This window comes from Triticum aestivum, chromosome 1D (genome assembly GCF_018294505.1).
Source record: "Triticum aestivum cultivar Chinese Spring chromosome 1D, IWGSC CS RefSeq v2.1, whole genome shotgun sequence".
Classification (NCBI taxonomy): Eukaryota; Viridiplantae; Streptophyta; class Magnoliopsida; order Poales; family Poaceae; genus Triticum; species Triticum aestivum.
Window position 1 is genome coordinate 117,191,185 of NC_057796.1, and position 68,526 is coordinate 117,259,710.

Genomic DNA, 68,526 nt, shown 5'->3' on the forward strand with positions numbered 1-68,526 from the left:
ATGCCGACTTGACTGAAAATAGTCCATTGTTGGTGAAGTTCCACGCCATGTAGTCCCTCATGTTCGGTCCGCCAATCACAACATGCTTTGTATCCTCAGCATCCCCGGGAGTAAACATCCTCTCCACTTTGTTCATGGCCCACGCAACACCTGATTCATCCAGGAGGTGGCGCACATGAGTGATACCTGCAATGTGCTGCTGCCCAAGTGGCTTAAGGCTGCCCTGGCGCGGGAGCCAGTTGTCATGGTGGATTTTTATGGATGTGCCATCCCCAATCCTCCACACTAATCCTTCACGCAGTAGCTCACGCCCATGTATAATGCTTCTGAAAGTGAACGAGCCACACGTAGGGCAAGTGGCATTCAAAATCGATCCCTGGGGGGAATACCTTGGCTTGAGCACCCTAGCACACAATGAACCTGGGCACTGCAGCACTCGCCAAGCTTGTTTGGCAAGCAGAGCTTGGTTAAACGCCTCTGGATCCCGAAAGCCCATTCCTCCTTCTCGCTTCGCCCTACACATCTTTTTCCATGCAAGCCAGTGCACCCTCCTCTTCCCATTAGCTTCTCCCCACCAAAAGTTAGACGAAATAAAAGTCAGGTTCTGGCACATTTTCTTGGTGAGTTGGAAGCAGCTCATGGTGAGAGTTGGCGTAGCTTGGAGTCCTGACTTGACGAGGACCTCTCGTGCCGTCTTTGACAGCCCTTGACCCTTCCACCCTGTAAATTTTCCAGCTGAACTCTCTTTGACATATTTAGAAGTCCCCTCTTTGGACCTACCGACCAGTGTCGGCAATCCTAAGTACCTTTCACCCAAAGCTTCGGAGTTGATCCCAATCACTCCAAGTAATTCAGCCTTACTGGCATCTCTACACCCTTTCCCAAAGAAAACCGATGACTTTTGCAAATTGATCTTCTGTCGTGAGGCTTCCTCATAAACCTGAAGTATGTCCCTTAGTGCCTCAAAACTGCCAGGGTTCCCCTCCAGGAAGACAATGTTGTCGTCTGCAAAGAGAAGGTGAGTGACGTGGGGGCAAGTGCTCCCAAACGACACCCCTTTGAGTTTATTATCATGTTGTGCAGCTCTTAGTAACGCAGAAAATCCTTCGACACAAAACAAGAACAGGTATGGAGAGAGCGGATCTCCCTGGCGTAGTCCCCTGGAGGGAAGGAAAGATCTCGAGAAACCACCATTAAGTTTGACAGAGAAGCGTGCTGAGGTGACACATCGCATAACCATCTGGATCCACCTGTGGTCAAAACCAAATCAAGCTAGCATCTGTTCTAAGAAAATCCATTCAACGCGATCATACGCCTTCATCATATCTAGCTTCACTGCACACAACGGTGTCTTCCTCTTCCTCGTTCTAATGGCATGAGTACATTCATAGGCCACTAAAACATTATCTGTCATGAGCCTCCCTGGTACGAACGCGCTCTGCTCCTCAGATATCAACACAGGTAAGATCACCTTGAGCCTGTTGGCCAAAACTTTAGTAGCAATCTTATAGAGCACATTACACAAACTTATTGGACTAAACTGACACATCAGCTCCGGTGAGCTAACTTTAGGTATCATCACAATTACAGTGTCATTAAACGAATCCGGAGTAGCCTCCCCCGACAGAAAGCCCCTAACCGCCGCACACACATCCTCCTTTAACAGTGACCAGTGTCTCTAATAAAACAAGGCGGGCAGGCCATCCGGGCCGGGTGCTTTCGTAGGCCCCATCTGAAACAGAGCACGCTCAATCTCCCCATCCGATATAGGAGTCGTCAACCTGGCATTCATATCCTCAGAAATGACAGGATCAAAAAGATCTAGGAGTCTCTGAAAGGATCGATATAGTTGACTAGAGGGGGGGGTGAATAGGCAACTAACAATTTTTAGCTTTTCTTTACCAATTTAAACTTTGCATCAAAGTAGGTTGTCTAGATATGCAACTAGGTGAGCAACCTATATGATGCAACAATAATAAGCATACACGCAAGCAAGAGATAAGGCACAAATAAACTTGCACAAGTAAAGGCACGAGATAACCAAGAGTGGAGCCGGTGAAGACGAGGATGTGTTACCGACGTTCCTTCCCTTTGAGAGGAAGTACGTCTCCGTTGGAGCGGTGTGGAGGCACAATGCTCCCCAAGAAGCCACTAGGGTCACCGTATTCTCCTCACGCCCTCACACAATGCTAGATACCCTGATTCCACTATTGGTGCCCTTGAAGGCGGCGACCGAACCTTTACAAACAAGGTTGGGGCAATCTCCACAACTTAATTGGAGGCTCCCAATGACACCACGAAGCTTCACCACAATGGACTATGGCTCCACGGTGACCTCAACCGTCTAGGGTGCTCAACATCCAAGAGTAACAAGATCCACAAGGGATTAGTGGGGGGGGATTCAAATATCTCTAGGTGGAAGTGTAGATCGGGGCCTCCTCAACCAATCCCTAGAGAATCAACAAGTTTGATTGGCTAGGGAAGGAGATCGGGCGAAAATGGAGCTTAGAGCAACAATGGAGCTTAGAGGTGGAAGAGGTAGTCAACTAGAGGAGGAAGACACCCCTTATATAGTGGAAGAACAAATCCAACCGTTATCCACCAACTCAGCCTGCGCAGCGCGGTACTACCGCACCTGAGACGCGGTACTACCGCAGGGGCACGCGGTACTACCGCACCAGAGGCGCGGTACTACCGCCCACGCGGCAGAGACCAGAACAGCCACACTTGCACTAAGACAGAGGGCGGTAGTACTGCTGGCGCGGTACCACCGTGCCCCCTTGCGGTACTACCGCAAGGCAGGGGCTGTCCAGGGATGGGAAGGAACGGATATAAAAAATTACATCCGTGGCTACTTCCGCAGAGTTGGAGTCGATGCAAAAATCCGATGTGGTAGTACCGTAAGCCAGCCGCGGTACTACCGCGTGAGGTGCGGATGTAAAAAATTACATCCGCCCTTACAGCCGCGTAGTTGCGGAACTAAGCAGGGACCACGGTACTACCACTTACCAGAAGCGGTACTACCATGGGGCCTTGCGGTACTACCACACCAGCAGGCGGTACTACCGCAAGGTCCTGCGGTACTACCGCTCTGACGAGCGGTACTACCGCACTTCCTAGTTCGGCAGACAAGAGCTATAATTGCATAGACAAGGAAAACTTAGGATGCTCCAAAGGCAAGAGGAAAGGAGGTGCAAGGGACGATGTGTACGTGATGAATCCACCCAACCTTTCCAAAGCGGACCCCCTCTTAATAGTACGGCTTCCCTACGACTCAATACCACTGAAAAGAACCGAAGAGAAACACCGTCTTCTAAAGCCTTTGAGGGGAACCCAATCATCTTGTGCCTAGTCAATATATCTGAAATATTTGATGCACATGATTAGTCCGCAAAAGCATTGTCATCAATCACCAAAACCAACTAACAATCTCCCCCTTTTTGGTGGATTGATGACAACACGGGATTTGCACGAGGTATTAACGCAAAGAGCAAGGGCAAACCCCAAGTCTCTAAAATATAGACGGGCTCCCCCTAGATGTGTGCTATCTCGATGAGTGCTTTGGACTGCACGGCACACATACTAGGATCAACACTCCCCCTATATTTTATAGACAAGGCAAATCTTGCAATTAGGCTAAAGCTAAGCAAGATAGACAGGAGCAAAATGTAATAAGCACAAGATATAATAAGCTCACTACGGTACGATAGAGTGCATATGTCTTACACCATATGATAGAAGGTCTCACGAGCACAAACCAAAGCAAACGAAATAAACGAAGTTCAACGGACCCAAACACGACATAACTCGCAGCAAATCCTACACTCTCTCCCCCTTTGGCATCGAGACACCAAAAAGGCAGAGAGGACACCTACAGCAATAGTGGTGCCTCAAGCGGAGTAGTCACTGGCACGCTCCTCGTCGGACTCTGCAGCTGGGACGGACTCCTCCTCAGACTCGGTCCACCGATAGCCCTGCTTGTGCAGCCATTCTGCCTCTGGGGTGATGTTCACCTCTGACCCGCTAGATATGTTCTCGCCAAAAGTCCTGAAAATCCGCTTGTCGCGGCGGCGAGTCTCCTTCGAAGCCACATGGGTCTGGTACTGCCCCTTGGCTTGCATACAGAACAACATCTTCATCTTGTTCTTCAGTCGCTTAGCCCAAGAAGGCTCAGAGGTGGGAGGGATGTAACCCTCAGAGATGTCCTCGTCTGCTGCCTCCTCCTCCTCCTCATCTGCATCCATGTCCATGGCAGCCGCAGTATCAGCACGAGAGGTACTGTTGGCCCACTGAGACTTGATACGGAGGTTGATGGGCTCATGCCGGATCCAACCAGGGGCCTCAAACTCATCCCGAGGGTAGACCCGCTCCCAAGTAGCCGAGATCAACTGAAACAAATAAGGTCCATAGATGGGGACCTTGCGGTTGTAGACCGCAAACCGAAGTTCAATCCACATGATATGTGAGACATCAAGTGGCTGTGTCTGAGAGTTGCGAGCATCTTCACACAAGAGCATCATATCCACCAGATAGGCATGCACCTTGTCCTTGTCCCCAATGCGTGGGAAGAGAGTGTTGCGGAAGATCCGATGCATGATGTCAAGAAAGGAGTTGAGTACCCAAGTTGACTTGCCATTGGAGAGCTTCTTCTCCACAAGGTAGGGCATGAGCTTGTTCTTGTTGGCAGACTCGGGATTGGCATGAGGGCGAACACCTTGGGGTGTGGTGAGCCCCTCATCCGGAACCCCAAGCAGGGTCATGAATTCCTTCCAGGTAGCAGTCAGCTATCAGCCATTGGTCATCCAAGTCATGGTCCTTTCCTCATTGGGATGAAAATGCATGGAGGCAAAGAACTGGGCAAGAATCTCAGGATCATAGTCTTTTTGGAATGAGATGATATGCTCAATGCCAAATTGCTCCACGAGGTCCAAAGCCTCACCAAAGTATTCCCGGTGCGCCTCTTTGCGCATGTGATGCATGTTGATCCACTTCACCTCCACATGGGTATTTTGCTTGGCCTTGATGACATCCAGATAAATGAGATTCTGCTGCTTGGTCCAGAATATATCATTTCCTCGAAAGATAGCACGAGGGTTTCCATATGGATTGACCTTCCTCCGAGCGATGAACTCAGCAAGCGGTATCTCATCCATGCCCTTGGCGGGTTCCTTCTCTTTGCTGGCAGTGGTCTTGGTTCTGCATTGGGGGGCATTGGAGCCCTCTGCTTCCTCTGTGTTGCACATACGCTTGGACCCCGTTTCACGGCTTGGATTGGAGCGGCGAGCTGGAGCACCTGAGCCACCACCTAAAACACACACCACAAAACAAACACGCACGAAACACGAGAAGGATCAATGCAAAGACCACAGCAAAGCAGGTGAAACAAGTAGACATGGCACGTAAGAAGTGCCACAAGAGGGATTTGAGACAACGGTAGTAACGCGTGTTGTGCCACGTGCGGTAGTACCGCTCCAAGGAGCGGTAGTACCGGACGTGCGGTAGTACCGCGCCAGTAGGGCGGTAGTACCGCACCTGAGGAGCGGTAGTACCGCACGGTTGCAGATCCGAAATAGCCATGGAGATCTGAGCACAACCGTGTCAACACGCGGTACTACGGTCGATCAAATCCATCACGGGACAACTATAGCAAGTACCAACACTACACAAAACTACTCTCCTACATCCTACTCTTGCATAGATTTGACTTAAAATCTCAAGAACAACTTGCATCTCCCCAAAACCTAAAAGCAACAAGACGAACAATAAAACGAGAGGGATTGGGGAGAAACCTTGTTCCATGGCAAGAGGGAGTGGGGGGGAACGATCCCACCGGTCGGAATCCGAGGAGAGCGGCCGGAGACGGAGATCCGGCGAGGGCCTCCGGCGCCATTCTTGAGCGAGAGAGAGAGAGAGACGAAGTGGGAGAGAGACGAATGGGTATGGGGGAGTTAGAACTCCCCCTGCCCGTGTTTAACCCCCACGCGCCCGTGACCGCACGGTAGTACCGCACGTCATCGCGGTACTACCGCCCGGGCGGAAGTACCGCACCGGGGCCGTAGTACCGCTACCCCAGGCGGCAGTAAAAAAGTACTGCCGCGCTGGGTGCGGAAGTACCGCGCGCCCCCCTTGCGGTAGTACCGTGCCAGGCCGCGGTAGTACCGTGGGCTCAAAAAAAGTTTCAACCAAAGAAAACTCCTAAGCACGGAACCTTCAAGCGAGAGACCACAAAAAGGAACTAACACACTGGACACCACAAGCACGAGCACGCCACGAAGAAGGAGAGGCAAGAACCAACACAAACCAAAAACGAGACACAACCTATCCAAGGAGAGGGCGGTGGCCGGAGCCACCTATGTTTGAGTCAATTGGTATGGCACCGCGAAGAATTATCCTTGGGCCCATGACCAAAACTCATCTTTGAAGCACAAGTACCATAAAAAATGGCTAATGTGAAAGAGTTGATCACTTTATGCATAATGGGGGAGGGAGAGTTCATTGAGAGAACAACACTCCCCCTATGTCCATGCCTACACCTAGAATAGACAACAAGTTGAGTGTGGTGGGGTGTGCAAGGGGTCAAGCAACATTGCTCGAATCAATGATATTTAGCTCATGCCTTAACTCGCGAAATCTTGCTTCATCCAAAGGCTTCGTGAAAATATCTGCAAGGTTATCATGGGTGTTGACGTAGTTGAGCTCGATCTCCCCTCGCCTAATGTGATCTCGGATGAAGTGATACCGAATCTCAATATGCTTCGTCTTGAAGTGTTGCACGGGGTTGAGAGAAATCTTGATGGCACTTTCATTATCACACCAAAGAGGCACTTTGTCACAAATGACACTGTAATCCTTTAAAGTTTGCCTCATCCATAAGAATTGTGCACAACAACTCCCGGCCGCCACATACTCCGCTTCGGTGGACGAGAGAGACACACAACTTTGCTTTTTAGAAGACCAACTTACCAAAGAGCAACCAAGGAATTGGCACCCTCCGGAAGTGGACTTCCTATCCACTTTGTCTCCCGCCCAATCGGAGTCCGAATATCCTACAAGCTTGAAGTTTGCTCCTCTTGGGTACCATAAGCCAAAGTTTGGGGTATGAGCCAAATATCGGAAGATTCGCTTGACCGCCACAAAGTGGCTTTCCTTAGGTGCGGCTTGAAACCGTGCACAAATTCCCACACTCAACATGATATCTGGTCTAGATGCACAAAGATAAAGCAAGGAACCAATCATGGAGCGATATACCTTTTGATCCACCGCTTTACCATTGGGATCGATGTCAAGTTGGCACTTGGTGGGCATTGGAGTGGACGCCGGCTTGAAATCACTTAGTTTGAATCTCTTGAGCATGTCTTGAGTGTATTTGGCTTGGTTGATGAAGGTTCCTTCTCTTCTTTGCTTTACTTCGAAACCGAGAAAGAACTTCAACTCTCCCATGGAAGACATCTTGAACTTTGAGGTCATGAGTGCGGCAAATTCCTCATTGAAAGCTTTGTTAGGGGAACCAAAGATAATGTCATCAACATATAGTTGGCATACAAACAACTCCCGTTTGACCTTCTTAGTAAAAAGAGTGGGGTTGATTAGCCCAACTTCAAACCCACGATCTTGTAACAACTCGGTAAGGTGGTCATACCACGCACGTGGGGCTTGTTTAAGGCCATAGAGTGCCTTATCGAGTTGATACACATGATCAGGAAAGTAGGGATCCTCGAACCCGGGGGGTTGCTTGACATAAACCAACTCATTAATGGGACCATTAAGAAAAGCACTCTTCACATCCATTTGTTGCAACTTAAAGTTGTGATGAGAAGCATAATCAATCAACAAACGAATAGATTCAAGGCGAGCAACGGGAGCAAAGGTTTCACCGTAGTCGATACCCTCGACTTGGGAGTAGCCTTGTGCCACCAATCGTGCCTTGTTGCGAATGATGGTCCCATGAGCATCTTGCTTGTTCTTAAATATCCACTTGGTTCCAATGACATTGTGGTTCCCCATTGGCCTCGGCACTAATCTCCACACCTTGTTGTACTCGAAGTTGTTGAGTTATTCATGCATGGCATTAAGCCAATCCGGATCTTCGAGTGCTTCATATACCTTATGGGGTTCAACACAAGAGACAAACGCGTGATGTTCACAATAGTTTGTCAATTGTCTACGAGTGCTTACCCCCTTTTGAATGCTTCCAAGCACATTCTTCATGAGATGACCCTTGGTGGAGAGCTTGGATGCAATCTTGGCGGCACGACGCTCCAATTCCTCCTCGGTGGTGAGTCGAGGAGCGGTCACTTGATCATCTTGAGCGCCGTATTGAGCTTGTTCTTGATCTTGAACTTGCTCGGAGGAGAGAACTTGACCTTGGGCATCACTTGGTGTGTCACCACCGTCTTGAGCATGATCTTGACCTTGGTCTTGTTCATGAGGTTGAGGGTCTTCATTTTGTTCTTCGGAAGCGTGTGGGCCTTGGGATGGTGATGGCTCCACTTGGGTGGAGCATTGTCCTTCTCCTTCAGCCACAAGGGGTTCCTCAATGGGTAGTATAAAACCAACACCCATTCTTCTTATGGCTTGAGGAGGAATTTCATCACCTACATCACAAGTGCCACTTTGCTCCACTTGGGAGCCGTTATTCTCATCAAACTCCACGTTACACGTCTCCTCAATAAGTCCCGTATATTTATTGAGGATACGGTAAGCATGAGAGTTTGTAGCATAACCAACAAATATGTCCTCATAAGCTCTAGCCTCAAATTTAGACAACCGAACACCTTTCTTGAGAATGAAACACTTACACCCGAACACCCGAAAGTACTTGAGGTTGGGCTTGTTACCGGTGAGTATCTCATATGGAGTCTTGTTCAAGCCCTTGCGGAGGTAGAGCCGGTTGGATGCATGACACGCGGTGTTGATGGCTTCAGCCCAAAAGTTGTATGGAGACTTGAACTCCGCCATCATAGTCCTTGTCGCATCCATCAACGTCCGGTTCTTCCTCTCCGCAACACCGTTTTGTTGAGGGGGTGTAAGGTGCGGAATATTGATGCTTGATCCCCTCATCACTAAGAAACTCATCCAAGGTGTAGTTCTTGAACTCGGTGCCGTTGTCACTTCTTATTGTCAAGATCTTTGTATTGTGTTGACGTTGGGCTTCATTCGCAAAGTCAATGACGGTTTGTTGGGTCTCGCTCTTCCTCTTGAAGAAACACACCCAAGTGTATCTTGAATAGTCATCCACAATCACCAAGCAATACTTCCTACCCCCAAGACTATCAAAGGATGGAGGCCCAAAGAGATCCAAATGAAGGAGCTCCAAAGGCCTCTTCGAGTAAATGATAGTTGTGGGAGGGTGAGCCGTCTCAAGTAGCTTTCCTTCGATACAAGCACTGCAAGCACGATCTTTAGCAAAACTAACATTCGTTAGTCCACGGACATGGTCCCCCTTGAGAAGACTTTACAAAGATCTCATATTGACATGGGCTAACCGGCGATGCCAAAGCCATCCCACGTCAACTTTAGCCATTAAGCATGTCGCGGTCTTAGTGGGTCGCTCTGAAAAGTTAATCACATAGAGACCGTTTTCGACATGCCCAACAAAGGCTACTTTAAGAGTCTTGCTCCACAAGAGGGCCACGGTATCAATATCAAAGAAAGTGGCAAAGCCCATGATTGCAAGTTGACGAACGGAAAGTAAATTGTATGCAAGGGACTCAACTAGCATGACCTTCTCGATCGTGAGATCATGAGAAATGACAACTTTGCCGAGTCCCAATACCTTAGAAGATGAGGCATCACCCCACTCAACATTGGTGGGCATAGATGGAATCTTGTGCACGTCCACCACCAAGTCCTTGCTTCTAGTCATATGATTTGTAGCTCCACTATCGAGCAACCATGATCCCCCACCGGAAGCAAACACCTACAAGAGATCAATGCTTGGTTTTAGGTACCCATTTTGTAATGGGTCCTTTGATGTTGGTAACAAGGGTCTTAGGAACCCAAATAGACCATTCAATATACTCATGAGGAGAACCAACAAATTTGGCATAAACATGCCCATCACTAGCACGGCATAGCACATAAGAAGGATTAAAGTCGCCGGCTTTGTTGGAAGGGGTGGCATTGCCCTTCTTGACACCGCCACCCTTCGCATTGTTCTTCTTCTCCTTGGAAGCACCCTCTCCCTCCTTCACAAAAGTTTGCTTGAGAGGAGGAGGTCGTTTGGTCTTGTCATTCTTCTTCTTGTTCTTGGGCTTGGGTGCGAACCCAATCCCCTCCTTGGCCATAACTTCCTTTTGATTGCTCAAAAGGTCGTTGAGGTTCTTCTCACCTTGTATGCATGACACAAGGCCTTTCTCAAGTTGCTCCTTCAACTTAGCATTCTCCTCAACAAGATGCACATGCTCACAACAAGGATTAGTAGCATTTGCATTATCAATTAACACCATATGAGGAAAGGTGGCTTTCTCCTTAGTTAGCTTCACTTGGAGTTGATCATGAGACTCCTTGAGGCTAGCATGAACACCCTTCAAGACTTTGTGAGCCTTGTTAAGAATATCAAACTCCTATTTGAGTCTAGCAAGATCAACCCCAAGCTTTGCCTTCTCGGAGTTTAGCACACGAGACACAACAAGAGCATGATCAAGATCTTTATTTAACTTAGCATGATCATCGTTGTATGACTCCTCAAGAGCCAAACGAAGACCATGCTCTTCGTCAAGAGCATTGGAGATATCCGAAATCTCATCGGCATAGTCACGACTATGCCCCTCCATCTTAGAGATGGTGTCTTCGTGAGCCTCGATCATGTCATTGGCTTCACCAAGTTGTTCCAAGAGAGCAACGAAGTGCTTCTTGGATTTGCCCTTGAGTTTACCCATAAAGGTCTCAAACTCATTTTCCTCCACATGTGTCCCCTCATGTTCATCAATGCTATCCGTCGAAGAAGGATGATTAATGATGGTAGTTTTGATGTTGGGGGTTACCTTGTTGGTGGCTTTAGCCATGAGGCACTTGGCGGCGATGTTCTCATTGGGTGAGTCGAAGAGAGACATCCGTGGAGTCATCTCAATGGCCACAGAGGCCATGGCAACCGACTCACCATCTTCATCATCGTCATCATCCTCGTTGTACTCTTCTTGTACGACTAATGCCTTGGGAGGAGTCTTCTTGGTGAAGTTGCTCTTGTTGGGGAACGACTTGGTCTTGTCCTTTCGGATGAGCTTGCCACCATTGTCTTCCCTCTTCTCGTAAGGGCACTACGCAACAAAGTGGCTCACATTGCCACAATTGAAGCAAGTCCTCACCCGTTGCTTGCCCTTTGCGCCACTTGAATTGTTCTTGTTGAAGTTTGGCCTTGAGTTCTTCTTGCTCCAAAATTGCCTTGAAGCAAGAGCCATGTGTTCATGATAGGCATACTTCGTATCTTCAAGGTTGCCCTCCTCTTCTTCCTCTTCATCCTCTTCCTCCATACTAACCTTGGACTTTAGAGCAAGGTTGGGCTTCTTTACTCTTTGAGAGCGAAGAACTGCATTGTCGGCGGTCTTGTCCAAGATGCTCATAGCAACGAACTCATCCAACACTTCACTTGAGGACAAGGTGTGGAAGTCCGGCCTTTGACGAATGACGGAGGACATGGCTTTGTGGTAGGGCATCATTGCCTTGAGGAATTTGCGCTTGATCCAATTGTCATCCATGTCTTTACTTCCATGATCTCGGAGAGAGACCGCGAGTTTGGTTACTCTCCGAAAAAGCTCACGAGGTTCTTCATCTTCTTTCATTGCAAACTCATCGGCTTCATCTTGCACCACTTCATAGTTGGAGCGTTGAATGCTTGCGCTTCCCCGATAGAGGGAAACAACTTGGAGCCAAGCATCTTTGGCCACGGTGTAGGGCCGGAGATGAGGAAGATCTTCGGGTGGGATTGCTTCTTGGATGATGAAGAGAGCATTCTCATTGAATTGATGATCCACAACTTCTCTAGGAGTGAAGTTACTTCGGTCATGCGGATAAAAACCTTCTTCAATGATTCTCCAAAGGTTAGTGTTCACATGATTTAAATGACGCTTAAAACGATAGACCCAAGAATCAAAATCTACATTCTTCTCAATCTTTGGAGCCGGGCCGGCATGATTCAAATGCATGGAAGGGAGCGGTCCAGCATAGACAGGTGGAGGTTCCACATGGGCAAAGATGCCGGTGCCATTTTTACCACTAGAAGAAGGAGCTTTCTCACTAGTAGCTTCCCCTTTGTCGGAGGTAGCATCCGTCACCTTGTTGGCGGGATCACCCACTTTCAACGGTGCGGTGGAAAGTTTAAGCCCTTTTAAGTATTTATTAAACATGCTTTCGACCTCGGTAGTCATGGAGGTTTTCAATGTGTCCAACGCCACATTTAATTCCTCACGAGAGACCGCGGTTCCCCCATCTCCCGTAGACGAGACCGGATTCACACCGGAGTGCTCCTCCACACCGTCTACGACGTCAACCATACTCTTCGGACGGCAAAGTCCTTAATAAAGAGACGAGGCTCTGATACCAATTGAAAGGATCGATATAGTTGACTAGAGGGGGGGTGAATAGGCAACTAACAATTTTTAGCTTTTCTTTACCAATTTAAACTTTGCATCAAAGTAGGTTGTCTAGATATGCAACTAGGTGAGCAACCTATATGATGCAACAACAATAAGCATACACGCAAGCAAGAGATAAGGCACAAATAAACTTGCACAAGTAAAGGCACGAGATAACCAAGAGTGGAGCCGGTGAAGACGAGGATGTGTTACCGACGTTCCTTCCCTTTGAGAGGAAGTACGTCTCCGTTGGAGTGGTGTGGAGGCACAATGCTCCCCAAGAAGCCACTAGGGCCACCGTATTCTCCTCACGCCCTCACACAATGCGAGATGCCGTGATTCCACTATTGGTGCCCTTGAAGGCGGCGACTGAACCTTTACAAACAAGGTTGGGGCAATCTCCACAACTTAATTGGAGGCTCCCAACGACACCACGAAGCTTCACCACAATGGACTATGGCTCCACGGTGACCTCAACCGTCTAGGGTGCTCAACACCCAAGAGTAACAAGATCCACAAGGGATTAGTGGGGGGGGGATTCAAATATCTCTTGGTGGAAGTGTAGATCGGGGCCTCCTCAACCAATCCCTAGAGAATCAACAAGTTTGATTGGCTAGGGAAGGAGATCGGGCGAAAATGGAGCTTAGAGCAACAATGGAGCTTAGAGGTGGAAAAGGTAGTCAACTAGAGGAGGAAGACACCCCTTATATAGTGGAAGAACAAATCCAACCGTTATCCACCAACTCAGCCTGCGCAGCGCGGTACTACCGCACCTGAGACGCGGTACTACCGCAGGGGCACGCGGTACTACCGCACCAGAGGCGCGGTACTACCGCGGAGCCCCGCGGTACTACCGCCCACACGGCAGAGACCAGAACAGCCACACTTGCACTAAGACAGAGGGCGGTAGTACTGCTGGCGCGGTACTACCGCGCCCCCTTGCGGTACTACCGCAAGGCAGGGGCTGTCCAGGGATGGGAAGGCACGGATATAAAAAATTACATCCGTGGCTACTTCCGCAGAGTTGGAGTCGATGCAAAAACCCGACGCGGTAGTACCGTAAGCCAGTCGCGGTACTACCGCGTGAGGTGCGGATGTAAAAAATTACATCCGCCCCTTACAGCCGCGTAGTTGCGGAACTAAGCAGGGACCACGGTACTACCGCTTACCAGAAGCGGTACTACCGTGGGGCCTTGCGGTACTACCGCACCAGCGGGCGGTACTACCGCAAGGTCCTGCGGTACTACCGCACTTCCTAGTTCGGCAGACAAGAGCTATAATTGCATAGACAAGGAAAACTTAGGATGCTCCAAAGGCAAGAGGAAAGGAGGTGTAAGGGACGATGTGTACGTGATGAATCGACCCAACCTTTCCAAAGCGGACCCCCTCTTAATAGTACGGCTTCCCTACGACTCAATACCACCGAAAAGAACCAAAGAGAAACACCGTCTTCTAAAGCCTTTGAGGGGAACCCAATCATCTTGTGCCTAGTCAATATATCTGAAATATTTGATGCACATGATTAGTCCGCAAAAGCATTGTCATCAATCACCAAAACCAACTAAGGGATAAAAATGCCCTTACAGTCTCTGTGCCTGGACAGATCCCTGCGACGCAAAAAGCTTCTCATAGAACGTAGCCGCCAACTCCCGCATGCCATCATCATCCGTACATCTCGTACCATTCTCCCGCCTCAACGCCTTCACCGTGTTCTTCCTCTTTCGATGGGAGGCCCGGTTCTGAAAATATTACGTGTTCCGGTCCCCCGCCTTGAGCCAGTCTACACGAGAACGTTGTTTTGCATAATTTCCTCTCTCTCATAAACTTCATTTAGTTGACTCTCTATATCACGCACTTCCGCCGTTAATCCAGTGACTAACGCGCGCTCTTTGGCATCCAACAAATCTTTTTTCAGCCATTGAATCTGTCGCCGAACCGACCCAAAGACCGTGCGTACCCATCCTCGCAGCGACTTCGTTATTTCATGTAACCTGACGCATAATGCTCCGGGGGACTTGTTCTGCCCCTGCAATTGCTCCCAAGCATGTTGCATCATCGCCTCATAGCCTTCATGCCGCAGCCACATCTCCTCGAACCGAAAGGGGCGGCCCCCCCTCGGCTGTGTTGTCTCCATGTCTCGAACATGCACCAGGACTGCCATATGATCCGATTCCTGTGTGAGAATGTTCTCCACAGCCGTACCTGGAAACAAACCCATAAAGTCACCAGTGCATGTTGCCCTGTCTAGCCTCACTTGTACGTTGTCCTGGTTCGCTTGCTTGTTGTCCCATGTATATCTGTAGCCCGAGAAACCCAAGTCCGCCAAACCGCAGTTAGTTAGGCAATCATTGAAAGCTTGCATTTGGGAGAAGCTCCTAGGGTTGCCACCACTTTGTTCTGATCTCACAAGAATTTCATTGAAGTCCCCTACACATAGCCATGGCAGCTCATCCTGGGCCTTTAGATACCTTATCGCATTCCAGGTCTTCTTTCTCAACTCCGTTCTGGGCTCCCCATAGATTCCAGTGAATCTCCAAGTATGCCCATCTGAAATAATCTCTGCATCAATAAAGTACTGGCACCATGGCCTAATAGTAACCTGTATGTGTTCTCTCCACCAGAGTGCAAGACCTCCACTTCTCCCATTGCAATCCACAGCCACACCGCTTCTGAAACCAAGTCTCCACTTCATCCTCTCCATTGCCTTTGCACTCTTTTTTGTTTCTGACAGAAAAACCACCGCTGGGTTGTATGACCGTATGAGGTCCCGAAGTTCGCCTACTGTCGAGTCCAACCCCAGTCCTCGACAGTTCCAGGCCAAGCAATTCATTGGTCTCGGCGGCCCCGCCCTACGAGGTCTGCCGATGCATTAGTGTCCTCTATACGATAAAAAACAGAAGCTGTCTTCTGCCTTGTCTCGCGAATGAACGTATCGTGATGAACTTGTCTGTCAGGGTCACCTTTTAGCTACCCACACCTGCTTTGGCGGCCTCTTTTTTCCGGACTCCTTTTCTCTATAAATCTGGTACAAGCCCCTCTCCATTTTACCTTGGTACATTGGCCTCCGAATATATCTGCCCTTTGTTCGATCCCGCTGGCCTGGTGCAATATGACTGAAGAAATCTCTCCGGCCAGACCGGTCATTCCGCTCATCAAAGTGGGAAGCCGAACGGTGCCTCTCCTCCACCCCATGATCTGCATGGCGATCGGCCTCGCGATACGCGCCTGCATGGCGCCAGCCCCCTTCCGGAGCAGAGGCGTGTTGCCGCAGGTCGGGTTTAGATGTTGCATGGCACTGTTCCCGACGTGGAGAACCACTCCTCCCCGCTTCTTGTCTTTTAGTCAGCTCAGCCCTTAGCTCCTGTTCCTTTTTCTGCTCCAACTTCCTCCTCAGGTCACTACTGTGCATGTCATCCATATTGGCTGCTCTCTTCGTTGGGTTGTTAACCTCCCTCTACTCCTTCGACTAAACTCCGCCAGTGCGAGAGTTAGCCGTATGTGAAAAAACCGTGTTTAAATTCCTCTTAACAGGTTGTTCCCGTACCGAAGCATGACTGTATTGTGATTTTTCCTTGTCCTCCTAACGTGAGCCCCCACCACTAAAAGAGCTGGATGCCCCCACATGCGAGTTCTCCTTTAGAGATGAAGAACCTCTTCCTGGTGAGGCCCTAAGCGAGAGGCCCCATTGACTTGATCGATCCACCGGTGGCTCACACACGCCCTTGCCATGCACAAATCTACCACAATCAAAGCAAAAGTGCGGGATCTTTTCATAGGTAAAGTCATACCAAGTCCCCTCCAAGTCCTCCAGTGAGGTCCTTAGACGAGCTCGACGAATCAAGGGTTCAAAGATTGAAATCTTGGCCCGCACTCTAAGATACCTCCCTTTAGCAAAACCATCTTTCTCAACATCTACTTTGACCACTTCTCCCAACCAACATCCCAAAGCTTTGCCAAAAGATTCCGTCCTCATATCTAAAGGCAGATCCGGGACTCTCACCCACATCTCCATCGTATCAAAGACCATCTCGGAAGGACGAACATCTCCCACATAATCCTTTAACACGAGCCATTGTTAAGAGCATGTCGCCAGTCCCCTTCACTGCCAAACCTCACCTCAAAAATGTTGTGCCAATATGCTTGAACTTTGCCTCCTTGTGAAGTCCCCACGCCCGTGGCATCGCCCTTTCCAGTGCAGTTTTGTTAAGAGGCCTCGGCGAGAAGACTTTCCCCACCACTGATCACTTCATCGTCTTCGCTTGGATCCCTGGATCTGAGAAGATGAAACCTTGCCGCTCCTTCTCCGTCAGAACCAGCCCTCCAAAGCTCTCTGAGAGGCTGGCAGCTTCCGCCGTAGTCTTGCCATCAGCCGGGGACGCCGAAGCGCCCCGGACCGTTGATCCCCCCGCTGCAGACGGCGCGGAAGCCGGCGTCATTTCCTTCCGGGGAGTGGCCTCCCGACTCGCCGTGGCCGCCCCTCTGACTCCGTTCGCCGCCATGGAAACACCACGCGTGCGCTCCTGCAAACCTTCGTCGATCAAATGCGGGAACAACGCTGTCGCCACTCGAGCAGTCACTGGAGATCCAATCTCACCCCCGTGCGAAAAACATAACCCTTGCGGCGGCATAGCAATCGCCTCGCGATCGCCTTCCCCGTCGCCCTTAGGTGTTCTTGACCTGGTGGACCCGCGTTAGTGGTCGACCTGCCAATCTCCCCCCTTGGCAGTTGTTGAAACAAATTTTCTGTATGCACAATTCTGCCATATCCGAGGTCCCTGTAAACACGTATGCGCACTCCCTTGGTAGTTTTCCAAAGGAACTTCCTCCATTCACGTTGCTTCCATATATGAGGTTCCTGTAATCATGCATATTTCTACGTACACGGGATGCTTACTTTCATTCAGTTTTTCAAACAAACTTTCGCTAGTCATGTTGCTTCCATGTATGAGGTTTCAATAATCACACATATTTCTGCGTACACATGATGCTTCCTTTCATTATAAATCTCATTCATGTCCATCATGTGATGAACATGCTTCTAACACTACAAGATACTAGTAAATGCATGCGTGCAATGCACGTTGATGTCAGACAAAAAATTAATTGCAAGTTGATAGTAGGCAGAAAATTCATTGGCATGTTGATATTAAGTAGTATATCGATTATGCGTTAATTACGTGGATAGTCCATATTTGGTATATTATTAATTGCACACTAAACATGTTGAGCGCTCGTCATTGAAGAAATATAGGTCGTTGGATTGAATTGTTTGATGGCTGAGATTTGTTGGATATTATTACGATTCATATTGTTCTAGGAAGTACGTAAGGTTTAATTTGAAACATGTTTTTATGGTGGTTGAAGAATGCCGATGTAGTACCAAAACTTTGCTTTTTGGGTATGTTATGGGAGGCATATTGTGTTTATTTGAGAAGTGTTTCACAGGTAATATTGATGCATTGAGACAGTAGTGAGTCATTGAAGACACTGTTTGATAATTGTTGGAAACATGAATAAAGTATTACCGAAGCATTGTATTGTTGTGCAAAGGATGAAGCACATATGTAGACACTTAGAAACTTATTATGCATAAGTTCGAATCATGTGACATATGATACCAAAGCACATCTGTGGTTCTAAGAAACTTAATTTACATAGCCCGAAGCGTTGCATTTGTTACAATCAAGCACAATCTAAGGTGTAGAGCCGCTAACTTTGAGGGACTAGTGGCATTGATGGCGGGAAGCTACCGAGATGAAGCCTCTAGATCATAGCCACTACAAAGCAACGTTGACCATGTCGATGAGATGAGATAAGAGATGTAGCACGCCGACAAGATCGAAGTAGTAGTGGTTAGCGCAATTTTATGAAGCGAAGGAATAGAAGGTGGTCGTCGCTGCGGAAGCAGGCCGGCGGAGATGGAGCGTGGTGGCGGGGTAGGTCCATAGAGACCTTGTTCACCGGAATCTAGAGTAGATGACCAGGACATCAATGGGGTTGCTCGCTCGCTCGTCGCGCCTAATGTCGGGCCAGTCGCTGGATGGGACGACACACCGGGTTAGTGAATCTCATAACCAAAGGGGGTTGACTGAATCATGGTGATGGATCTAGGGCGGCGAGGGGAGAGGCGAGCTTGATGATGGAGGAGACGATGGGGATGGGAACGAGGGAAGGGTGCGTTTGGGAAAGGTCCAGTTAATACAGGAGGCATTATGGGTAAAGACATGGCTAGAAAAAAGGTTAGTTTTGGAATGCATCACATATTTTGGAATGAATCTCGGTCGTGAGATGAAAATTGCATCGACGTCTCCGGACTGGTCTAACAATTGGCTGTTGTCATACGTCTTCTAGGAAGAGCTTCCTGATAATAAATCGTGATTTGCATGATTTTTCATCTAAAATTCTTTCTTCCCTTGTAAAACTAGGATAGGACGCATGAAGTGCTTTGCATGCAAGTTATATTGATCTGCATTTACCATTGCTATTGGAGCAAGTAATTGTGGATGTTGAATTTATTTATTTTTGTGGGGTGAAAAGGACTTTTATTCTGAAATTATAGTGTTATAATCGAAAGGCAGAAGATCTTCAATACATGAGGGGCCTTGGTTGAGCCACACACCAGTGACACAATTTGTACGACTATAGTTTGTCAACAGATCAACCACACCATTTTGATCACGTCAAAGCTTTTGAGAAATAAAATCCCTATCGATCATTAGCACCAAGGTGCCCATACGCCGAGCAAGATAGTCCATCACCTCATAACACAACAAGAGCCTTCAAAGAGCCAGACTGAACAATGATTAATGTGCGCATGTGCATGCGTGCCACATCCCTTGGATGAGCGCATGTAGCTCCACTTTCAGTACATCATTGCAATTGAACACATAGCGATAAAACCACAAAAAGCCGCAAAGATGACGGATATGTCCTATCTTCTCAAGATCATACCAGCCGATGCCGCACCGTCTATTGCCGAGAATGAACTGTTCACGGGTAGGGCAGCATAATTTGCTAGCGATGGAGGCTATCGCAAGGCCGGGGAGGGGGCTTTCTTCTCCTGGACAATTTCGTTATCACATGCATCTTCCCCTTCACAATTTCCTCCATGCTATATTTTTTGGGAATAACCAATGGACATTAAGTCAGGAACTCGATCGTAATTTCTTTTTTTTGTGGGTGAAAAGAGGATTCTCATTACTCACGGAGGCTTTTCAGCTAGAGCCAAGTTTACAATAAAGTCTAACCCCGAGTGCAACCAAACAGCGGTGCGAGGGGTGCTCCTACCATACTTGGCAAGCTCATGACTAACTTTGTTTTGCGAACGAAAACAAAGACTAAAAGAGACCTCCCTCCCCTCCATCGTTGCCAGTCTTCTGATTTCCTCAATGACGGTGCGATGAGCCGACCAGTCCTGCACACGAGCTGTGATCATTGTCACCGCCTCCGCACAATCAAGCTCGACTTTAATGGGTGCGTCCGTACGGAAAAGAGCTAGTTCCAGGCCCTCCCGACACGCCTCTAGCTCTGCCGTGAGCGCATTATCGCATGCGCGAATTTCTCTACAAGCACTGAAAATGATCTTGCCCTCAGAATCTCGAAGGACCATGCCCCCTCCAGCCAATCCTGTCGCCGGTATGAAGCTACCATCTGTATTAAGTTTAGTATTGCCTAGCTCTGGGGCAACCCATCCTCGCTCCTCCTTGAGAGGAGCCGGCTCTCTAGTGAGTATCGGTGGTGCATTGAGTATCATCTTTCCCTTGACCACATCTCCACTTGGGTGTTCTGCACGCACAAGAGTGAATTGATGTATCCATGAAGGAATTGTTGGAAATATGCCCTAGAGGCAATAATAAATGGTTATTATTATATTTCTTTGTTCATGATAATCGTCTATTGTTCATGCTACAATTGTATTGTCCGGAAATCGTAATACATGTGTGAATGCATAGACCACAACGTGTCCCTAGTAAGCCTCTAGTTGACTAGCTCGTTGATCAACAGATAGTCATGTTTTCCTGACTATGGACATTGGATGTCATTGATAACGGGATCACATCATTAGGAGAATGATGTGATGGACAAGACCCAATCCTAAGCATAGCATAAAAGATCGTGTAGTTTCGTTTGCTAGAGCTTTTCCAATGTCAAGTATCTTTTCCTTAGACCATGAGATCGTGCAACTCCCGGATACCGTAGGAGTACTTTGGGTGTGCCAAACGTCACAACGTAACTGGGTGACTATAAAGGTGCACTACGGGTATCTCCGAAAGTGTCTGTTGGGTTGGCACGGATCGAGACTGGGATTTGTCACTCCGTGTGACGGAGAGGTATCTCTGGGCCCACTCGGTAATGCATCATCATAATGAGCTCAATGTGACTAAGGCGTTAGTCACGGGATCATGCATTGCGGTACGAGTAAAGAGACTTGCCGGTAACGAGATTGAACAAGGTATTGGGATACCGACGATCGAATCTCGGGCAAGTAACATACCGATTAACAAAGGGAATTGTATACGGGATTGATTGAATCCTCGACATCGTGGTTCATCCGATGAGATCATCGTGGAACATGTGGGAGCCAACATGGGTATCCAGATCCCGCTGTTGGTTATTGACCGGAGAGGCGTCTCGGTCATGTCTGCATGTCTCCCGAACCCGTAGGGTCTACACACTTAAGGTTCGGTGACGCTAGGGTTGTAGAGATATGTGTATGCGGAAACCCGAAAGTTGTTCGGAGTCCCGGATGAGATCCCGGACGTCACGAGGAGTTCCGGAATGGTCCGGAGGTGAAGAATTATATATAGGAAGTCAAGTTTCGGCCACCGGGAAAGTTTCGGGGGTTACCGGTATTGTACCGGGACCACCGGAAGGGTCCCGGGGGTCCACCGGGTGGGGCCACCTATCCCGGAGGGCCCCGTGGGCTGAAGTGGGAAGGGAACCAGCCCCTAGTGGGCTGGGCGCCCCCCATGGGCCTCCCCCCATGCGCCTAGGGTTGGAAACCCTAGGGTGGGGGGGCTTCCCACTTGCCTTGGGGGGCAAGGCACCCCCCTGGCCGCCGCCCCCCACCCTAGATGGGATCTTGGCCGGCGCCCCCCCTCCCAGGGGGCCTATATAAAGGGGGGGAGGGAGGGCAGCAACATCTCAGCCTTGGGCGCCTCCCTCCTCCCCTGCTACACCTCTCTCTCTCGTAGAAGCTCGGCGAAGCCCTGCCGGCATCCCGCTACATCCACCACCACGCCGTCGTGCTGCTGGATCTCCATCAACCTCTCCTTCCCCCTTGCTGGATCAAGAAGGAGGAGACGTCGCTGCACCGTACGTGTGTTGAACGCGGAGGTGCCGTCCGTTCGGCACTCGGTCATCGGTGATTTGGATCACGGCGAGTACGACTCCGTCATCCACGTTCATTGGAACGCTTCCGCTCGCGATCTACAAGGGTATGTAGATGCACTCCTTTCCCCTCGTTGCTAGTATACTCCATAGATGCATCTTGGTGAGCGTAGGAAAATTTTAAAATTATGCTACGATTCCCAACAGTGGCATCATGAGCCAGGCCTATGCGTAGTTACTATGCACGAGTAGAACACAAAGCAGTTGTGGGCGTTGAGTTTGCCAATTCTTCTTGCCGCTACTAGTCTTATCTTGTTTCGGCGGCATTGTGGGATGAAGCGGCCCGGACCGACCTTACACGTACGCTTACGTGAGACAGGTTCCACCGACTGACATGCACTAGTTGCATAAGGTGGCTAGCGGGTGTCTGTCTCTCCTACTTTAGTCGGAACGGATTCGATGAAAAGGGTCCTTATGAAGGGTAAATAGAAATTGGCAAATCACGTTGTGGTCATACGTAGGTAAGAAACGTTCTTGCTAGAAACCTACAAACCACGTAAAAACTTGCAACAACAATTAGAGGACGTCTAACTTGTTTTTGCAGCATGTGTATGTGATGTGATATGGCCAGAAGATGTGATGAATGATATATGTGATGTATGAGATTGATCATATTCTTGTAATAGGAATCACGACTTGCATGTCGATGAGTATGACAACCGGCAGGAGCCATAGGAGTTGTCTTTATTATTTTGTATGACCTGCGTGTCATTGAATAACGCCATGTAAATTACTTTACTTTGTTGCTAAACGCGTTAGCCATAGAAGTAGAAGTAATCGTTGGCGTGACGACTTCATGAAGACACAATGATGGAGATCATGATGATGGAGATCATGGTGTCATGCCGGTGACGAAGATGATCATGGTGCCCCGAAGATGGAGATCAAAGGAGCATAATGATATTGGCCATATCATGTCACTATTTGATTGCATGTGATGTTTATCATGTTTTTGCATCTTATTTGCTTAGAACGACGGTAGTAAGTAAGATGATCCCTTATAATAATTTCAAGAAAGTGTTCACCCTAACTGTGCACCGTTGCGAAGGTTCGTTGTTTCGAAGCACCACGTGATGATCGGGTGTGATAGATTCTAACGTTCGAATACAACGGGTGTTGACGAGCCTAGCATGTACAGACATGGCCTCGGAACACACGCAATACACTTAGGTTGACTTGACGAGCCTAGCATGTACAGACATGGCCTCGGAACACGGAGGACCGAAAGGTCGAGCATGAGTCGTATAGAAGATACGATCAACATGGAGATGTTCACCGATCTTGACTAGTCCGTCTCACGTGATGATCGGACACGGCCTAGTTAACTCGGATCATGTTTCACTTAGATGACTAGAGGGATGTCTATCTGAGTGGGAGTTCATTAAATAATTTGATTAGATGAACTTAATTATCATGAACTTAGTCTAAAATCTTTACACTATGTCTTGTAGATCAAATGGCCAACGTTGTCCTCAATTTCAACGCGTTCCTAGAGAAAACCAAGCTGAAAGATGATGGCAGCAACTATACGGACTGGGTCCGGAACCTGAGGATCATCCTCATAGTAGCCAAGAAAGATTATGTCCTAGAAGCACCGCTAGGTGAAGCACCAATCCCACAAAACCAAGACGTTATGAACGCTTGGCAGCAGCGTGCTGATGATTACTCCCTCGTTCAGTGCGGCATGCTTTACAGCTTAGAACCGGGTCTCCAAAAGCGTTTTGAGAAACATGGAGCATATGAGATGTTCGAGGAGCTGAAATTGGTTTTCCAAGCTCATGCCCGGGTCGAGAGATATGAAGTCTCCGACAAGTTCTTCAGCTGTAAAATGGAGGAAAATAGTTCTGTAAGTGAGCACATACTTAGAATGTCTGGGTTGCACAACCGCTTGACTCAGCTGGGAGTTAATCTCCCGGATGACGCGGTCATTGACAGAATCCTTCAGTCGCTTCCACCAAGCTACAAGAGCTTTGTGATGAACTTCAATATGCAGGGGATGGAAAAGACCATTCCTGAGATATATTCAATGCTGAAATCAGCGGAGGTGGAGATCAGAAAAGAACATCAAGTGTTGATGGTGAATAAAACCACTAAGTTCAAGAAGGGCAAGGGTAAGAAGAACTTCAAGAAGGACGGCAAGGGAGTTGCCGCGCCCGGTAAACCAGTTACTGGGAAGAAGTCAAAGAATGGACCCAAGCCTGAACTGAGTGCTTTTATTGCAAGGGAAGTGGTCACTGGAAGCGGAACTGCCCCAAATACTTAGCGGACAAAGAAGGCCGGCAACACCAAAGGTATATGTGATATACATGTAATTGATGTGTACCTTACCAGTACTCGTAGTAGCTCCTGGGTATTTGATACCGGTGCGGTTGCTCATATTTGTAACTCAAAACAGGAACTACGGAATAAACGGAGACTGGCGAAGGACGAGGTGACGATGCGCGTCGGGAATGGTTCCAAGGTCGATGTGATCGCCGTCGGCACGCTACCTCTGCATCTACCCACGGGATTAGTTTTAAACCTCAATAATTGTTATTTAGTGCCAGCTTTGAGCATGAACATTGTATCTGGATCTCGTTTAATTCGAGATGGCTACTCATTTAAATCCGAGAATAATGGTTGTTCTATTTATTTGAGAGATATGTTTTATGGTCATGCCCCGCTGGTCAATGGTTTATTCTTGATGAATCTCGAACGTGATGTTACACATGTTCATAGTGTGAATACCAAAAGATGTAAAGTTGATAACGATAGTCCCACATATCTGTGGCACTGCCGCCTTGGTCACATTGGTGTCAAGCGCATGAAGAAGCTCCATGCAGATGGACTTTTGGAGTCTCTTGATTACGAATCATTTGACACGTGCGAACCATGCCTCATGGGTAAGATGACCAAGACTCCGTTCTCCGGAACAATGGAGCGAGCAACCAACTTATTGGAAATCATACATACCGATGTGTGCGGTCCAATGAGTGTTGAGGCTCGCGGAGGATATCGTTATGTTCTCACTCTCACTGATGACTTAAGTAGATATGGGTATGTCTACCTAATGAAACACAAGTCTGAAACCTTTGAAAAGTTCAAGGAATTTCAGAGTGAGGTTGAGAATCAACGTGACAGGAGAATAAAATTCTTACGATCAGATCGTGGTGGAGAATATTTAAGTCACGAATTTGGTGCACACTTAAGGAAATGTGGAATAGTTTCACAACTCACGCCGCCTGGAACACCTCAGAGAAATGGTGTGTCCGAACGTCGTAATCGCACTCTATTGGATATGGTGCGATCTATGATGTCTCTTACCGATTTACCGCTCTCATTTTGGGGCTATGCTTTAGAGACTGCCGCATTCACTTTAAATAGGGCTCCGTCGAAATCCGTTGAGACGACACCGTATGAATTATGGTTTGGGAAGAAACCTAAGCTGTCGTTTCTAAAAGTTTGGGGATGCGATGCTTATGTCAAGAAACTTCAACCTGAAAAGCTCGAACCCAAGTCGGAAAAATGCGTCTTCATAGGATACCCTAAGGAAACTATTGGGTATACCTTCTACCTCAGATCCGAAGGCAAGATCTTCGTTGCCAAGAACGGGTCCTTTCTGGAGAAGGAGTTTCTCTCGAAAGAATTGAGTGGGAGGAAAGTGGAACTTGATGAGGTGATAGTCACCCCTTCCGAACCGGAAAGTAGCGCAGCGCGGGAAAATGTTCCTGTGGTGCCTACACCGACTGGGGAGGAAGTTAATGATGATGATCATGAAGCTTCGGATCAAGTTACTGAACTTCGTAGGTCCACAAGGACACGTTCCGCACCAGAGTGGTACGGCAACCCTGTCCTGGAAATCATGTTGTTAGACAACGGTGAACCTTCGAACTATGAAGAAGCGATGGCGGGCCCGGATTCCGACAAATGGCTAGAAGCCATGAAATCCGAGATAGGATCCATGTATGAAAACGAAGTATGGACTTTGACTGACTTGCCCGATGATCGGCGAGCCATAGAAAACAAATGGATCTTTAAGAAGAAGACGACGCGGATGGTAATGTGACCATCTACAAAGCTCGACTTGTCGCTAAGGGTTATCGACAAGTTCAAGGGGTTGACTACGATGAGACTTTCTCACCCGTAGCGAAGCTGAAGTCCGTCCGAATCATGTTAGCAATTGCCGCATACTATGATTATGAGATATGGCAGATGGACGTCAAAACGGCATTCCTTAACGGCTTCCTTAAGGAAGAGTTGTATATGATGCAGCCGGAAGGTTTTGTCGATCCTAAGAATGCTAACAAAGTATGCAAGCTCCAGCGCTCAATCTATGGGCTGGTGCAAGCATCTCGGAGTTGGAACATTCGCTTTGATGAGATGATCAAAGCGTTTGGGTTTACACAGACTTATGGAGAAGCCTGTGTTTACAAGAAAGTGAGTGGGAGCTCTGTAGCATTTCTCATATTATATGTGGATGACATACTATTGATGGGAAATGATATAGAATTCTTGGAAAGTATAAAGGCCTATTTGAATAAGTGTTTTTCAATGAAGGACCTTGGAGAAGCTGCTTATATATTAGGCATCAAGATCTATAGAGATAGATCAAGACGCCTCATTGGTCTTTCACAGAGTACATACCTTGACAAGATATTGAAGAAGTTCAATATGGATCAGTCCAAGAAGGGGTTCTTGCCTGTATTGCAAGGTGTGCAATTGAGCACGGCTCAATGCCCGACCACGGCAGAAGATAGAGAAAAGATGAGTGTCATCCCCTATGCCTCGGCCATAGGGTCTATTATGTATGCCATGCTGTGTACCAGACCTGATGTAAACCTTGCCGTAAGTTTGGTAGGAAGGTACCAAAGTAATCCCGGCATGGAACACTGGACAGCGGTCAAGAATATCCTAAAGTACCTGAAGAGGACTAAGGATATGTTTCTCGTTTATGGAGGTGACGAAGAGCTCGTCGTAAAGGGTTACGTCGACGCTAGCTTCGACACAGATCTGGATGACTCGAAGTCACAAACCGGATACGTGTATATTTTGAATGGAGGAGCAGTAAGCTGGTGCAGTTGCAAGCAAAGCGTCGTGGCGGGATCTACATGTGAAGCGGAGTACATGGCAGCCTCGGAGGCAGCACAGGAAGCAGTCTGGATGAAGGAGTTCATTACCGACCTAGGGGTGATTCCCAATGCGTCGGGCCCGATGACTCTCTTCTGTGACAACACTGGAGCTATTGCCCTTGCGAAGGAGCCCAGGTTTCACAGGAAGACCAGGCATATCAAGCGTCGCTTCAACTCCATTCGTGAAAGTGTTCAAAATGGAGACATAGATATTTGTAAAGTACATACGGACCTGAATGTAGCAGATCCGTTGACTAAACCTCTCCCTAGAGCAAAACATGATCAACACCAGGACGCAATGGGTGTTCGATTCATCACAATGTAACTAGATTATTGACTCTAGTGCAAGTGGGAGACTGTTGGAAATATGCCCTAGAGGCAATAATAAATGGTTATTATTATATTTCTTTGTTCATGATAATCGTCTATTGTTCATGCTATAATTGTATTGTCCGGAAATCGTAATACATGTGTGAATGCATAGACCACAACGTGTCCCTAGTAAGCCTCTAGTTGACTAGCTCGTTGATCAACAGATAGTCATGGTTTCCTGACTATGGACATTGGATGTCATTGATAACGGGATCACATCATTAGGAGAATGATGTGATGGACAAGACCCAATCCTAAGCATAGCATAAAAGATCGTGTAGTTTCGTTTGCTAGAGCTTTTCCAATGTCAAGTATCTTTTCCTTAGACCATGAGATCGTGCAACTCCCGGATACCGTAGGAGTGCTTTGGGTGTGCCAAACGTCACAACGTAACTGGGTGACTATAAAGGTGCACTACGGGTATCTCCGAAAGTGTCTGTTGGGTTGGCACGGATCGAGACTGGGATTTGTCACTCCGTGTGACGGAGAGGTATCTCTGGGCCCACTCGGTAATGCATCATCATAATGAGCTCTATGTGACTAAGGCGTTAGTCACGGGATCATGCATTGCGGTACGAGTAAAGAGACTTGCCGGTAACGAGATTGAACAAGGTATTGGGATACCGACGATCGAATCTCGGGCAAGTAACATACCGATTAACAAAGGGAATTGTATACGGGATTGATTGAATCCTCGACATCGTGGTTCATCCGATGAGATCATCGTGGAACATGTGGGAGCCAACATGGGTATCCAGATCCCGCTGTTGGTTATTGACCGGAGAGGCGTCTCGGTCATGTCTACATGTCTCCGGAACCCGTAGGGTCTACACACTTAAGGTTCGGTGACGCTAGGGTTGTAGAGATATGTGTATGCGGAAACCCGAAAGTTGTTCGGAGTCCCGGATGAGATCCCGGACGTCACGAGGAGTTCCGGAATGGTCCGGAGGTAAAGAATTATATATAGGAAGTCAAGTTTCGGCCACCGGGAAAGTTTCGGGGGTTACCGGTATTGTACCGGGACCACCGGAAGGGTCCCGGAGGTCCACCGGGTGGGGCCACCTATCCCGGAGGGCCCCGTGGGCTGAAGTGGGAAGGGAACCAGCCCCTAGTGGGCTGGGCGCCCCCCATGGGCCTCCCCCCATGCGCCTAGGGTTGGAAACCCTAGGGTGGGGGGGCTTCCCACTTGCCTTGGGGGGCAAGGCACCCCCCTGGCCGCCGCCCCCCACCCTAGATGGGACTTGGCCGGCGCCCCCCCTCCCAGGGGGCCTATATAAAGGGGGGGAGGGAGGGCAGCAATATCTCAGCCTTGGGCGCCTCCCTCCTCCCCTGCTACACCTCTCTCTCTCGTAGAAGCTCGGCGAAGCCCTGCCGGCATCCCGCTACATCCACCACCACGCCGTCGCGCTGCTGGATCTCCATCAACCTCTCCTTTCCCCTTGCTGGATCAAGGAGGAGGAGACGTCGCTGCACCGTACGTGTGTTGAACGTGGAGGTGCCGTCCGTTCGGCACTCGGTCATCGGTGATTTGGATCACGGCGAGTACGACTCCGTCATCCACGTTCATTGGAACGCTTCCGCTCGCGATCTACAAGGGTATGTAGATGCACTCCTTTCCCCTCGTTGCTAGTATACTCCATAGATGCATCTTGGTGAGCGTAGGAAAATTTTAAAATTATGCTACGATTCCCGACAGGAATCGGCAAGAAGCTTCTGTGGGTGGTGGCTTCTTCTCATGCGTAATCTCATTCCGCACATGCCAAATCCTCCACATGATCATGAGCACAATCATCCGTGTCACCTCATCCAGTGGCTCCAGAAGTGTGAAGAGCCATTCCGGCCCAACATTATGGATGGCGTCGACACTCGGTATAGCCCAGTCCAAGGCCATAGCATGCCATAATTCCTTAGCTAGTGGACACCTGCAGAACACATGGAACCCATCCTCTCGTTCCACACCACAAAGGGGACAAATATCAGTAATCTCAAGGTGCCGAGAGAATTTGTTTGCCCAGGTAGCAAGTGAGTTTGTAACAATCCTCCATGCAAACACGCGTACCTTCGGGGGAGCAGGGCACCCCCATATGATCTTCCAGATGGCGCGACGACCATCCGGTGCCCTGCTCATGGCTATGGCTGATGGACGCTCGCGCTCGTCCATGGCAAAGCGATAGGCGGATCGAACAGTGAAGATACCGTTCTTCTCTGGAGCCCATGCGATGATGTCGTCGGTGACACGAGATGAAGTGCGGATGCTGGCGATCGCGTCGACGTCTGCCGGAAGGAAGTAGCGCCGGAGTAGGTCCATGCGCCAAGTCCCGTCCGGGCCAAGGAGCTCGGCCACCCGCCGGAGCCGACATGTGCCCTGCTGGGAGACAGGTTGGCGCGATGGCTCCCGGGGGACCCACCGATCCCGCCATATGCGGATTTTCTGGCCATCCCCTACCCGCCACACAATGCCCTTCTTTAGTAGCTCTAGTCCATATTGTATGGCCTGCCACGTAGAAGAAGCATTTCCGGAGAAGACTGTGTCCTCTAGGCGTCCATCTGGGTAGTACCTAGCTTTCAGCACCTGCGCACATAAACTGTTAGGCTTGATAAGCAGCCGCCATGCCTGGCGAGCAAGGAGAGCCTGGTTAAAAACACGGAAGTCTCTGAAGCCCAGGCCGCCCTTCGTTTTATGAGCTAAGATTTTTGGCCATGCCAACCAATGAGTTTTCCTCTTGCCTTCAGCGGAGCCCCACCAAAAGTTCCTCACCATTCTGTTCAGGTCATCACAGACAGACATAGGTAATTTGAAAACTCCCATGATATATGTGGGGATAGCTTGGGCAATGGCTTTTATCATTATTTCTTTCCCTGCAAGCGAGAGGGTGTCGCCCCAAGCAATGATCCTCTTCAGCAGACGAGACTGTAAATTCTGAAATTTTCCCTTAGACATACGTCCTTCCGGTGTAGGTAACCCCAGGTACTTTTCCTCAAAAGTTACTGTTTCAATATGTAGGACATCACGCACCTTCTCTTGGTCCTCAATGGCACATGAATTTCCAAACAGAGCACTACACTTAGCTGGGTTGATGCACTGGCCTGTAGCTTTTTCATACGTATTTAGCACCTCTTGTACTTTCCTAGCTTGCTCCTCTTTAGCCTTGAAGAAAAGCAAAGTGTCGTCTGCAAACAATAAATGAGAAACACCCGGAGCTCTGCGGCAGATTTTTAACGGAGTATAATCACCTTTGCGCTCTCCATCCTTCAACAAAGCGGAGAGACCATCAGCCACAAGCAGGAATAAAAACGGGGAGAGGGGATCACCTTGCCGTAGCCCGCGCGACGGTGCGAACGAATCCAAGAGGGTTCCATTAAATTTAACTGTGTATCTCACCGAGGTGACGCATGCCATAATCCAGTTCACCCACCGACGAACAAAACCCATCTTTTGCATCATTCGCTCCAAGAAGATCCAATCGACCCTATCATAAGCTTTAGACAAATCCAGCTTATAAGCACAAAAGCTCTTATCAGGGTCCTTCTCTTGCTGAATATAGTGAATGCATTCAAACGCAATTAACGCATTATCTGTGATCATCCGGCCAGGAACAAATGCACTCTGTTCGGGGGAGATGATATCATCAAGGATAGGGCGCAAGCGATTTACCAGACATTTTGAGACCACCTTATAAATCACATTGCACAGACTGATAGGCCGAAACTCTGTCAGTTTCTCCGGGTTATCAACCTTGGGGATGAGAACTATGGCAGTGTCATTCACCCCTTTCGGCATTAGTCCCGTCCGGAAAAACTCTTTAACTCCTGCGATGACTTGGTCCCGCATCACAGCCCAGTTCCTCTGGAAGAAACGAGCGGGAAACCCGTCTGGTCCCGGAGCCTTCAAGGGTCCAATCTGGAACAAGGCATCCGCAATTTCCTTGTCCGAGAAATCTACGCAGAGAGCATCATTCATGAGATCAATCACAGGGTCCGCGCATAATGAGTTATCAGCTGAAAAAAGATCCGCAAAATATGAAGTAACCATAGCCGCCATAGCCTCATGATCCCTGTGAATGACACCTGCAGCATCCATTAATGATTTAATGCGATTTTTTGGGCGCGCCAAACAGCTTTCCTATGGAAGAACTGTGTGTTCCTGTCGCCTTCCTTCAGCCATGCAACCCGTGATCTTTGCATCCACATCATCTCCTCACGATACAAGAGTTCATTCATCTTGTCTGTTGCCTCTCTAATCTCCTTCCTATCTGCATTCATAGACATAAGCTCCTCTAGGCGAGAGCGAGACTTGTTAATTTCCTTGATGACATTACCAAACTTTTTCCTACTCCAATCATGCAACTTCTTCATCAAGTTTCCCAACCCAGAAGCAATTTCACCAAGGTTAAGCATCGAACCCAATTCTGTCCAAGTGTTCATAATTACCTCCGGTAGCGTGGGATCCCTCTCCCACATAACCTCATACTGGCGGCACCTCCTCCCATGCTCCTGCCTCGGCTCCTCCCTAGAACAGCGGAGCAGGATAGGTAGATGATCTGAACTAGGAGCCACCAAGTGCTCCACCTTTGCATGTGTAAACAGATCCCTCCAGGAGTTATTTGCCACGGCCCGGTCTAGGCGTACCTTGACATTTGCCCGCCCACCTCGCCGGTTATCATATGTATATGGGAGCCCTGCAAAACCAAGATCACCCAAGCCACATACTTCAAGCACATCACGGAAGTCGATCATCTGACCTGCCGATCTTGGTGTAGCAGAAAAGTGTTCGAAGCCCCACATGGCCTCGTTGAAATCGTCAACCACTGCCCATGGCATGTTGGCTTGTCGGTGCAGATCACGGAGGATGGACCACATGCGATGTCGGTCCTCCGTACGGGGCTCGCCGTAGACGCAAGTGAGCCTCCAAGGCGGCTCGCCCGCCACACTCGTCACATACGCATCGATATATCTTTCATTTATTGTTTTTACATCCACACACAACGCCTCATGCCAATACAAAGCAAGACCTCCACTAAGACCAACACTATCAGAAGCATCAAAACCCTTTAAAACTAAGCGAGCACGATACCTACTCATTTTATTTTTGGACTGTCGAGTTTCACAAAGAAAAACAATGCTAGGGGAGTGAGTCTGAACAAGACTCACAAGATCACGAACTGTCCGAGGGTTCCCCGCCCCTCGGCAGTTCCAACTTAAGACATTCATTGCTCCTGACGGGGCTCCGCCGGTCCCATCAGTTCGTCGGCGGCCCCTGGGCCGACTGCCTCCTTGTCGCTTGACACCTCCAGCATGTCCTGGTCACGAACATCTCCAAGTATGTGAGACTGCTGCCCCTCCAGCGTCTTCGTTGTTCTACGCTTCCATATGATCAGGTCCTGCACGCGTGGGTTCATAGCCGTGGCTACTGCAGATCCCCTGATGGAGGGCTTCGGGCGGGCGGCGTCCGCAGAGGGAGCCCCATAATCGCCCCCACCAACCACCAGGTTCGCCGTAGTCGTTGGCATGGCTTTCCCCGCCCCATGCGTTGACGATCCCGCCGTCTCGCTGATGACTCGCTCAGGCGGCAGCGGTGTAGCAGCGCACGTAGATCGATCGTAATTTCTACCAGAGGGACCTCCTTATCACGTATCAAATCATTTCTTAGTTGTTAGATAGGGCATATAAGCACAATCACCATGTCCCTAGAGGTATCCGTGCAATCTAGCAGAAAATTCAACAACCACTCCTTCCCATTATCTACCAATCGATCATTAACAGGTGAAGGGCACAAACACCGCAGAAGTTTCCAAATCTTTCGATCATGCCTTCACACAACCAACATGGTAGTTGCTTTTGCCTTCCACACTACACATGAGGCATGTGCCGCGTGTAGCCAGTGCCCCGTCGCAGCCTTCCAGACCGTTATTTTTGTGTGTGTGGCTCTGACGACCTTCAGATACAATTCCATAATGATGTATCTCGCTTGAGCTACTAAACACTCCCTCGCTGAAGGCTTCATCGTGATCAACGGTCGCAAGCGGATAAGCACTCTTCAAAGTAAACTGCCCATTTTTCTCAGGTTGCCAAGTAAAGAAGTCCAGGCGCTGTCTTGGCGATTTGTGATTTTTCAATAACTCCGAGACATCCATAGGTAAAATATGGGAATTCATGTCTCAAGCACCGTACTCATCAAAGAAAATCAGCTAGCCAAAAAGCGACAATTGCGCTCTGGTGTGATCAATGCCCGCAAACGCCAATACCCGCAAAAAAAGAAATCAAGCACACGCCTAACTTGCTTTTCTAGCAAGGCTTGATTAAAAGCATGCTTATCATGGAAACCAATACCATCTTTGGACTTGGGGAGTCTAATCTTATCCCAGCTTAATGCGAGTGTCGATTTGATACTTATCGAGTTTTTACCGGGATGTAAGATTTATGGCTACCGTTTAGGAGTAAGTATAATGAGTCAAATCATTATTATAAGGGTCATTATTTCCACAATAAATCATTGATATTATCCGTCAAAAAATCATTGCTATTATTTTCCGGACTTAAAATAAAGGGTCATTATTTCCACAACAGAAAAATCAATGGTTGGGTCACGCACGCCACACACACACCCACGGCATAGCAAAGCTAGCCGTTGCGCCTTGCGGCTTGCGCGGAGACGAGCCGGTCCAGTGCAGTCCACCTCAGGCTCGAGTCAAAGTCCAACTCCGACCTTGCTAGCCCGGTCACCCGAGCCCGACACCTGTCAAACCAGTGTGTGCGAGCCGGCGAAGAGAGCGTTTCTCATCAAAACCCGAGCGCAGAGACCCACACCAGTCCGGCATTCCATTCCCTCCCCATCCCCAAATTACCCCGGCGCGCCTCCGAGTCCGACCTCGCCGGCGTCCCCGCCGCCTCCGCCGTCGGTCGCCGCCGACAGGTGAGCACACTCCAAACCGTCCCCAGGCCTCCTCCGCCGCTTCGTTTTGCACCGTCGTGTCGTAACGGTTTGTAATTCGGGTTTTAATTTTTCGCCACTTGTGCGGCTGGGGTATTGCAGGCGCGTCGATCGACCGGCGGGACTGACCGCCGCGAGGTGAGGTGATGTTCCACGCCGCGCGGCCACCGAGACCGACGGGCGTGTCCGCGGAGCGCGGCTTCCCGCAGCTCTGCGGCGGACGCATGGCCGCGCTTCCTCGACCTTCGCCGCATCCACTTTCTCCTCCTCTCGCCGCGGGCGGGACCGTCGTGCGGGTGCGCGGCGAGGCGGAGGTGGCCCGTGGGCGACGCCAAGGGGGCGGTGACGGAGCGGAGCGCCAGGAGGTGGCGGTTGCGGCGGGAGGGGATAATGTCGCGGTATCCGGCGGTTTGGTTGGGGACAGCGCGGCGGGGGTTTCTGGCCTGGTGGCTCTGGAGGAGAGGGGATGCGGAGGCGGTAAACTACAGAGGAAGAGGGGTTTGGAGTTCCCCGCGCGTCCGCCGCCCAAGCGGAGGGCCGTCTCCGCCGTGCGACACTTTCCACCTGGCTGCGGGAGGGACGCGCCGCCTCTGATCGTGGGCGGCGACGACGACGGTTTGCCGGTTGGAACTGCACCTTCCAGTGGTGCTCGTCCCGCGGGCAGCAGTGCCAGAGAGGAGGGTGGCTTGTCGCTGCAAACTGCGCCTGCCAATGCTGATGTGCCTGTGCCGGAGAAGCTGACGGCTTCTGATAGTGGCGCTCCAGTGTCAGATGGGGATCATCGTGGTCCAGAGGCCGCGGAGGTGAAATCTTCGGATAGCACAGAAAGAGGTGCTGATTTGGTGGTGAAAGGCAGGGGAAGGACACGGCCAATCTCGCGATTGCTAGCGAAGCGGAGGATGATATCTGCCAACCGCCGCTTCCCTCCAGGCTGCGGGATGGACGTGGTGGTGCTTCCACTTGCTAGCAGAGGAGGTGATGAGGTTGGTTTGCAGCTTGAAGCCCTGCCTCCTGGTGGTGGTTTGGGTGCATTGGAGGACGGCCGGTGTTCCAATGTGTGTGCCACTGCCATGGGCACTACAGAAGCGGTCGGCAAGAATGCTTTGGATGCAATAGTAAATGTACAGGAACTGGAGGAGGGTGAGATTCCTCCTGAGCCTTATCAGGTCCTCCAAGAGTTTCCAGTTACTCACAGCAATATCATGCCTGAGCTTACGGCTGATGGACTTGATGAAAAAATCTCAGTGAACATGCTGCAGCGCAAGGGGGAGAGTGTATCATGGGAAGTTGCTGAAGATCTCAAGGTGATGAACGAATGCGAAGGCAGTTCACCCAAGGCTGCTAGTAAACTTTCTGCTGAAGCTCCTCTGAAAGAATATCTTGGGGATACTACAGAAGCGGTCCGCAAGAATGCTTTGGATGTAATAGTAGAGGTACAGGAATTGGAGGAAGGTGAGCTTCCTACGGAGCCTGACCATGTCCTCCAAGAGAACCCAGTTACTCACAATAATAGCCTGCATGAGCTTACAGCTGGTACCCTTGAGTGTGTTGTGCCGTCAATGGTTGATGCGGAACCTCCCTTGAGGCATTTTTCTAATGAGAAGATCCCTGTGAACATGTTGGAGCACAAGGGGGAGAGTGTATCATGGGAAGTTGCTGAAGATCTCAAGGTGATGAAAAAATGCAAAGGCAATTCACCCAAGGCTGCTAGTAAACCTCCTCCTGAAGATCCTCTGAAAGAATATCTTGGGGATAAGAAAGTGTCTGAAAGTTGTAGCATGAAAAGTGCACCTCTTGATGTGGAAGCAGGGGTACACGGCGACGGTATCATGAGACGTATGGTAACATTCACAGCTAGAAATTATCCTGAAGAAGGCAATTCACCCAAGGGTGCTAGTAAACCTTCTCCTGAAGATCCTCTGAAAGAATATCTTGTGGATAAGAAAGTGTCTGAAAGTAGTGCACCTCTTGATGTGGCAGCGGGGGTACATGGTGACGGTATCATGAGACGTGTGGTATCATTCACAGCTAGAAAAACATCTCGGTTACCTGTTGAAGCAAATCATAAGTCTGCGCTGGTTAATCTGGATAGACCGTGTTCTATGGGCAAGGAGAAGGAGTCCGTTGCCACTATGAGCGAATCCTTTGCTCCCACGAAGAAGTTAAAGATAAAAGGTCCATCTCAAAGTAAATATCTTCCCATGAATACCATTTCTACATCTGTATTGCATAGCAAGGAAAAATTGAAGCATGAAGAGGCTTCCCACTTGGAAGATGATGAAGTTTTGAATGCAATAGCTGTTGAAGCAAATCATAAGTCCCCGCTGGTTAATCTCGATAGACCATGTTCTATGGGCAATGTGAAGGAGTCTGTTGTCACTATGAGCGAATCCTTTGCTCCCAGGAAGAAGTTAAAGATAAAAGGTCCAGCTCAAAGTAAATATCTTCCCATGAATACCATTTCTAGCAAGGAAAATTTGAAGCATGAAGAGGCTTCCCACTTGGAAGATGATGAAGTTTTGAATGCAATAGCTGTTCATGAAGGAAAGCTTGAGATGTACCTCAATGATCCCTCATGGCGTCACATGCAACATGGTGGTCAGACCGCTGATGCTCGGAGCAAAGTCAGGATGATTTGCAGAAGGTTTCAGTTTATATGCAGGACTATCGTTCAAGCTGTGGAACAAGGTTCGCTGAAGAGCCGTAGAGTTGATCTTGCCGCTGATAAACTAATCAGAAAATTACCAGGCTTTACCAAACAGGGGCCTATTGTAGGTAAAGTTCCTGGTGTTGAAATTGGTGATGAATTTTTATACAGAGTAGAGTTGGCCATTGTTGGTCTTCACCGCCCGTACCAAGGAGGCATTGACACCACAAAGGATATTAATGGTATGCTTATTGCCATAAGCATTGTTGCGTCTGGAGGTTACCCTGACGACTTGTCGAGCTCAGGTGAAATAATATACACTGGCTCTGGAGGAAAGCCTGCTGGCAAAAAGGAGAATGAGGATCAAAAGCTTGTGCGCGGGAACCTTGCCCTGAAGAATTGTATCAAAACAAAGACGCCTGTCCGAGTAATTCATGGTTTTAAAGGTCCAAATAGAGAGGAAGGTAGTCATTCAAAGGCCAAAGAAGTCTCAATATTTACTTATGATGGGCTCTATCATGTGGTGCAGTGCTGGCAAGAAGGTCTAGCAGGTTCAAGGGTCTTCAAATACAGGTTGCAAAGGATTTCTGGACAACCAGAGTTACCTCTGCATGTTGCTAAAGTGTTGAGAAAGTCTGTAGCGCGTCCTGGCCTGTGCATAGCAGATATATCGCAAGGGAAGGAGAAGATCCCCATCTGTGTGGTCAATAATATTGATGCTGCACGTCCAGCATCATTTAAATACATTACTAGAATCAAAGGTTCATCCTTAACTGCAAAAAGAAGTCATCAGGGTTGTGACTGCACCAATGGCTGCTCAGATTCTGCTAGCTGTGCTTGTGTTGTGAAGAATGGAGGAGAATTCCCATTTAACTTCAATGGTGCAGTTGTCCATGCAAAGCCCCTCATATATGAGTGTGGTCCATCCTGTAGGTGCCCTCCTTCATGCCATAGCAGGGTCAGCCAGCATGGTATGAAAATACCACTGGAAGTATTCAGAACAACCAAGACAGGTTGGGGTGTAAGATCCTTAAGGTCCATCTCTGCTGGCAGCTTTATATGTGAGTATGTTGGTGAGCTGTTGCATAGCGACGAAGCTAACCAGAGAATGAATGACGAATACTTGTTCGACATAGGACATAACTATGATATCTGGAAAGGGATGCCATCAGTTGTTCCAGGTCTGAGTTCTTCTGGCCCTCGCTCTGTGACCATGGACGATGATAGGGCCTTCACAATAGATGCAGCTGAGTATGGTAATATTGGAAGATTCATCAACCATAGCTGTTCACCAAACCTCTACGCACAGAATATTCTTTGGGACCATGACGACAAAAGAGTGCCGCATATCATGTTCTTTGCTGCTGAGAATATTTCACCTCTACAGGAGCTGACTTATGACTATAATTACGAAATAGATCATGTTCGTGACATGAATGGCGAAGTAAAAGTCAAATACTGCCATTGTGGTTCTCCACAGTGCCGCGACAGGCTTTATTAAGGCGTAGAAGGCTTTTTCTTCTTCTTTTTACATCGGCATGGAAGGCTGTTTTTTTTTACAGGCATGGAAGGCTGTTAATACTAGGGTGGTTTCTTTCCAAGAAAATCCTTTGGAATGCTGTTGTCTCCTCTTTCAACCTTGCCATTGGCATCCTAGTAAATAATAGGAGTATGTAGATAGTGTGAAGTGTTCATATGGGCAAAGACTAAAGAGGTTGTGATTCTGTTATTCAGTTGTCCACCTACTACAGAACCTCATGATTCATACAATTTCATTGTGAATCCTCATGATTCATACAATTTCATTGTGAATTGCCTGGAGAGGTTTCCGCAGTACAAGTACCGTGATTTCTACATTGCAGGATAGAACTATGGAGGTAACTGCGACCAAAATTGGTTTATGTGCCACAGTCATATTTTACTCCTCCGCTGCTATAACTACTTTGAGGAAGCCCATCCTGAACTTGAAAGGCTTGTACAATGTATAAAAAATAGGTACCTGAGTTGTAATTGCTTTTACTATACTCCAAAAAACATCTTATATTATGGAACGGAGGGAGTATATGTTTCTAGGTATTCAGTTCATGTATGCATTTCTCTGTTATTTGCGTCTTACACAGACATGCTATCGGTGATATCCAGATCCAGATATATGTTAGTTGGGAGAACATGAACGTTCTCAGAGTTTAGCGAATATTGGCCGTCGGATCTGGTTGCTTGATCGGATCTCGGCCGTCGGATCAAGTCCTTGGAAGACCTCGGCCGTCGGATCGAAGAGGTGTCACTGTTGCAATGAATAGTTACCTCTCGCTGTAAAAATCTCATGCCACCGCGTGTAATTCTCGTGCCCCGCCAAGGGCATTTTCGTAATTTCACATTGTTGGGAAAGTGGTTGAGAGCCTGCTGGTCGTTCCCCTCCCCCTCGAGCCCGCCTCCTCTCCTCCCCGCGCTCTTCCCCTCTTCTCCTCTCCTCCCCACCGCCTCCCGCCTCCTCTCCTCCCACCGCCTCCCGCCTCTCGAAGAAGCAGCAACCCCCGCCCGCGCCCAGAAGCCCAGCCCGCCACCAAGCGGCAGTTCTAGGCGTTGCGGGGTGGCAGGGGGCTCAGCCTCAACCCGCTAACCCTAGCTGCACCCCACACCGCCGCCGGCTCCTTCTCCCGGCCTGCCGGTCCCCGCCGTCTGCGTCCACGGCGTCGTCGTCGTCGTCCTCGCGTGCACACGGCAAGAGGAGCACGGGAGACGTGGCTGCGCCGCCGCCTCCGCCTCTGCTCGCCCTCGCGTTGTCGTGCCGTTTCCTCCTCCACGCCCCCTTGGTGCTCATCAGGAAGAGCGCGGCTCGCAGTCGGCCCTCGCGAGGGAGTGCCGGACGCGCGCAGGAGGGAGTGGCGGACGCGCGCAGGAGGGAGCGGTGGAGCAAGGTGGCGCCGGTCGAGGTGAGCTTGTTTTTGTTGCTTTTAGTCTAGCTAGGTTCCAAGGAAGGGGACATTTAGGCTTTTCTTGTGCCGTTGGTGGCTTATTATGCGGTCAAACATTGGATCTAGATGCATTTTTGTAATTGATGTATTATGTTGCAGTCTGTAGCTTCCCTTATAAGATGCAAGATAGATTAGTTGTTGTGATTTCTCATTAGACGTTCCTTTATGAGCATTCTAATATAACTGTGAAAATGTTGCTACTGTTGATTATACTAAAAAAAGATGAAGAACCATACTAAATGCTGGAGCCAAGTCTCTGATGTTACAACGCTAAGCCATCGATTCTGCATCCATTATTGCTCCACTTTGCTGGTTGTTTCAACTTTCATCATTTAATTCAGTAGCGTTGTATTCTCATAAAGCCATATAAGTGATGATTATGAATTTAGTCCTTCATAGTTAGGTTAGTAATATCAACTATCAGGTAAATTCTACACTCTAAAAACAACAAAATTCAGAATTTTTTTTTGAATCTTATAAGCAGTGAATTGATTTTTGTTGCCAGTATTAGATTTGTGAAGTTGGCATTTGACTATGGATCAAAATATCCCCGGTTGCTCTATGGATCAAAGGTTTACATGATTTCCCGAGGAGGGGATATGGAAGCTGGTTCATAATATTTTAGGAGTTGTGATAGAACAAGAATGGTTTCACTACCCAGCCTAGAGCATCTATTTATTTTGCAGCGGAGAAAATCTCTTTAAGACTGTACGTATCCTTGCCAATCAACTAGTACACATACTCCAATTGTTTGATGCTATTCCCTCTCATATATATAGCAAGGAATCAACTTTATAGCTCTCATTTATTACATTTTGGTAGACCTCAGGAGAAAGTTCGCCTTCGTGCTCTGCCATCTAAATGTGTTGATTCCCCTTGATGTGACCGTACTGGATCTCATTGGTGGCTGCTCAACCTACAGGGGTCTCTCTCTGCCGATCTACAGAAAAAAGGAGCTCGATCAGGTATTTCACCATCTTGTGCTACACCGTCATGTATGTTCACCTCTATGATGCATATTCACCTTACATTCGTCCAAAACTGCAAGCCAATTTGTTTTGATATAAAGCTTTGATATTTATTAGGTGAAGTTTTTGTTTGGTGGGTTGTTAACAAATTGCAGCTGGGTGTTGCACTGTTGGTACCTTTAATTCCTTGCTCTTAGCATCAACAAAGGTAAACGCTTTGGTGCATGCATATTTACTTGATTGTTCGTTGTCAAATATTTAGAATAAAAGGGATTTCACTCATGCAGCAGCTAGCCGAACGCCCAGGTCGTGGCCTGATGTGCTCACCAGCGGCGCTGGATATGCCCACTTCCTTTCTCGCGCAACGCCTTCCACCACCGCCTCCAACCTAACCTAGCCCTCCATTGCTTAACATCCCCACACTGGGTGTTCCAGGTTGCTGTCTGCCTCTCTCCGTCTCTTGATTCCCTCTTATAATTATAGTTTATGAATGTTCTCAGATTTCCTTTTCTTTCATACATTTGTTACACACATGGTGTAGTGAGGGCAAGCATTTTGAGAACTGATGTCTTCATTAGTTAGTTGACCCATGTATGTCCTGTGTTTATCCAACATTTGGTCCCATATTTTTAACTTTGGTGTCTACTTGAGAAAAGGAGGAAAAACTACAGTTCAAAGCCTTCTATAAAATGCATGTCACTTTTATTTTTTAAGATATAAAAATTACTTGAATTATCTGTAGCATACTTCTTTGTCATATAATATAGGTCTCCCAGGCGATCTAAACAAATACGAAGGATATAATTAGGCACATATGCCACTTTCTTTCTTAACATGTATGAAGAAAAAAGAAAACTTGTATTAGCAAAATTGTTCAGTACTGTTAGTCGAGCAGTACACATGTATGAACAAAAAACGAACATGTATGAACAAAATCGTCCAATAGTTTTATTCGAGCAGTATATAGAAAAACCATCGCCCAAATGCATATGGAGTACTCAAGCTGAACAAGCCAATTGGATGGTAGAATATGCTATCAGGCTTAAAGTTTATATTGAGGTTTGAAGAGAAAATATAGAAAAGTAAGGGCCGAAGGTAATAGAAATATAGAATACTGAAATGTGTTTAACTAAACATCAAGCATTCATTTGTGCACTTCCTCATCTAAAATAATCATATCAGTTCTATTATCCTTTATCTCACATTCTCACAAGTGCACTGTGCCAGTCAGTGGTCCTGCTATCTGAACTTCATTGCTCTTATTTTGGTTCATTTCTTTGCAACATTTTATTCCTATTGTAGCCTTCAATCAGTTTTAGCCTTTTGAATCATTCTGTATGTTTAGCCTTTAATCAGTTTGCATTTCCCCCTTATTTTGATACATTGCTCTACAACAGTTTATTCTTATTGTGTTACAGGTACTTCAATTGTAAGTGCATGCTTACGGAGTTCTATCATGCACAATCATGTGTGCACACCGGTCTATCCAGAAGATTAGCTCGCGACCCTCTCCGCCGGCTCCCCGGGGGTCGCATCCGGCTTGCCGCAAGTACACCTACGCCGCCGCCTCCCCGGGGGCCGCAAGATGAAGTGGACGACCGGGGAGAAGGCATGTGGCGGGGGGCAGGCTCTCAAGTGGGAGACAGAGCTCGCCTCCCCCAACGACGACAACTTCGACCTCAAGTGGAAGTGGGAGGCCAAGTCCAAGCCTGGCGCCGTTGGCAAGGCCAAAACCAAGTGGGGCACCGAGGAAGCCAACAAGGATGACAAGAAGAAGCCGGCGAGGAAGTGTGTCCAGAGCAAGGAGATCCCCGTTGGCTGGACGTCCAGATCGAGGTACTCAACCTAGCCCTGAATATAATGCCTCGTGACTCCACCCCCGGCTACACCATTTATTATCTATCCTATTGTGATGTGTGTTTTATTCCTCTCACATGCATTCCTTTTTGTGCTTTATGTGATTTTGTTTTTGTTCTAATGCATGCAATAGACTTCATTTGATAGACGCAATAATAGGAACTGGCTTCTATGGTGTACGAGACAAGCTCAAGCACTACAAGGACACAATGGGCATTGTCTAATGAGTTGTGGAAATAGGGCATACCATTAAGTATTAGAACCATCAGAAGGTAATGATGGGGCAAAACTTCTCTAGGAAAGGACTTGCCATCCCCTTCCAATACAACTCGGCGTCACCGGGTAAGACGCTGATACATTACAAGGCAGATCTCAGCTGAACTCTCCCTCCCCGCCCTGGAGTCCAAGCGTTTGTGGCCTACATCCGTGAGCTCCATGTCTCCGTCCCTCCACCGAGCAGCGGCACACACACAAGGGGATCAAGCCCAACCAAATGGACGATGCTCCTTCCTGCCACACCCCTGTGTCCCGTTCAGGTGGTGAGATGTCACTTTTCGTTCTCTTTCTCTAAATTATTTTACAAGCTGGTAGAACTTGCATACTCGTAAGGCCATAATATAGGTTTCTTCGACCATTCTTGGTAACAAGATAAATTTAGAATATATTCATGAGAACTTTTTAGTTCCAAGAACTATATATGGTTTAAAACTATACAGCTACACACATATATTTAGTTCAGAGCAATATTTGTTAGATCAGATAGCTGAATTAGTTAGCTACAAACATTTGATTTTGCTCCCTGGTTCATTCAGTAGGTTTAGTTCCAATAGTATTTTTCAAAAAAATACACAAGCAAATGTATTAGTGTTCTCATTCAGGTTCTCATTGCCTCTATTTGTTTGCATTTTTTTGTGTTGCCATACATATTACAGGTTGCATGTATGAATATCCAAGTGGGATGCTTGATCTATTTACTGAAACAAGACGTGTTTATATATGTCAAAATGTCTGTTGGAGAGGCACGAAAGCGCAAAGGTCGTGATGTGTAAGGATTTAATCAAGGAGACAACCCGGTAGAGCTATCAAGTGTTAGGGTATAGCCTAACTAAGTAGGTTTATTATCTCCCATTGCATCTCTCTTGATCAAGACATGCCATGACCTGGTTTATTGTATTTGTTATGTTATAATGGATTGTCTTGGCTTGCTTTTGGACTAAAGCCTTTTGTAGTTGTCTGGATCAATTGCTATGTACTGGATGTATGTATCGATGCAATGCTTCTGATATAAACTTGATATATTTGATTGGTAAACACAACTACATTATGCTATTTTTTATATTTGCAATGCTTCAATGATTGTACTACCGGATTGGATATGAGTATACCCGGCAGCACCAGCGGTGCTGCCGGGTGCGGCAAGCCGCACTTAGCTATGGCTTCGTCATTGGCTCTCCTTTATTATGTTCCTACTCTTATTACCTCCTCTTCTATACTCTCGCTTTTTGTATCGAACTTCATGTGAGTGGATATCTTTTGTGGTTTATGAACACACTGAGCTTCATCCTGCCTTATAATCTGAGCATCATTTTGTCTTGCTTATATTGCAATTGAGTGTTTTTTCTTCTCCTTATTGTTATCATGTATTAATGTATCTGCTAAATCTGAATTCCTACTAACTTACCATTACCTGCTTGATCAAAACGTTGGGACCGGCACCCTCGCGCCAAGGCGCGTTCCCGATCTAGTCGTACTGAATATTAGACCAACGTATTGCCTGTGACTACAGACGCTGGAGGAATACCTTGTGGAAATTCTTATTAGCCTCGAGCAGTTTCTGCGCAGCCTGTATCTGCTGTTTACTTGCAACTTGAACTGGAATTCAAGTTCCGAAATCATTGTGTCTTGTTGACTGTCGAAAATTAACTGATCCACAAGGTATTGTTCACTTGCATGAATAACTGATGTTGCATCTACACCTAGTTGGACAGCCACTTTACGTGACGCGAAGAGCTGAAAAAGAAAGGGTTGTAAAAATCGGGATTTTTAAGTTTTTTTTGAGCAAAATCGGGATTTTTAAGTGTAGCACCGCTATCTGCGTGAACTTATTGTACACATTGGATCAGAGTTTTTCAACATAGCACTTTTGCCACGCTGCTAACTTCGTCTTTTGACGTTTCCATGTGTGGACTCGGCTGGATAGGCTGTTCAAGCCGAAGTCGTTGGGCTATCGATGCTCAATACTACGACAAGTCTTTTCTTCATTTGGCTCGCATGCGAAAACCATTTCTCGAAGTGTTTGCTTTGAGACCAGTGGCCCATTTTCAAGACTTGCCTCCTCTGGGTCGCCTGCCACTGGAGGATTTTGTAGACTGGTGGTTGTGAACTAGTACTATCTGGCCATCCGCCCATGTTGCGCAGGGACACCTTCTCGAAGATCATGTTCGTGTCGTGGTGGATTTGGAAGCATCACAGCACCACCGTGTTTGACGACGCGCAACACAAAAATGCCAGTTTACTCGACACGGTCAATATAGAGGCTCGGTCGTGAGCGAAGGCAGGGGACGGAACGTGGACCTCTTAAACGGACACGTGTGTAGTGGACGCGTCCAGCCATTTAACTGTGTCCGCATATATTTCAAACGAGATTTGAACAATCAGACAATTTTCATGTAAAACGGAACACGTTCATTACATTTTTTGACATATTTCATTAAGAAAAAGTGTCCGGAAGTTAAGCTTGTCAAGATCTTTTCCAGCGGCCATCCTCCAAGTCCTTGTTGTTCCCATGTTCGGCATCCTTGGCGGCCGTGGGCCACGGAAAGTGAAGTTTCAGGACACTGGCAAGGAAGAGTAAGACATGTGACACAGACTGGCTCACATGGGACACAAGGCATCGCCATCTCCCATGTCCTACTCCTTCTAATCGGAGTCCGCAGTCTAGTCGTCGTTGGTGGAAGTGTGGTCAACGATGCGCGTGGACGGGCCGGCCTCGTGGTCCTAGTGGCGCCAATGGCACGCAGCTGCCGGTGCTCTCGTCCACGACCGCATGCGCGTCCGACTCTGCTGTGCGAGCGCTGCGCGTGGCCTCGTAGTGCGCCCGCTACTCCTCGACGAAGTTCGGGTCCTCACGGCCATGGCTGCCACGGCCTCCGCACTCGCCGTAGATTTGGCCCTCCGCCAACCGGTGATGCTCGAGGAGGGCGAGTTATAGCGTTGCTCGTCCTGCGCCCACCAGACCGCCGACACCTGCGGCACCGACAAGCCTCTACCATCACGGCATTGAAGGGCGCTTGCGCCTCCACCATGGCGAAGCCGTCATGGACTGGCGTGGGTGGGGGTGTCGGCTCATCGTCGGAAGCTTCCTCATCATCGGGTCCTCGTTGCTCACCTCTGACGAGCACGCCAACGAGCTTGCTTGTATCCGCCTTGCACGACATCCTGCTAGCCGGCCGCAAGGCCAGCTACCTCGTGCTTTTGCTCCATCGAGAGGCTCTCTCACATTGCTCTAGAGCTCACGATCATAGCAGAGATGGTGCATGAAGGAGGATTGGAAGCATATGTGGTGCAGTGCGGATCATGCCTGGCGAGTTCGCATTTAAATAGCGGGTGACAGACAGGCCAATATGTGGGCTGTGTCAATGTAGATGTCGGAGTTGGATTCTTGGTATCTGCACCTATTTAATGCCGACAAGCGGATGATTGGGCAGCCGTGTTTGCATGCGTGTAGTCACATTCTTCGGGCAATGAATATGCGCAAAGACCTGGATGTGGCGCGGGCGTCTCTCTTAGCCACGGCGCGCTGCTTCAATGTCAACTCCATTGAGAGGTCGGATCCGCTCTGGCGCTGACCAACATGAATGCGCAGCAACCACTTCGGACGGGAGAGGGCGCAGAAGCAAGAGAGGATTTTGGGTGGGTTCGAGGTGTCGGATGCGTACGTGGCAGCGGCCCGAATGCCCGCAAAGCCCCCTAGTTTGCGTCCAATATGCGGGATATTGGACAGCCGGACAGGTCAGCGAACTGATGGGATACTACGTTGGATGACAAACTGCGGTCCAGGCAGCTACATTCGAACATTTATGTGCGTTTTGAGAGTCCATGTTGGAGATGCCCTAAGTCGACAAGTCATTGACGCTTTGCAACTTGCCGCACCGGTGGGACATGGGTTTACATCGTTATTCACTTAGGGCGTGTTTGGTTCCCTAGGGGCTCTAGCCTGCATTGCATGAAAGAGCTTGGCTGAGACTGTCCAGGGTGAGTGGATGCAAGGAGTAGAGAAGTGTATTTGATGGTGTGACACCCCGGATGTAACTTTCCATATTTGTAACTCCAACTCTTGCCATTTTCGGCTATGTGTTATGATATTCCCTTCGTGGTCGGGTTTTGTTTTTCGTTTTGCATTTTGTTCATGTCATGCATCTCATATCATGTCATCATGTGCATTGCATTTGCATACGTGTTCGCCTCTTGCATCCGAGCATTTTCCCCGTTGTCCGTTTTGTAATCCGGCACTCCCACCTCCTCCGGCGCACCTGTAGGGGAACGCAGCAGAAAACAAAAAATTTCCGACCTACGCACCAGCCCAGGACCACTATGGAGACTGCATACATGGTTTGATCTTTTTCGTTACCGACTCGTAGCGCAGCGGGAAGTAGAGTCGATGACAATCGGCGGTGCAGATCCCCGCAGCTAGGATTTACAACCTCCCAACCGCGAGGATGTATACCCTCATCTGCTCCTCAGACAGCCCTCCGGGAGGCGGTCGAACAGCCCCCGGGACGGTGTCGCGGACAGCCCTTCGGGAGGACCTTCGAAACTCGAACGGTCACTCGGACAGCCCTTCGGGAGGACCTTCGAAACTCGGACGGTCACACGGACAGCCCTTCGGGAGGCACTCACGAACTAAGACCGAAACTACGATCTCTCTACAGAGTTGCACACATACGGTGTCATCTATCCGGCAGGGCTTCGCCGTCCAGAACTAGTTCCTGCCGGAACCCAGACAGCCTTACGGCTCTACGAAACTCTTTTCGTGGGAGGGAGAGAAGAAGCCAGATAATGCATGGCATGTGTATGAGAGCAAGGGATGATCCTTTAGGCAGCCCCCTCCACCCCTATTTATAGGCCAAGCCCAAGGGTGGCTTCTCCAAGAAGCCAAGGGGGGAAATACCAAAAAGGCCCTCAAGGTGGCTTCTCCAAGAAGCCAAGCAAAAAGCACTTTCACTATTCATGACGACATTTTTCAGCGTCCGTTCGAACTGAAAATATTTATGTGGGCTCAGAACATTTCCAGTACCCACTAAAATAATTTTCAACGCGTTCCGAAACAATTTCGGTTTAGTGATTTTCATCTGCGAAAAGCAAACAAGAATGCGTTTTCACTATTCATGAAGACAATTTTTCGCGTCCACTAAATCCGAAAATATTTCTGTGGGTCTTAGAATAATTCTAGTACCCACTAAAATGATTTTGGATTCGTTCTGAAACAATTTCAGATTAGTGAATTTCATCTGCGAAAAACAGCCAAAGCAGTACCGGCAGCTCCGAAACATTTTCGGTTTTTATTTCTGAAAATTCCAAAAAGTTTTCAGAATGATTCTGGCACCCTCCAAGAATTATCAGGCATGTGCCGAAACCATTTTGACTTAATGGCATACCCCAAAACAACTTTTTCGGTTTCACCGAAACTCATCCGGTGACCTCTCTCTGCGGTCGATTCCGCTGTCCGAAACTTTTCGGTGTCCGAAACTTTTTCGGTAATTTTCTCTCAGACTCCCTGTATAGTATTCAGCAGATAGATGACCCTTAAGCGTGTGACCCTATAGGTTCGGTGAAGTATAGACATGACCTGGAACCCCTTCCGATCAATGATCAACATCGGAGCCGTGGACACCCATATTGACCCCTATACCCACACGAATGAATATTCGAGTGAACCTCCAGTTGAGGTGAGCTATTCCTGTTGCTTCACGATATATCACAAACACCTGAGGTGAGATTTATTGCATCCCCGTGGGCCAACACTTTGTCCACTATGCAAGTTACCTCGTTACCGGTTTTGTTCTCTTTTCTCGTTTCGTGTTCCGGCATCCCCGTGATCAAATCACAATGTCTCTGGCCAGACGATGATGGACACCGTAACACCGAGAGGGCCCGAGTATATCTCTCCATCGTCGGAGGAGCAAATCCCAATCTCGAGCTATCAAGTTACTTAACATACTTTCCCATGAACCCGTAAGCCGCCGTAATAGCCATCCAGTTACGGATGACGTTTAACAAACCCCAAAGTTCATGAAGCAAGCATGAAGAAACTCGATACTCTCATGGTCTAAGGAATTATGCAAACATTAACCATCTCTGTGTTATGTACCAATAAACTTGTGACGAATGAATCTCATAGCATAACATCAATCCGGGTCGATTCAACACAAATGTTCTCCTAACATTGTGCCCTCAAAGTTGCTGGCATAGACATGCCCATGACCAGGAAAACAGAATCATCATGCAACACTTGAGCTAATCTTAGAGGCCAGACTAGGAATACTTCTTACCGTTTATTATTCCACATGTGCATATGAGTCTTCCTCCGAGCCTCGTGGATATTGCAGACTCGAGAATCATTGCAGTTATAGCATGGAACATAAACATAATTGTGAACTCGGAGATAAATAATATCATTTATTATTGCCTCTAGGGCATATCTCCTACAGCACCCCTCTTGTTTTCTTTTCGTGAGCGGGTGTTGAACGTTCTCGGAATGGTCCGAGTCTTGCCAAGTGGCCTTGGTATACCAACGGTAGACCACCTGTCAAGTTCCGTTCCATTTGGAGGTCGTTCGGTGCTCCAACGGTTAACCGGGTAACCGCAAGTTCCTTTTTTGTGTTGCAGCAAAACCCCCCTCCAAACAGCCCAAAACCCCTCTAAGTCACCTCCATGCTCTCCGTCGTTTGATCACGATCGTGTGGGCGAAAACCGTGCTCCATTTGAACTCTCCTAGCTCCCTCTAGCTATATAAACACCTCCCCCCTCCAAAATTATGGATCCCCGAAACCCTAGCCTCTCCCTCCGCGCGCCGGACGTGTCCGCCCGACGCCGGACGAAAGCCGCCGCCGCCCCCGTCCACTCAGAAGCCGCCATGTCAGCGCCCCGTACGTCGCGCCGCCGCGGCCCGGGAGGCCCGCAGCCGGCCCCCGCGGCCCGAGCCGGTTCCGCCCGTGCCCGCCTCCTTCTTCCTCCCACGCCGCCGAAGCCCTCCGCCGCCATCGCCGCCGTACCCGCCGGCGCCGCCGCCCGCAACCGCGGTCACCGCGCCCGCCGAGGTCGCCGGCGCCGCCCGCGACCGCGCCTCCCTCTTCCCCGCGCCCGGATCCGGTGGCCCCCTCCTTCCTCGGCGTCCCCCGGCACCCTCCCGAGCTCCTCCCGCTCCGGCGGAAGCTCCGGCGAGACGCCGCCTCGAGCTCCCTCGAGCCAGATCCGATCGGGTCGAACCCTAGGGTTGACTTCTGTTTCCCCCGATTTTCTCCAAGTCTGTGATATTTCATATTCTGTTGCATACTTCATCATGGCATAACTCTCTGCGTATAGCTCTGTTTCGTGCGTGTAATATATCAAAATCTTCGCCTCTAGATGCTCTTCAATTTGCTCCATTACGCCAAGTTCATTTGAGTCCATCTTGATGCCCAAATCTCTGGTGCAAGAGTGCTAGTTGCTGTTAACTGCTGTTACTTAGAAGAACTTGAGGATATGTTATTTTTGTTTCATTTAATCTGTGCATCTTATAGGCATGAGCTCTACATGTGTTTTGATGTATGCCATGCCATCTTTACAGAGGTGTATGCCATGTATTTTTGTGATCTCTGTGCTGACTAGCACAAGCATGCAAACTAGGCTTCGTAATGTTTCTGTTTTCAGAGACTTGGTAATTTTACTGTCTGTGACTGCTGTTATTTTGTTGCTATGTATCCATGTGTCTACAGAGAGATCCATGCTTATTTTGGTGATGTTCAGTAAGGATGTTTTGTAGATATTGTTGTAGGTGATCCATTCATGCCCTTGTTTGAAATTATGGAGTGCCGTCGCATGACTCAATCTTGCTCTACTTTTGCTATAAAATATTTCTGGCAGATTGTTAACATGATATTCAATTTTGCCAAGCTTGTTGTAGTTGTTTCATACATGCTATGTACTTGCTCTTGCCATGGATAGCTTCATAAACATACCATCTTGCTGTAGGTATGCTTGTTTTGTTATGAATTGCCTTGTGGTGAGTGCATAAAGCTCACAAAGATGCCCTCATAATGTCTGTTTCTGCCATGCTCTGTTTTCTGCTGTCTGAAACCTGTTAATGAAATTTGCTATGTTTACATGGTTGCCATCATATCTTCTGGTCCTTTTTGGCTTATGGTCAGTAAGGGACTTTTGTTCCATCCTTTTAGTAGTTTCATGCCATTCCGTGTTTTGCTATGTTAAGTTCCTGTAGCATGTTGATTTTGTGCTCTGAACATTGCTACCTGATGCTGTTTCAGGCATGTCCAGTAATTTCACAAGTCTGTGAACCTGATATCTTTTGCACTTTTGCCATGCTTGTTTGAGCTTGTTATGTTGTGATCTAGCCATAGCTCAGTGTTCATCTTTTGTCAACCATCTTCTGTAGATTACTACCATATGCTTTGTTGCTATGTTGGAGTGCTGTAGCATTGTTACTTGTTTCATTCTAAGTGCTATCATGCTGTTAATCACAGATTCGTGTCATTCTTGTTTTGCTTGCCATTTGCAAACCGTGCATCCGTTTCCGGTGATCTTTATATCGATTTCGACCGAAATCATCTCATCTTTCCAGTGGCATGCTTGGTTTGCCAAGTTACTGCCTTGTTCATCATTTTTCTTCTGGAGCATGCAGATGCATCGCATATCACATCTCGCATATCATGCATGTTTTGCATCATGTTGCTTGTGCATTTCCCGTGATTGATTGTGGTTCCGTTTGCTTGTGTTTTGTCTTGGGTAGATCCGGGAGACGAGTTTGTGAACGAGGAACCTGTTGAGTACGCTTACGAGGATCAAGCTTTCGACAACTCTGAGAACCTTGCAGGCAAGATGACCATACCCTCGAAATCACTTCTATCTTTGCTTTGCTAGTTGTTCGCTCTATTTCCATGCTGCGCTACCTACCACTTGCTATATCATGCCTCCCATATTGCCATGTCAAGCTTCTAACCATCCTTTCCTAGCAAACCGTTGTTTGGCTAAGTTACCGCTTTTGCTCAGCCCTTCTTATAGCGTTGCTAGTTGCAGGTGAAGTTGAAGTTGGTTCCATGTCGGAACATGGATATTTTGGAATATCACAATATCTCTTATTTAATTAATGCATCTATATATTTTGTAAAGGGTGGAAGGCTCGGCCTTATGCCTGGTGTTTTGTTCCACTCTTGCCGTCCTAGTTTCCGTCATACCGGTATTATGTTCCTTGAGTTTGCGTTCCTTACGCGGTTGGGTGATTTATGGGACCCCCTTGACAGTTCGCCTTGAATAAAACTCCTCCAGCAAGGCCCAACTTTGGTTTTACCATTTGCCACCTAAGCCTTTTCCCTTGGGTTTTCGCGAGCCCGAGGGTCATCTTTATTTAAACCCCCGGGCCAGTGCTCCTCTGAGTATTGGTCCAACCTGTCAGTCGCCGGTGGCCACCAGGGGAAACTCTGGGCTCGCCTATCGGAAGCTTGGACAATCCGGTGTGCCCTGAGAACGAGATATGTGCAGCTCCTATCGGGATTTGTCGGCACATTCGGGTGGCTTTGCTGGTCTTGTTTTACCATTCTCGAGATGTCTTATAAACCGGGATTCCGAGACTGATCGGGTCTTTCCGGGAGAAGGTTTATCCTTCGTTGACCGTGAGAGCTTCTGATGGGCTAAGTTGGGACACCCCTGCAGGGTATTATCTTTCGAAAGCCGTGCCTGCGGTTATGAGGCAGATGGGAATTTGTTAATGTCCGGTTGTAGAGAACTTGTCACTTGACTTAATTAAAATACATCAACCGTGTGTGTAGCCGTGATGGTCTCTTCTCGGCAGAGTCCGGGAAGTGAACACGGTTTGAGTTATGCATGAACGTAAGTAGTTTCAGGATCACTTCTTGATCTTTTCTAGCTTCTCGACCATTGCGTTGCTTCTCTTCTCGCTCTCATTTGCGTATGTTAGCCACCATATATGCTTAGTGCTTGCTACAGCTCCACCTCATTACACCATCCTTTCCTATAAGCTTAAATGGTCTTGATCTCGCGGGTGTGAGATTGCTGAGTCCTCGTGACTCACAGATTCTACCAAAACAGTTGCAGGTGCCGACGATGCCAGTGTAGATGACGCAACCGAGCTCAAGTGGGAGTTCGATGAGGAACGTGGTCGTTACTATGTTTCTTTTCCTGATGATCAGTAGTGGAGCCCAGTTGGGACAATCGGGGATCTAGCATTTGGGGTTATCTTATTTTCATTTGGATTTGACCATAGTCGGTCTATATGTGTGGATTTTGGATGATGTATGAATTATATTTATGTATTGTGTGAAGTGGCGATTGTAAGCCAACTCTCGTTATCCCATTCTTGTTCATTACATGGGATTGTGTGAAGATGACCCTTCTTGCGATAAAACCACAATGCGGTTATGCCTCTAAGTCGTGCCTCGGCACGTGGGAGATATAGCCGCATCGTGGGTGTTACAAGTTGGTAATCAGAGCCATCCCCGACTTAGGAGCCCCCTGCTTGATCGAATCGCTGGCGTTGTTGAGTCTAGAACAAAAATGTTTTGAGTCTTAGGATTATATATATCGGAGAGTAGGATTCTTTTACTCCTCAGTCCCTTCGTCGCTCTGGTGAGGTCTCCTGACGTAGAAGTTTTGACTCTTCTCTTCTCAAATTTCACTAAATTTTTTTTAGGATCACGCGGGTATCTTAGAATCGTTCCGATGGTTTTGTGACGAGAACATTGTTCTTGGTGCCTCCTGACATTTAGGGGTTGTGGCAGTGTCCCGGGGAGTTGAGCTTCGAGGTGTTGTCGTCACAAATATATCGTTGCAGTTCTGGAATATCTGAGTTTCGCCGACATCGAAATCTCTTTTATGCAGTTGTTGGTGAGATCACCTCGACGCCACCCAGTACTGGGGCGGGAGTTCGGGAGTATTGCCATAACTCGTATAACGGATGCTTTTCGAAGGTTGAGGTACACGATTTCCGAAGGTTTCTTGGTTATGTGTTGACGGATGGATACAGCTGGATCTAGGGATTGCTTGTTTGGGTGATATATTTTGTGTCCCCTGTATCCCCAACACCAGATTGCATAACCAGATAGTTTCGGGAGTTTATAAGTGGGAATTCAAGTAGCTCCTAGGATATCTTTCCGACAGACGCATGAGATGAGATTGGGGTTCGACGTCTAGTGGTCCGCCTTTCCACGGTTGGTTTTACAGTGGTCTCGTAGTGTCTTAAAGAGTCCTTGGCTATGCCGACTTAGGGACGCTTCGTATGTCATGTGCACTGCCTTGTACATGATGGTGCTGTACGATTGAGCCCATGTGGGCCCCACCACGAAAACTTCGGACGAAATCTCAATCATATGTTTGTTCCGGCTTATTCTGCAAGCCAATCCTTTGTTTTGTTTTGAATTGTGGTATTCGAGTTGCTTCGAAGTCAAATATTGATTCCATACCTTTTTTTTCTAAGTGGCTTCTCAACTTAATGGAAGTGTGATGTTTTACTATGGAATTCATTCGTTCATCCTCGTTCGAATGTTTATTGTGAAGACTATATGTTGCAATTTCTACTCGTTGATTCAACTTGACTATTTGTCTATCAAGATGCTAACGGATGTCACCCTCTTCAGGATGGCTCCACCAACGCGTCAGAATCCGGAACGCAATGAAGGGAGTCAGGCGAACCCTCCGCCACCACCTCCGCCTCCGGAGGCATGGCAAGCTATCATGGCAGCCACCAACGCCAATGCTCAGATGATTCTGGAACTCTTGCAAGAACGCACCCAAGGGCAAGGCAATCAAGGAAATCAAGGCCAAGGCAAGAATCAGCTTCACTTCGCTACCCTCAACCAGTTTCTCGCAAATCAGCCCAAGTCTTTCAGCTACTGTGCCGAGGCCACAGATGCCGATGATTGGCTCGTGGAGATCAACAAGCATTTTGAATGTAGCAATGTCAGGCCGGAGGACTATGTCAAATTCGCTTCTTTTCAGCTCAAGGACCAAGCTGCTGATTGGTATCAACAATACAAAGATTCCAGAAGAGGTCGTGTGATCACTTGGACTGACTTCTGTCGGGACTTCAAAGCGCACCACATTCCACAAAGTGTTGTTGAGAGCAAGCGTGAGGAGTTCCGCAATCTCAAGCAAGGCAACATGTTCGTGTATCAATTCAACATCCAGTTTCAGAAACTTGCTCACTTCGCTAAACAAGACGTTCCTGATGAAAAGAGCATGATCTATCACTTCAGAGGTGGCCTTAGAGAGGATCTGCAGTTAGCTCTCGTTCTTGTTGAGCCTACTCAGTTTGATCAATTCTATAACATGGCACTGAAGCAAGAGGCTGCTCAGCTCAAGTGTGAGGCTTCTAAGAAGAGAGTCAGAGACGCAGTTCAGTCTTCTTCTTCCTCACTAGTAGCTGCTAAGCAACAGAAGTTCTGGTTGCCTCCTCCTCCTCCGTTTCGTCAGCCTTACCAGCAGAAGAACAAATGTGGCCATGGATCTTCCCACTCTTCCAACTCTGGCTATCAGAACAAGTCTCAGAATCAAGCTCCAAAGTCGAATGCTCCTTATCATCGTCCACTCTTAGAGGTGACTTGCAACAAGTGTCAGCAGAAAGGTCACTATGCTAACAAATGCTTCAACCAAAGTGTTGGAAATATGCCCGAGAGGCAATAATAAATGGTTATTATTATATTTCTTTGTTCATGGTAATTGTCTATTGTTCATGCTATAATTGTGTTATCCGGAAATCGTAATACATGTGTGAATACATAGACCACAACGTGTCCCTAGTAAGCCTCTAGTTGACTAGCTCATTGATCAACAGATAGTCATGGTTTCCTGACTATGGGCATTGGATGTCATTGATAACGGGATCACATCATTAGGAGAATGATGTGATGGACAAGACCCAATCCTAAGCATAGCTTAAAAGATCGTGTAGTTTCGTTTGCTAGAGCTTTTCCAATGTCAAGTATCTTTTCCTTAGATCATGAGATCGTGCAACTCCCGGATACCGTAGGAGTGCTTTGGGTGCACCAAACGTCACAACGTAACTGGGTGACTATAAAGGTGCACTACGGGTATCTCCGAAAGTGTCTGTTGGGTTGGCACGGATCGAGACTGGGATTTGTCACTCCGTGTGACGGAGAGGTATCTCTGGGCCCACTCGGTAATGCATCATCATAATGAGCTCAATGTGGCTAAGGCGTTAGTCACGGGATCATGCATTGCGGTACGAGTAAAGAGACTTGCCGGTAACGAGATTGAACAAGGTATTGGGATACCGACGATCGAATCTCGGGCAAGTAACATACCGATTGACAAAGGGAACTGCAAACGGATTGATTGAATCCTCGACAACGTGGTTCATCCGATGAGATCATCGTGGAACATGTGGGAGCCAACATGGGTATCCAGATCCCGCTGTTGGTTATTGACCGGAGAGGCATCTCGGTCATGTCTGCATGTCTCCGGAACCCGTAGGGTCTACACACTTAAGGTTCGGTGACGCTAGGGTTGTAGAGATATGTGTATGCGGAAACCCAAAAGTTGTTCGGAGTCCCGGATGAGATCCCGGACGTCACGAGAGGTTCCGGAATGGTCCGGAGGTGAAGAATTATATATAGGAAGTCAAGTTTCGGCCACCGGGAAAGTTTCAGGGGTTACCGGTATTGTACCGGGACCACCGGAAGGGTCCCGGGGGTCCACCGGGTGGGGCCACCTATCCCGAAGGGCCCCGTGGGCTGAAGTGGGAAGGGAACCAGCCCCTAGTGGGCTGGGCGCCCCCCATGGGCCTCCCCCCATGCGCTTAGGGTTGCAAACCCTAGGGTGGGGGGGGGCTTCCCACTTGCCTTGGGGGGCAAGGCACCCCCCTTGGCCGCCGCCCCCCCACCCTAGATGGGTTTTGGCCGGCGCCCCCCCTCCCAGGGGGCCTATATAAAGGGGGGGAGGGAGGGCAGCACTACTACAGCCTTTGGCGCCTCCCTCCTCCCCTGCAACACCTCTCTCTCTCTCGCAGAAGCTCGGCGAAGCCCTACCGGAGACCCGCTACATCCACCACCACGCCGTCGCTGCACCGTACGTGTGTTGAACGCGGAGGTGCTGTACGTTCGGCACTCGGTCATCGGTGATTTGGATCACGGCGAGTACGACTCCGTCATCCACGTTCATTGGAACGCTTCCGCTCGCGATCTACAAGGGTATGTAGATGCACTCCTTTCCCCTCGTTGCTAGTATACTCCATAGATGCATCTTGGTGAGCGTAGGAAAATTTTAAAATTATGCTACGATTCCCAACAGTGGTATCAGAGCCAGGCCTATGCGTAGTTACTATGCATGAGTAGAACACAAAGCAGTTGTGGGCGTTGAGTTTGCCAATTCTTCTTGCCGCTACTAGTCTTTTCTTGTTTCGGCGGTATTGTAGGATGAAGCGGCCCGGACCGACCTTACACGTACGCTTACGTGAGACAGGTTCCACCGATTGACATGCACTAGTTGCATAAGGTGGCTAGCGGGTGTCTGTCTCTCCTACTTTAGTTGGAACGGATTCGATGAAAAGGGTCCTTATGAAGGGTAAATAGAAATTGGCAAATCACGTTGTGGTCATACGTAGGTAAGAAACGTTCTTGCTAGAAACCTACAAACCACGTAAAAACTTGCAACAACAATTAGAGGACGTCTAACTTGTTTTTGCAGCAAGTGCTATGTGATGTGATATGGCCAGAAGATGTGATGAATGATATATGTGATGTATGAGATTGATCATATTCTTGTAATAGGAATCACGACTTGCATGTCGATGAGTATGACAACCGGCAGGAGCCATAGGAGTTGTCTTTATTATTTTGTATGACCTGCGTGTCATTGAATAACGCCATGTAAATTACTTTACTTTGTTGCTAAACGCGTTAGCCATAGAAGTAGAAGTAATCGTTGGCGTGACGACTTCATGAAGACACAATGATGGAGATCATGATGATGGAGATCATGGTGTCATGCCGGTGACGAAGATGATCATGGTGCCCCGAAGATGGAGATCAAAGGAGCATAATTATATTGGCCATATCATGTCACTATTTGATTGCATGTGATGTTTATCATGTTTTTGCATCTTATTTTCTTAGAACGACGGTAGTAAGTAAGATGATCCCTTATGATAATTTCAAGAAAAGTGTTCCCCCTAACTGTGCACCGTTGCGAAGGTTCGTTGTTTCGAAGCACCACGTGATGATCGGGTGTGATAGATTCTGACGTTCGAATACAACGGGTGTTGACGAGCCTAGCATGTACAGACATGGCCTCGGAACACACGCAATACACTTAGGTTGACTTGACGAGCCTAGCATGTACAGACATGGCCTCGGAACACGGAGGACCGAAAGGTCAAGCATGAGTCGTATAGAAGATACGATCAACATGGAGATGTTCACCGATCTTGACTAGTCCGTCTCACGTGATGATCGGACACGGCCTAGTTAACTCGGATCATGTTTCACTTAGATGACTAGAGGGATGTCTATCTGAGTGGGAGTTCATTAAATAATTTGATTAGATGAACTTAATTATCATGAACTTAGTCTAAAATCTTTACACTATGTCTTGTAGATCAAATGGCCAACGTTGTCCTCAATTTCAACGCGTTCCTAGAGAAAACCAAGCTGAAAGATGATGGCAGCAACTATACGGACTGGGTCCGGAACCTGAGGATCATCCTCATAGTAGCCAAGAAAGATTATGTCCTAGAAGCACCACTAGGTGAAGCACCAATCCCACAAAACCAAGACGTTATGAACGCTTGGCAGCAGCGTGCTGATGATTACTCCCTCGTTCAGTGCGGCATGCTTTACAGCCTAGAGCCGGGTCTCCAAAAGCGTTTTGAGAAACATGGAGCATATGAGATGTTCGAGGAGCTGAAATTAGTTTTCCAAGCTCATGCCCGGCTCGAGAGATATGAAGTCTCCGACAAGTTCTTCAGCTGTAAAATGGAGGAAAATAGTTCTGTAAGTGAGCACATACTCAGAATGTCTGGGTTGCACAACCGCTTGACTCAGCTGGGAGTTAATCTCCCGGATAACGCGGTCATTGACAGAATCCTTCAGTCGCTTCCACCAAGCTTCAAGAGCTTTGTGATGAACTACAATATGCAGGGGATGGAAAAGACCATTCCTGAGGTATATTCGATGCTGAAATCAGCGGAGGTGGAAATCAGAAAAGAATATCAAGTGTTGATGGTGAATAAAACCACTTAGTTCAAGAAGGGCAAGGGTAAGAAGAACTTCAAGAAGGACGGCAAGGGAGTTGCCGCGCCCGGTAAACCAATTACCGGGAAGAAGTCGAAGAATGGACCCAAGCCTGAAACTGAGTGCTTTTATTGCAAGGGAAGTGGTCACTGGAAGCGGAACTGCCCCAAATACTTAGCGGATAAGAAGAAGGCCGGCAACACCAAAGGTATATGTGATATACATGTAATTGATGTGTACCTTACCAGTACTCGTAGTAGCTCCTGGGTATTTGATACCGGTGCGGTTGCTCATATTTGTAACTCAAAACAGGAACTACGGAATAAACGGAGACTGGCGAAGGACGAGGTGACGATGCGCGTCGGGAATGGTTCCAAGGTCGATGTGATCGCCGTCGGCACGCTACCTCTGCATCTCCCTACGGGATTAGTTTTAAACCTCAATAATTGTTATTTAGTGCCAGCTTTGAGCATGAACATTGTATCTGTATCTCGTTTAATTCGAGATGGCTACTCATTTAAATCCGAGAATAATGGTTGTTCTATTTATTTGAGAGATATGTTTTATGGTCATGCCCCGCTGGTCAGTGGTTTATTCTTGATGAATCTCGAACGTGATGTTACACATGTTCATAGTGTGAATACCAAAAGATGTAAAGTTGATAACGATAGTCCCACATATCTGTGGCACTGCCGCCTTGGTCACATTGTTGTCAAGCGCATGAAGAAGGTCCATGCAGATGGACTTTTGGAGTCTCTTGATTACGAATCATTTGACACGTGCGAACCATGCCTCATGGGTAAGATGACCAAGACTCCGTTCTCCGAAACAATGGAGCGAGCAACCAACTTATTGGAAATCATACATACCGATGTGTGCGGTCCAATGAGTGTTGAGGCTCGCGGAGGATATCGTTATGTTCTCACTCTCACTGATGATTTAAGTAGATATGGGTATGTCTACCTAATAAAACACAAGTCTGAAACCTTTGAAAAGTTCAAGGAATTTCAGAGTGAAGTTGAGAATCAACGTGACAGGAAAATAAAATTCTTACGATCACATCGTGGTGGAGAATATTTAAGTCACGAATTTGGTACCCACTTAAGGAAATGTGGAATAGTTTCACAACTCACGCCGCCTGGAACACCTCAGAGAAACGGTGTGTCCGAACGTCGTAATCGCACTGTATTGGATATGGTGCGATCTATGATGTCTCTTACTGATTTACCGCTCTCATTTTGGGGCTATGCTTTAGAGACTGCCGCATTCACTTTAAATAGGGCTCCGTCGAAATCCGTTGAGATGACACCGTATGAATTATGGTTTGGGAAGAAACCTAAGCTGTCGTTTCTAAAAGTTTGGGGATGCGATGCTTATGTCAAGAAACTTCAACCTGAAAAGCTCGAACCCAAGTCGGAAAAATGCGTCTTCATAGGATACCCTAAGGAAACTATTGGGTATACCTTCTACCTCAGATCCGAAGGCAAGATCTTCGTTGCCAAGAACGGGTCCTTTCTGGAGAAGGGGTTTCTCTCGAAAGAATTGAGTGGGAGGAAAGTGGAACTTGATGAGGTGATAGTCATCCCTTCCGAACCGGAAAGTAGCGCAGCGCGGGAAAATGTTCCTGTGGTGCCTACACTGACTGGGGAGGAAGTTAATGATGATGATCATGAAGCTTCGGATCAAGTTACTGAACTTCGTAGGTCCACAAGGACACGTTCCACACCAGAGTGGTACGGCAACCCTGTCCTGGAAATCATGTTGTTAGACAACGGTGAACCTTCGAACTATGAAGAAGCGATGGCGGGCCCGGATTCCGACAAATGGCTAGAAGCCATGAAATCCGAGATAGGATCCATGTATGAAAACGAAGTATGGACTTTGACTGACTTGCCCGATGATCTTTAAGAAGAAGACGGACGCGGATGGTAATGTGACCATCTACAAAGCTCGACTTGTCGCTAAGGGTTATCGACAAGTTCAAGGGGTTGACTACGATGAGACTTTCTCACCTGTAGCGAAGCTGAAGTCCGTCCGAATCATGTTAGCAATTGCCGCATACTATGATTATGAGATATGGCAGATGGATGTCAAAACGGCATTCCTTAACGGCTTCCTTAAGGAAGAGTTGTATATGATGCAGCCGGAAGGTTTTGTCGATCCTAAGAATGCTAACAAAGTATGCAAGCTCCAGCGCTCAATCTATGGGCTGGTGCAAGCATCTCGGAGTTGGAACATTCGCTTTGATGAGATGATCAAAGCGTTTGGGTTTACACAGACTTATGGAGAAGCCTGTGTTTACAAGAAAGTGAGTGGGAGCTCTGTAGCATTTCTCATATTATATGTGGATGACATATTATTGATGGGAAATGATATAGAATTCTTGGAAAGTATAAAGGCCTATTTGAATAAGTGTTTTTCAATGAAGGACCTTGGAGAAGCTGCTTATATATTAGGCATCAAGATCTATAGAGATAGATCAAGACGCCTCATTGGTCTTTCACAGAGTACATACCTTGAGAAGATATTGAAGAAGTTCAATATGGATCAGTCCAAGAAGGGGTTCTTGCCTGTATTGCAAGGTGTGCAGTTGAGCACGGCTCAATGCCCGACCACGGGAGAAGATAGAGGAAAGATGAGTGTCATCCCCTATGCCTCGGCCATAGGGTCTATTATGTATGCCATGCTGTGTACCAGACCTGATGTAAACCTTGCTGTAAGTTTGGTAGGAAGGTACCAAAGTAATCCCGGCATGGAACACTGGACAGCGGTCAAGAATATCCTGAAGTACCTGAACAGGACTAAGGATATGTTTCTCGTTTATGTAGGTGACGAAGAGCTCGTCGTAAAGGGTTACGTCGACGCTAGCTTCGACACAGATCTGGATGACTCGAAGTCACAAACCGGATACGTGTATATTTTGAATGGAGGAGCACTAAGCTGGTGCAGTTGCAAGCAAAGCGTCGTGGCGGGATCTACATGTGAAGCGGAGTACATGGCAGCCTCGGAGGCAGCACAGGAAGCAGTCTGGATGAAGGAGTTCATTACCGACCTAGGGGTGATTCCCAATGCGTCGAGCCCGATGACTCTCTTCTGTGACAACACTGGAGCTATTGCCCTTGCGAAGGAGCCCAGGTTTCACAGGAAGACCAGGCATATCAAGCGTCGCTTCAACTCCATTCGTGAAAGTGTTCAAAATGGAGACATAGATATTTGTAAAGTACATACGGACCTGAATGTAGCAGATCCGTTGACTAAACCTCTCCCTAGAGCAAAACATGATCAACACCATGACGCAATGGGTGTTCGATTCATCACAATGTAACTAGATTATTGACTCTAGTGCAAGTGGGAGACTGTTGGAAATATGCCCTAGAGGCAATAATAAATGGTTGTTATTATATTTTTTTGTTCATGGTAATTGTCTATTGTTCATGCTATAATTGTGTTATCCGGAAATCGTAATACATGTGTGAATACATAGACCACAACGTGTCCCTAGTAAGCCTCTAGTTGACTAGCTCATTGATCAACAGATAGTCATGGTTTCCTGACTATGGGCATTGGATGTCATTGATAACGGGATCACATCATTAGGAGAATGATGTGATGGACAAGACCCAATCCTAAGCATAGCTTAAAAGATCGTGTAGTTTCGTTTGCTAGAGCTTTTCCAATGTCAAGTATCTTTTCCTTAGACCATGAGATCGTGCAACTCCCGGATACCGTAGGAGTGCTTTGGGTGCACCAAACGTCACAACGTAACTGGGTGACTATAAAGGTGCACTACGGGTATCTCCGAAAGTGTCTGTTGGGTTGGCACGGATCGAGACTGGGATTTGTCACTCCGTGTGACGGAGAGGTATCTCTGGGCCCACTCGGTAATGCATCATCATAATGAGCTCAATGTGGCTAAGGCGTTAGTCACGGGATCATGCATTGCGGTACGAGTAAAGAGACTTGCCGGTAACGAGATTGAACAAGGTATTGGGATACCGACGATCGAATCTCGGGCAAGTAACATACCGATTGACAAAGGGAATTGCATACGGGATTGATTGAATCCTCGACACCGTGGTTCATCCGATGAGATCATCGTGGAACATGTGGGAGCCAACATGGGTATCCAGATCCCGTTGTTGGTTATTGACCGGAGAGGCGTCTCGGTCATGTCTGCATGTCTCCCGAACCCGTAGGGTCTACACACTTAAGGTTCGGTGACGCTAGGGTTGTAGAGATATGTGTATGCGGAAAACCGAAAGTTGTTCGGAGTCCCGGATGAGATCCCGGATGTCACGAGAGGTTCCGGAATGGTCCGGAGGTGAAGAATTATATATAGGAAGTCAAGTTTCGGCCACCGGGAAAGTTTCGGGGGTTACCGGTATTGTACCGGGACCACCGGAAGGGTCCCGGGGGTCCACCGGGTGGGGCCACCTATCCCGGAGGGCCCCGTGGGCTGAAGTGGGACGGGAACCAGCTCCTAGTGGGCTGGGCGCCCCCCCATGGGCCTCCCCTCATGTGCCTAGGGTTGCAAACCCTAGGGTGGGGGGGGGCTTCCCACTTGCCTTGGGGGGCAAGGCAACCCCCTTGGCCGCCGCCCCCCACCCTAGATGGGTTTTGGCCGGCGCCCCCCCTCTCAGGGGTCCTATATAAGGTGGGGGGGAGGGAGGGCAGCGAGATCACAGCCTTGGGCGCCTCCCTCCTCCCCTGCTACACCTCTCCCTCTCGCAGAAGCTCGGCGAAGCCCTGCCGAGACCCGCTACATCCACCACCACGTCGTCGTGCTGCTGGATCTCCATCAACCTCTCCTCCCCCCTTGCTGGATCAAGAAGGAGGAGACGTCGCTGCACCGTACGTGTGTTGAACGCGGAGGTGCCGTCCGTTCGGCACTCGGTCATCGGTGATTTGGATCACGGCGAGTACGACTCCGTCATCCACGTTCATTGGAACGCTTCCGCTCGCGATCTACAAGGGTATGTAGATGCACTCCTTTCCCCTCGTTGCTAGTATACTCCATAGATGCATCTTGGTGAGCGTAGGAAAATTTTAAAATTATGCTACGATTCCCAACACAAAGGCGCCTTCCGCCTCCTCCTCCTGTCAGATCTTCCAGCAATGCAGTGGTCAAGCATAATCCAAAGTTTGCAAAGGTCAACATGATGAACACAGCCCAAGCGGAGGAATCTACTGATGTGATAATGGGTAATCTCTCAGTTAATGATATTCCTGCAAAAGTTCTTTTTGACACTGGTGCATCACTTAGTTTCATCTCAAGACCATTTGCATCCAAGCATGAATTGCATTTCCAAGAATTGCCTAGAACGTTAGCAGTTGTCTCTCCGGGCAAATGCATGAACGCAAGCTACATGGTTCCGGATGTTTCCATCAAGATGGGGAACTATAAATTTCTGTCTAAACCAATTGTTCTTGGTGACTCCGATATTGATCTTAGTCTCGGGATGGACTGGCTTTCTAAGCACAAGGCTCAACTTGATTGTGCTGCCAGGGAAATTCAATTGACACACTCTTCTGAGGATGTGATTATTTATGCCCCTCGTGATGAAACCATTCGGTTGTTTTCTTTCAATGAGAAGGGCGAGTTGAATGCCATCTCTCAGATTCCAGTCGTTTGTGAGTACCAAGATGTCTTTCCAGAAGAGTTTCCGGGTATGCCTCCTCACCGGCCAGTTGAGTTTGTTATCGATCTTGAGCCTGGCACGGAACCTGTTTGCAAGCGTCCATACAAGCTTGGACCCAAGGAGCTGAAGGAATTGAAGAAACAACTCGATGAACAAGAGCGTCTGGGTTTGATCAGACCGAGGTCATCTCCATGGGGTTGTGGTGTTCTTTTTGTCCAGAAGAAGGATGGCACGGAATGACTTTGTGTCGACTACCGTCCATTGAACAAGAAGACAATCAAGAACAAGTATCCACTTCCCAACATCAATGAGCTATTCGAGCAACTTAAAGGCGCTAAAGTATTCTCCAAGATTGACCTTCGTATGGGTTATCATCAGATTCGCATTCGTGAAGAAGATATTCCCAAGACAGCATTCAGAACAAGCTTTGGTTCTTATGAATATACTGTCATGTCTTTCGGCCTTGTCAATGCTCCTCCAACATTCTCTCGGATGATGAATTTCATCTTCAACCCCTATACCAATGAATTCGTCCTGGTGTATCTCGATGATATCTTGGTCTTCTCCAAGAATAAGAAGGATCATGCCAAACATTTGCGATTGGTGCTCGACAAGCTCAGAGAGTATCAATTTTATGCGAAGTTCTCCAAATGTGAGTTTTGGCTTGATGAAATTCTTTACCTTGGTCACATCATCTCCGCCAAGGGCATCACTGTTAATCCCGAGAAGGTGTCTACAATTGTGAATTGGGAACCTCCTCAGAATGTCAAGCAGCTCCGTAGTTTTCTTGGTCTTGCAAGCTATTGCCAAAGATTCGTTGAGAATTTCTCTAAGATTGCAAAGCCTCTTTCCAACCTCCTCCAGAAGCATGTGAAGTATGTCTGGTCTCCTGAGTGTGACGTTGCTTTCCACACTCTCAAAGAGAAACTCGTCACAGCTCCTGTCTTAACTCCTCCTGACGAATCCAAGTCATTCGAAGTTTTCTGTGATGCTTCTCTTCAAGGTCTCGGTGCTGTGTTAATGCAAGAGAAGAAAGTTGTGGCCTATACCTCTCGTCAGTTGAAACCCAACGAAAATAACTACCCCACTCACGATCTTGAGTTGGCGGCAGTTGTCCATGCATTAATAACATTGAGACATCTCTTGTTGGGAAGACAAGTGGACATTTTCACCGATCACAAGAGTCTCAAGTACATCTTCACTCAGCCCAACCTCAACCTCAGGCAAACTCGATGGGTCGAAATGATTCAAGAGTACAATCCGAGTATTGAATATACTCTAGGCAAAGCCAATGTCATTGCAGATGCTTTGAGCAGGAAGGCTTATTGCAACAGCTTAATCCTCAAGCCATTCCAACCGGATCTTTGTGAAGCTTTCCGCAAGCTGAATCTCCAAGTTGTTCCTCAAGGTTTTCTTGCCAACCTCATAGTCTCTCCTACTTTGGAAGATCAAATTCGTGAGGCACAACTCCTGGATACCATGGTGAAGAAGGTGAAACGTGGTATCGACAAGGGTCTTTCCAAATACAAGTGCTATCGCATTGATGACAGAGACACTTTGTTCTTCGAGGACCGGATTGTGGTTCCTAAAGGTGATCTAAGGAAAGTCATAATGAACAAGGCGCACAATTCTCTTCTTTCCATTCATCCTGGAAGTACGAAGATGTACCATGACCTCAAGCAGTCGTATTGGTGGACCCGAATGAAGCGAGAAATCGCTCAATTCGTGAATGAATGTGATGTTTGTCGAAGAGTGAAAGAAGAACACCAACGACCAGCTGGTCTCCTCCAACCTCTTGCTATCCCAGAATGGAAGTTTGATCATATCGAAATGGACTTCGTGACGGGTTTTCCCAAGTCCAAGCGTGGAAATGATGCTATCTTCGTTGTCATCGACAAGCTTTCAAAAGTGGCTCATTTCCTTCCAATCAAAGAATCTATCACAGCCGCTCAGTTGGCAGAGCTATACACCTCCAGGATTGTCTCCTTGCACGGCATTCCACAATTGATTTCTTCAGATCGTGGAAGCATCTTCACTTCTAAGTTCTGGGACTCCTTCCAGAAGGCCATGGGCACCAACATTCGCTTCAGCACAGCTTTCCATCCTCAAACTAGTGGCCAAGTCGAGCGAGTCAATCAAATTCTTGAAGATATGCTCAGGGCTTGTGTCATTTCCTTTGGCATGAAATGGGAAGATTGTCTTCCATATGCCGAATTCTCCTACAACAACAGTTTCCAAGCGAGTTCGAGCAAGGCCCCATTCGAGATTCTCTATGGCAGAAAGTGCCGTACTCCTCTCAATTGGTCAGAGACTGGTGAACGCCAACTTCTTGGCAATGACTTAATCACAGAAGCTGAAGAAATGTGTAAAGTTATCCGTGAAAATCTCAAAGCCGCGCAATCACGCCAGAAGAGTTACTATGATAGTATGCATCGTGATTTGGCTTTCGAGATCGGAGACCATGTCTACCTCCGCGTCTCTCCAATGAAAGGCACTCGTCGCTTCGGTATACACGGGAAGCTTGCCCCTAGATACGTGGGTCCTTTCAAGATCATTGGCAAAAGAGGCGACCTCGCCTATCAACTTGAGCTTCCTTCCAACTTCGCGAACGTGCACGATGTGTTCCACGTGTCACAGCTTCGCAAGTGCTTCAAGACGCCTGAGCGTACCATCAACTTCGAAGAGATTGACCTCCAAGAAGATCTGTCTTATCATGAGCACCCTGTTGCTATTCTTGAAGAAACTGAGCGCAAGACTCGCAACAAGTCTATCAAATTCCTGAAAGTGAAGTGGTCGCATCATTCCGACCGAGAAGCCACCTGGGAATGCGAGGACCACCTCCGTTCCGAATATCCGGAGTTCTTTCAGTCATAGATCTCGGGACGAGATCCTCTCGTAGTGGTGGAGTGTTGTAACACCCCGGATGTACCTTTCCATATTTGTAACTCCCACTCTTGCCATTTTCGGCTAGGTGTTATGATATTCCCTTCGTGGTCGGGTTTTGTTTTTCGTTTTGCATTTTGTTCATGTCATGCATCTCATATCATGTCATCATGTGCATTGCATTTGCATACGTGTTCGCCTCTTGCATCCGAGCATTTTCCCCGTTGTCCGTTTTGCAATCCGGCATTCCCACCTCCTCCGGCGCACCCCTCTTGTTTTCTTTTCGTGAGCGGGTGTTGAACGTTCTCGGAATGGACCGAGTCTTGCCAAGTGGCCTTGGTATAACACCGATAGACCACCTGTCAAGTTCCGTTCCATTTGGAGGTCGTTTGGTGCTCCAACGGTTAACCGGGTAACCGCAAGTTCCTTTTTTGTGTTGCAGCAAAAAACCCCTCCAAACAGCCCAAAACCCCTCTAAGTCACCTCCATGCTCTCCGTCGTTCGATCACGATCGTGTGGGCGAAAACCGTGCTCCATTTGGACTCTCCTAGCTCCCTCTAGCTATATAAACACGCCCCCCTCCAAAATTACGGATCCCCGAAATCCTAGCCTCTCCCTCCGCGCGCCGGACGTGTCCGCCCGACGCCGGACGAAAGCCGCCGCCGCCCCCGTCCACTCAGAGGCCGCCACGTCAGCGCCCCGTACG

At 48.0% G+C, this 68,526-nt stretch overlaps 1 protein-coding gene and 1 long non-coding RNA gene across 2 annotated transcripts; both read left to right on the plus strand.

Moving 5' to 3' along the window:
• Positions 1 to 34,202: 34,202 nt before the first annotated feature.
• Positions 34,203 to 38,749, plus strand: LOC123180682 (uncharacterized). Its single transcript, XM_044592789.1, has 2 exons — positions 34,203 to 34,355; positions 34,476 to 38,749. The coding sequence occupies exon 2, from the start codon at positions 34,520 to 34,522 to the stop codon at positions 38,519 to 38,521; it is 4,002 nt and encodes a 1,333-aa protein (XP_044448724.1). The 5' UTR covers positions 34,203 to 34,355; positions 34,476 to 34,519; the 3' UTR covers positions 38,522 to 38,749.
• A 3,320-nt stretch (positions 38,750 to 42,069) lies between these two features.
• On the plus strand, positions 42,070 to 44,038 carry LOC123166591 (uncharacterized). The gene is made up of 3 exons (XR_006483611.1): positions 42,070 to 42,799; positions 42,954 to 43,356; positions 43,753 to 44,038. It is a non-coding gene; the product is annotated as an uncharacterized lncRNA (long non-coding RNA).
• Positions 44,039 to 68,526: the final 24,488 nt, after the last annotated feature.

What these genes read in the sequence shown, in the direction of transcription:
- LOC123180682 (XM_044592789.1), top strand. Translation starts at nt 34,520, where the DNA reads ATGTTCCACGCCGCGCGGCCACCGAGACCGACGGGCGTGTCCGCGGAG.